A 72,089-nucleotide genomic window follows, 5' to 3' on the forward strand; every position below is an offset into this window, starting at 1 on the left:
TGGATAGATGGGGTATCGCAGCCGCAGGGACGAAGAACAAGGAAAGCCTCCAGTCTCTGACATGCTCTGTCGCAAGAATTCTTCAGTTATGAGCGGAAATCATTTGACGAAAAATTCAACTTTCTAACATGAGAATTACTTTTCTAAGTTAGGCACAGTTTGAAATTCTTAACAGAATTTATTGGTCCAATATACATTAAGAAATTTAAATAAACTTAGAGATGCTTTATGAAGAAGTTCGGACTCTCCATGAAATCAAAATTTCCTTTTCAAGTTACATGAATGTGTGTCAATGAAAATTACCAGCACGTAACAAAAGTAACATCATACTAAAAAGCTACGTCATTTCATTATTTCAATAGCGTGCTCGGAAATTTTTCCCTCATTGTCATTTTTTGTATGTATTTAACATAACTAGGTAACATTCAACGACAATTTTCATGCTCAACAAGTACTAATAATCTCACTCTTTCAACTAGCAAACCATACCAAACTAAATTACGTCAGAACTTATTGATCAAAATCCCATATGATCTAAGATGAAAACGTCTGTTCTATCAAAGCATAGTATTGGATCCGCCCTCGTATGCGCAGCAATTTCATTTTGGACTCAAAGTAAAATTACAAATTTCAAAGTATTACTAATCTGATTCATAAATCATCATTAACCTCTGTCTCAATTCCCAGAAGATTTGCCAGTTTTCCACTCTCATAGGCTTCAACGGTATCTACAGAACAGTCAGTTAACAAATATATGAGTGGTGTTCCTAGAAAATCAGGATTTGTTGGAACAAAAGACAAGTCCATACTTGCTCTCACAGAGGAACACTTACCATCCGAACCACCAAGGTGCTTTCCGTTAATAAAGACTTGTGGCACAGTACGCCTCCCAACAATATTAACCATAATATCCTGAATCTTTGAGCCATCGTCTGCAAGAAGAAAATATAATTACCAGCAATTACTCCTGTACATATTTATACAGAAAATACATTCATTCTTTTACGAAACAGAGTTCCTATATAACCCCAATTAACTGATCCCTCTTCTTTTGATAGGCTGAGCCTGAGGCTTGTTGGTACAAGAGAAGAAACGAAATTGAAGAGTGGAAAAAACCAAGACAAATAATGTGTAGCATGGTTTTTGTTATCATTACTTAACAGTCCCCTTTTTTATTGTTATTTAAAATAGGAACATGGGAATTATTTTTCATCTACAACATCACTTGGTTTATTTCATTGTTCTTTCAATTGCTTTGTATGTTTATACCACATGTAAGATGTAACTATCCCTGTAGAAAACAAACTACGATCTTCTAATATCATTTTGATTTGTTCCCCTTGATTTAAAGCTTTGTTTATTTCATGTTATTTCACTCTGCTCATGAATAAACCTTGGGCTCGTTTCAGGAGAGGTCAGTTGGCCACAGATCTAAAGGATTTGAAGCTTTTCTCTGCCATGAGTCACTTGTTTGCTGCGTCTCTGTAGGTTAAGCTATGTTGGGTGTCTCGTTTGTGCAACTTAGCTGCTTGCATTGGAGCTATGGAGTTTACAAAGGAATTGTGCCAACTTAGCTCCAACCCCTCTAGTTTTTATCGTTTCCCTCGTTAGTAGAGTCCCAAGATCTCTTGCGAAAGAAAGAAAGAAACTTTCCGTCCAAAGGGAGTTACTAGAAAGAAATACTAACCCACCCCTGCTTTTCAAGAATGCCCATTAAAACCACATCATTTCATTCTCCCTACTAGAGACAGAACCGATTCTAGCATTTACTATGCGGGAGGAAAGGGGAAAAGAATGAGGATACCTCTCTCATCAAGCTCAACAACATGTGCCTCTTGTTTTAATTCTTTGAAAACAGCTTTTGCTCTTCGGCAGTACCTAAAATACCAAAATGAAATCAGAAGCAACATTAAACATCTTGAGTGCTTTACTGCAGTAGAAGATCGAATTTGTTGTCCAAAGTTAACATCCGCTCATCAAGTTTATGAAGGGCACAATTTTTTTTGAGTGACTATAAAATTTATAAGAGGAAGGAAGAGCAAATAATGGAGAACTTTGGAATTTACATGGCATCATCAATCACATAATTATCATTTTGTTTCTGGGCCAGAATCATAATTATCAGGTAATGACTAATGAGCTTATAGAAACATAAACAGCAGATTGAATTCAATACTATCCTAAATATCAGATCCATACAGTATTCATATTTAAAATCTAAGCAACCATAAGTGTTATCCAATTACGAAGAAATAATGACTAATATCTACATCCTACAAAATTTTGATGAGACAAAGGCAGCATACACTTGCTGGATATAACATGCATGAAAAAAGATGAAGATATACTTTATGGACGCAGATCTATGACAATTCAATCTTCCGGTTATCAGTTTAATTTTGAAAGGTTGATGTTAAGCAGCTTACTGAGGACGTGAGAATGGCGTCATTGTAGGATCTCTCAATATTGTTCTGCCTTTTGCATTTCTAGTACCATGGTTAATTTTACTCATATTTTTCCCGCGGCTACGTTAAAATCTAGCATTCAAGAATCTGTTGGCCATTTATATTTGATATATCGTTTAAAGCATTTCACCTCTCAGAAACCACTGGCCAAGAGAAAAACTTTCAGAAACCATTTTTTAAACAAATTGTAAATGTAAAGCCTCTCAGGCAAAAATTTGTATAAAACATCAAATAAAATTCGGCTATCAACATCACACAAATCATTACACAAAAGGGAACTAGAGACTAAATGGTTTTTCTGCTGCTATAAATGCTCATGAATATCATTCTTATACAGCACAATATTCTGAATCTTAAAGACAAAATGCAGATAATAATCAAGCTCCAAGACTCTCCAATCTTCACAATCATCAAGATTCAAGGATCGGATCAGTATCTGTCTTCGATTTTCACTCAAGAATGATACTTGCATTTACGGTATCTGATGGAAGCAACATTCAGAATTTTGGGGTGGAATTACATTACTTGCATATAACAACATATAGTTTCAAAGTAATGAAGATAATATCGAATGTAATCCGCCTCTTCCGCCTCGTTCACCAAGGAAAAGGGGGCAAAGGGATTTACCATTTTAGCTATTAAGGCAACTTCTCAAATCTGGTAACCTAGGCTATTGAGGTGTACTTCTTAAGAGCAGAAAACCCAAAAATAAAGCAAATGGAATGGAGATTCGCAATGTACCGATGTACCAGCGCATCATCAGGCCAATATTATCATCTAATTTTAAGAGAAGCAATATAAATGGACACTGCGAGACCAATTCGACAAGCCAGTGAAATCCGACACTTTCATCTGCTCAAAACCAATCATATCAACGGGATCATCATAATTCAACAACAAATTAGATAGAAGTCCAAGCAATTTGCAGAGAAAATAAAAAGATCAGTAGCATCAAATAAATCAAAAGATCAAGAAGAGCAGAAGAGTGTGGATACGCACGGGCAATAGGACTTGGAAAAGATGACGATCTTGTGGGACGTGATGGTGTTATGCACAAACTCAGCCGTAGTAGAAGCTTCAGCATAATACAGAGAGATTGCGGCTAGCATCACCAGCATCGCCGTCATCGTCGTTCTCACAGCACCCGCCATGGAGATCGCGGAGCAAACCACTGACCAGCGTTTCTGAATTCTGGCCCTCCTTCGATCTGGGACTAACCAGCCATAGAGCGATTGAAAATTCTTTGCGTCAGATTTCGAAAAATCCTGACCGTTTATTTGATTGCCGAATCACCTATTATCAACCGTAGATGTCCCCAAAGAGTATCAATGTCCTAGCCTCAAAGTCAAATCCATGATTATTGGCAAATATTTGAAATCTTTTTGAAAAACAATAAATGAATCTTATTAAAAGTAAATTAACTGTAATAAATTTTACAGAAAATAATATCATTAAAAATAATTTTTTACTTTGTACTTGTGCAATATACATAAAAAAAAAAGTCTAATATACTCCCTCCGTTCCTTATTATAAGAGACACTTTGATGCTTATGCCATGTTCCTATATATAAGAGACACTACATTGTCTCTACTTTTTTGTGTTGATTTACTATTTTACCCATATTTATTATCTCCAACTCACACTCTCTCTCCCCCACTTCTCTTTCTTTAATAATTAATTGTTCTCTCTCATGCTCTCTCTCTTATTAATGAGGGCATTTTTGGAAAAAAAATTATACTTTTTATACATTAATTATTTTTAACTAACTTAAACTGTTTTTTTGATCAACGTACTTCGGTTATTTGTCTCTTATAATAAGGAACGGAGGGAGTATCAAACAACAAGGTATTCCATTGTTTGAATGGCTATAACTTTGGTGGTCAAAAAAAAAAAAGAATGGCTATAACTTTTTAAAGATGGATGAAAAATTTTAGGAAAATATATTTATGCTAATTAATTATTATATTTATTTAAATTAGGATCAGTCAAAGTCTGAGAAGCAAATGTAGAAGTAGAACTGGTAGACACAGGGAGATATCTGATTTTTAATGGTGTATGGTAACCAGCCGTGCTTGACCCTCAAACTTTATGGTCTTTAAAATTCTTGCTCTTATTTGAATTAAAAAAAATATATTGACTGAGAAATTCTCAGATTGACTCAAGATCTTTCAAACGACGGTTCACCCTTCGGCCTTTGCTTCCTTAATGCTAGCTTCTGTTCTTAATAAAGACTCCGTTTGACTTTTTGTTTGGTCCTAATTATAAGACCCCATCCATTTTGTCTCTCATATTTATGTATTTTTTTTCCAAAATAGTCCTTCTAATAATAATAGTTTTAATCAATACACTTAATTAGCAAGGATATTTTAGGAATGACAATACTTATTTATTACAATAACTAACTTAACTTACTTCCTTAATATCCTCAAATTAGTCAACTGGGTCTTATAATAGGACCGGAGGGTAGTATAATAATAATAATAATACCTTTGATGTCCAAAAAGGTAAGAAAAACACAAATATCTTGGGTTGGACTCACAACATCTCCTTTTGGAGCCGAATGTTCTGTCCCAAATGGGCTTACCAGTTTAGGGCTAAGAAAGTGTGATTACAGGTCCCCTTCTTCTTTTGGGAAAAAGGTCCAATAACCACAGCATTCATCATGGGCCACAAACAAAAAGATAATTCCGTGTAATCTGTTTTTAAATAAAAGAAATTAACAATTATTTATGCATAAACCTGTGTTGTGTCGCTGCTAGTCTAGATATCTTTTTTCTTCTAATGATAGGCTTTCTCATGTTAATCTCAAATTTCTTCTCAAGGACATCATCATCTTATTAAACGTAGTATGGTGGAAACGTAACCAAGCCTTACATGAAAGAAAGATTGAGCAACCCACAAAAGTTATTAAAGAAATCCAGGGCTGGTAAGCATATTTCGAAATGGGTTTTTCCTCAATTCATCCGACGATGGCACAAAGGGAAAACCCTGCTGCAGCAAATTCTGCAAATTTCTCTTTGACTAGCAAAGGATGAACTGTACTAATGTTGAAAAAAAAGAATTTGCAGAAGGAGCACTTCCTTGCATGCTTTTATATTATTTTGAGGAAACCCTATCCAAGGTTTCTTCTGCCATCGTTCTTTCATTAATCCTCAGAAGTTCAATTCTCTTTGCTTTCGGAATATTTTGCTTCGGATTACTAGAATGGGCAGAACAATAAGGGATGATTGCTCTCGACTTCAACTTGTTTGTTTTTAGAAGAAACTAGTTAATTTGACCCACCTTTAGATGATCGCAGGGGACCTTGAGCACAAAGTTAAACTTCTTTTATGTTCTTTTCTTAAAGTAGACTATTGTTAGCAGGGACCATAATTTCTTCTCTTCTTTTTCTTATTTTGCTTTTCCTTTTTCTTAACTGCACTTTGTAGACCTCTTAAGTTCTAATGCTTAATCATTTTGCATTTTTTGCAAAAAAAAAAAAGAAGATATCTTTTTTTCTTTTAAATAACAAAAGGGTAGCATTGATAATAATTTCATAAGTAAATGACTGAATAATAAAACGCACACGAGTGGTGTGGGGGGATGAAACTGAGAAGAGAATATGATGAGGGAGTGAAGTGAAAAATAGGGAAAATAGATTTGAGATATCAAATGGTTTTTTTTTTAAAAAAACAATATTTGGTTTGCAAAAACAGAGCTATCAGTGACAGCACACACATGTTGTTAATTTGTAGCCAAACTCATCAAAGCAATCACGGGATTCTCGCCCTCTGTTACTATCACTCGTCCCATCCAATGCTCTTAACCTCCCAAGCTCCATTCTTTTTCTTTTTGCCCTCTCTTTCAAGAATTGCCTACTAATTAATTAGCACCTTCAATTGAATCAAATTTCATTATTATTATTATTCACTGTATGATTAAGTGAGCTCAAATACTGTAAACTAGTGGAGATCTTTAGGTACGCATCTGATTAGGAATAATTGGACATATGAAACTTAAGGAAATTAACGGCACCTACAAATAATAATGTTGACGGTCAAACGTTAAATCCCTTAGCAAAAGAAAACATAAATGATGATAAACATAATTTATTTTTTCCAATTCCTGCTGAAAAAATATATTTTTTATTTAGCTGTGAATGGAGTTCAATAAATGCTAATTGACTTTCACATTTTTAAGAATTTTACTTCAATTTCAAATCATTGTCAATATATAAAATTTATTAAAAAAATGATACTATTTATTAGTTATTGAATACTAGTATAGTTAGTCAATACCAGTACAATATCACCCCCCACAATTTAATTTCCTCAACAAAGTCATAATGAAAAATCCCGTAAATATTATTGAATGTGCACATGGTGGGTCGTGGCCATTTCTTGGTTATGGCTCCACCGGCATTGGATAGGACATGCCATCCCATTTTTGATGGTACCAAAATATCCTGAAGTTCATTCTTAACATTCATAAATTTATTTCAAACATACAATATTTCTCAAATTAATATAAAATATTAAATGTACGTGTAATATGAAAAATACACTTCTACTACGAGAAATTTTGTTGAAAACTAGAGATAGCAATTTCAAAATTAAAAATATATAATTAGATTTATATAACTTGGAATATATTAAAATGTGTGAAGAATATGAAAATGATAACGATAAAATCATCCAAAATTGAATGAAATGTGTAATAAAAAAAAAACTATGGACCATGGATGATTATTGAAGAACAATAAAGGCGGAGTCAGCAGGTCAAAATGTAGTCCGGGACAATGTCAGATGGTCAAAAGAGCTTATATTAGGAATCGTATTCACATTAAATATTTGGTACATCCAGCGGTTTTAAAAGTGGACCCTCCAATGTGGCTTCACCCCTTTTTGTGTGATTCCCATTTGCTCTTCAATTTAATTAATTAATTAATTGCCAAGTGTTCCATAAAGCATAAATTTAAACAAAAATAAAAGAAAAAGTTACTACTACATGCTCCACTGTACCGTTTATGAGGCAAAAAAAAGAAGATTTTTTTTCCTAAATATAAGTTATTTCATTAAATTCCTAGCATGAATATATTATTTGGTTTTTCATTTATTATAGTATAGATAGTTATCTTTTTTAAAAAGTGTATGTAGATATTAAATAAAGGTAAAGTTAAAAAGTTATTATATTTTAATAAAGAGTTAGTGTATTTTAATGTTTTCTTTAATATGTGTGAAATATGTTTGGAATGCCTTATAAATAGGATCAAAAGACGACTACTACTACATCCACGTATTTATATTTTATATTTAGCGGGCTCTTTATTTTTATTCTTATATTTAACGATGCCACTTTCCTGTCTCTCATTTTGGGTTTAGGTTTTGTTCTCATCCACGGGATCTCGTGTATCATCATTCACCCACTCGTTTCATGATTTCAGTATCACGAATCAACTTGTTTTAAAAAGTCGGCAATTTTGATGGTGAAACCCTAAACCCTAATTAACTTTACAATTTAGATATTTTCTTCTTATTCTCATCTGGTGGCCATGAATTTTAGAATAGTCTTAGAACAGATTCATGAATTATTAATTGGTTTCAAAATTGTTCTTTAATATTTCCCTCCATTTCTAATATAAGAACTAGTTAAGAATTATATTTGATTCTAAATATAAGATCTCAATTCATTTTATCTCTCACATTTATCATTTTCTCCCAAATAATTATTTTGTCTAACTATAAATATATATAATCTAATGTTATACCTTAACATTATATTTTAGAGAAATCATGTCATATTTATCATAATTAATTTATTTATTTAACTTAATTAATTTACCTAATTAATCAAATAACTCTTATATTAAAGAGAAAAAATAGTGATATATTTTGAAAATCCAAATTATCACCTCAAAGCGTGTTTTCCAGTTCCATCATCATGCAAAAGTCAATCTTTGTGCATGACGACAATATATTTACGCTGCTTTTACTATTCTTAATGTTTGACACCCAAGAAAGTGTTTCTATCAAACCAAGAAATAAAGAATAAGAAAGCAAAAAGGTCGGGGAGAAAGTTCCAGGTCAAATTTAGAGAAAAAAATGCAAGACTACAAGTTTCCAGGAGAGGAAAAATAATTAAGATTAATAATCTATTAACACTTTCATTCATGTTCTTATAAGATTATATTACATTAGGCAATCTGAATCTTTGAAACAGGTTGGTTGATTACATGTACAAGCTCTGTCCATATCGAAAAAGATATTCATAGGCTAGCCTGGCTAGTTACTAAAAAATTAATTAATGTATGAAAACTGCTTGATTTTTATTAATATTTTATTGAAGGAAATCCATCCGAAGAAATTGTGACAAGAAAGTCAATATTTATTGGCTTGTTTATTAATAGTATAATGGAAAGTGGGTGAAAGACGTAAAGGTATAGGCCTGGCTTGCATCATTCTTGTTAAAGTGGATGTATATTAATTAACCTAAATGAATTATATTTAAATGATATTGATAATTAATCAAAATATTGCTATGGATGGGTTTTACATAGCTCGTTTGAGTGGCGTTATCAATAATCTCGCACTCACATCAATTATATAATTATGATTATTTTTAGATTATCAATAAAAAAGATTAATTATTTGCAAATTATAGTGACGTCAATGTAAATAATGATGTCCGGAGAGTTTTGACATGATTTAGTAGTAGTAATAATAATAATATTTAGGAACCAGCATCAATGCTCATCAATCTATGATATTAGCATAAATTAACTATTTAGTGCTATTAGCATTAGTTTGGTTAACCCAATTCCAACAATCGACTCAAGATTATATTAGCATAATATTATTGTCGAATTTCATTTACATGATATTTTTCAAATTACGTTTTTTTTAGAAAGATCTCTATTTTGATTTTAATTTTCTATATATATATTATGAGTTTTTCCAAAACATTTTACCTGTTAATTGTGGCTCCCTTGGTGGTTCTTGGTATTCAAAATATTTTCATTTTTAATGGGGCGAACCCAAACCCTTACCGACCTAACACAGCCCCACAACCATAATTAATTGGCCAAATCAAGTCAAGTAATTGGTCAACAAATTTAAAACTGTAACTCACTCAGCATGTGTGGCCAGACACCAAATCAAAGTGAAGCAACTACACACATTTTTTTCAAATACAATTCATTTTCAACTAATTCACACAAATGAAAAAGTAATTTAAAATACTAAACTTATTATAAAATTCAAGTGATTTTTAGTATTATCCTTACCAACTACATTAAACTCTAATATCATATTGATTTAATTTTATCTCTCTCTCTCTCTCTCTCTCACTATCCTTGTCAAATACGAGCTTATATAAAAAAAAGTATTTAATACTATTTAAAACTATCAAATGCCTTAGATCAATGAAACTTTTTAGAAGGTGTTCTATAAGAGGAAGTATAGTAGTATATAAAAGGAGTATTGAGTAATAGATAAATGCGACGAATTATGAGACTAAGGATCATAATCACTTCGTTACAAAGAAGCATGGGGTGAGAGATTAAGATAATTAGCTAAAATGTAAGACAGACAAATAAAAGTTGCTGTAATATATTACGTGTAAGTGCTTGGTGATCAAGTCAATTTAGAGAGAGACACTGAAGGGAAGTTGTTTGTATTTTCGTGGGAAAATTCTCTCTCTCTATTGAGTCATCGATGTTTGGGGGGAATGAATCCATTTGCTAATTTGTTTGATATGAAATTTCAACGCAGGGAAGACTTGGAAGAAAGGACAAAGATGAAGGAAGCAAATTAAAAATCTCTAGTCACTTCCGACGACCATTTCAGATGTATATACCAACCGTCCAGCTACTAGCAACCATATCAGATTTCTGACCTCACAATATTATGAAGCTTTTAGATTCATTTCATTTCATAGTGGAGAGATTGGCCTCAAATCTAATTTGACGATGGATATATAATAAAGTTATTGGATTCCTTTATGAAAAGAATGAGAGGATGGGCGGTGGGGTGGTGGATTATTTGTCACTATAATATATATAAAACGACACGGTTTGGCTTTTTTATGACAAGAAATTCAGAACGTACTCCTGCCTCTATCCATTTAATGTTTACATCGATCCATTCATAGATATAACCAAATGGTCAAGCTTTTTGCCTCATCATGGAGGCCTCATCATAAAGTTGATGGGACATATATTTGTATAAGCTAAGGTATGATCTTCTATAGATATACTCATCGCAACTCAGATATTGCTTAATCCCAATCATGCTATAATGAGTTTTAACCTAGGGTATGGATATGTAATTGGCCAAATTAATAACTTTCGTTGTGTTATTTGATGAGTTTCACATTTTTCTGAAAGAGATCATGTAATAAAATGAAAAAAAAGTAGACAAACTGAATGCTAATTAATTAAACTCATGATCTTATAAAATTAGATAATATACATATATATAATGTCACTAAGAAAAGTAAGAAACATTATTTAGCAAATGATGATGTGAAAGAAAAGAAGAAGCAAATTAAAGTATGACATATTGCTGTCATGGGCAAGAGATCAAAAGAGAAGTCACGGGATTCTTGATTCATCCACAAGTTTTGTATACCTAACAAAATATATACAAAATTATATAAACACACACGCGCACACATATTTCAAAAAGGAAAAAAAGAAAAGAAACAAAGTGACAATAATGTTTGTTTCCTCCAGCTTCTTGCATTGCCCCCACACATACCTTCCCCACCTCCTTAGCACTTACTTCAATACACCTGGATGCATGCACATGATTTTGCCTTATCTATTTTTATACACATGCATTATTCATCTATTTGTACTTGCACTATATTTTTTTGTCTTTCACTAAAATTTACAAACTTTACTTTATATAATCCTTTGGTAGTTGATTTTCCAGCTGAAAATTTACATTTGAATTTCACCATATAATGAGTTTGTGTGTGTGTGTGCGCGTAGGGTACGCGAATATATACCTAACAGAAGAAGCAGCAAACAAATGGGAAAAATTTTATCTATGGGATGTTGATTGATGCCTATCTCTCTAGCCATATCCTTTTATTAATATTTAATATAACTAATGTATCACGAGATGCATGGCTCTACATGCTGTATAAATTATAAATTTCTGCAACTAATCATTCTCATAATTTATTCATTTTTAATTAAGAAACAATGATTAAGCCAAAAGTTTTGTGTATCTAGCAATATAATATAAATTATAATCATTATATCAACCATCTCCTTATGTTTTCTGCAAACTTATCCAAATTTTATGTGGCGGGGGTCATTGACTATTAGAAATATGAATTGAAGTTGCATTATTCTGAATTCACCATTAAATTTTATAGTAGAGGCCTAAGTTAATTAGACAATTATATTTACAAACTCAGGCCTAAATGGTAATTAGTTAATGTATTCCAACAGAGGGATGTTCGCTAAAGTGCCCAAGGGATCTCCTTAATTAGAGAGGGATACCCACAAACTTGGGTTATTCTTCTCCTTCAACATTTATATTTTCTACCAAAACCGCATTAGGAAGCAGCAACCATTTACACATAATTAATTTTCTAGAAATGTCCCAATATAATTTTTTTACAATTTTTAATTATGAAGAAAGTATGCCCAGCCCAAATTTTGCATGAAAATATTTAATTTTTATATCATCTTTAAAAAAGAAGCGTTGATCTAGCTAATTCCTCTGATAGGTGAGGTGACCGCAAATGCACCGCCCAGCTGCCCTTAATATCAATTTCAATATTTTCCATTGTCCTATAGATGCATATCGTACCAAAAGAGAATTAATGAGTCAATTTGTCAACGCAGGCTTTTTATCTCTCTGTTTTTTTTTTCCCTTACTAAGAAAATAACTATCACGCTCAACAATTACATCTATGATTCTCACTCAATTTAGTTTCCTAAAACATAATATCTATGATAAAATTGGGGCCGGGAGGCGGCGCCGGCAATTGAATGCGTATTCAATTAAAGTAAATATCTCACATATCATTTTCTCCATTTCGATCGCAAAATTCTGTCACAAATTTCATCAGTGTAATTAAGAAATCAAGCCTCTAAACAAGTGCACTTTCCGGGACTCAAATTTATGTTCTCCTTCTTATAAAAAGGTTTAATTCGTTTTGGATACTGATATCGTGCTGAAGACTTTGTGATGAAAAGAGCGTGGAGAATTGATGGGATTCAATTACAGAACGGAAGAAAGTGACTTTGTGCAAACTAGTTAACACTCGTATCGTGGATTTTGAACTTCGTAGTTATGCATAAAATAGTTTTAGTTAACAAACGCGGGACCAATATAACTGGCAGCGTACTGTTTGGCCAAACAACTGTAATAGGACTGGAGAAAGCTATAGAAAGTAAGGCCGGAATTAATTAATTAATCTGGCGTATGCTATGGTTATAAAAATTAGGAATAATTAATGTGCAAGTCCTAGAAACTAAATACATATTTCTCATAAATGATAAATTCTTCTCAACTAGCTGCTTGCTATATATATAAATAATTAAAAGGGTTAGTCTCTTAAAGAAAAATAAAAGATATAGAAATGTGTGAATTGGCTGAGAAAATTTAATGTTCTTTTTTTTTTTGGGCCAACAAGAAAATTTAATGTTCTAATAGAGAGGCCTTTGCAATATTTTCGAATCGCTAGATTTGATGTGTGAACATGAGAAACTGCTAAATTAATGCAAAATGACAACTAGTTTGAAAAAAAAAACACATCATGATAAGTAATTATAATCCTTAGTGAAGTTAAATATATATACTTTTTAATTATGATATCATCAAACTGTGGAAGTTGGCGAACTTGTGATGGCAAAAACCGAGAAAGTTTTTCTTTTTCAAAAAAAAAATTCTTTCCATAAAGAAAACTTGGGTGAAGAAAGGTCCAAAGAGCACCGCTTTGGGGCCGCACACACTGTCCTCTTGTCGAAATGTCATTTTCTGCCCTTAAAAACACTCTCAGCTCTCTGATCTCTTCAAACTCAACCCCACATTTTCCTTCTAGAGAGAGAGAAAAATAAAGAATTTTTCATGGACTATAATACTTACTCAAAAATTCTAGCCCTATCGCCAGTACGCCAGCCAATTAATACAAAAATAACATAACTTACTGTGAGCCCTATGGGTATAAAGAGACAAGCTAATAGTTAGCATACCGAACCAGCAAGGCATTGTTAATATATGTATATCCCAACTATTGATTATTAAACTACTTGTATTCTCGAATTCCTTTGGATATATTCAGTATCATCATCATCATCGGTTTATGGCAATTGCAGCTTCGACCTCATCCTCCACCATGAGGATCAGCCATAGCTACCACAACCTCGACGACGACGACGACGAGAGGAAGCAGCCGCCAGCAGAGGCAGCAGAGGACGACGACGGTCACGAGCAGGACGTGGTGATGCCTGGGTTTCGCTTCCACCCAACGAAGAAGAACTGGTTGAGTTCTACCTTCGCCGTAAGGTTGAGGGCAAGCCTTTCAATGTTGAGCTCATTACTTTCCTCGATCTTTATCGGTATGACCCTTGGGAGCTTCCTGGTATATACCCTTCTCTCTCTCTCTCTCAGATTTGTTTAGATATCTATATATCTATCTATATTTTATGTCGTAGCTTGATTCCCTTCTCTTGAAGGAAGCTTGAGATAAACCTTAACCAGTTCCCAAACAGTAGTTGTAAATATCTATATTCATATAAAATCAAGCTTCCCTCTGGTTGAAGGAACCAATTCTGGCATGTGCAGATTTATCCAATATTTAATTTCTGATATTATAAATCGTTTGGAGTGATGAATACATATGCGTATATTAATGGCTGAGAGGGAGCAGGTTTGGCAGCGATTGGGGAGAAGGAATGGTACTTCTATGTGCCGAGAGATAGGAAGTATCGGAACGGTGATCGGCCGAACCGGGTGACTACTTCTGGGTATTGGAAGGCTACCGGAGCTGATAGAATGATCAAAACAGATGGATTCAGATCCATTGGGCTCAAGAAAACCCTAGTCTTTTATTCCGGTAAAGCTCCTAAAGGGATCCGAACCAGTTGGATTATGAACGAGTATCGCTTGCCTCACCACGAAACCGAACGATATCAGAAGGTACGCACAAAAGCTCCTTCTTCAACCCTAGTTTTATGGCTATAGAATTCATCTTCATCTGGATCTTCCTATCTTTAGTTTCAATCTTCTCTTCCTCTATACATGGATCTAAAGCTATGATAGCTCTCTAGCTCGCCAAATTAAAAAATCTCGTAGCTAGCTGCATCGCAGTCAATATACCTCAGACCGAGACCCCTATAGACTTCCACACTAGCTCATTATCTTTTTAATTGTACACCAAGTTTTTTCAGTGGTCTATTCTTTTAATTTGGGTGATTCCAAAATGAAATTTTCTTCTCAGGCTCTGAGCTAGATATCTCTTTGCCACCTAATTTAATGTAGGAGAGAAAATTAATTAAGGCCGTGAATATAATTACGTTGCGTTGATGATTGGATCGATGTTGTACATACTGATAGTACATTTCATAACTCCAGCTTGAATTTCATAGTTCTTTCAAATGAACTGACCGGCCGATCACTGAGCAAAAGTGATCTTAAATTCGTGTTTGTTCTAAAGTCTATGGTTTTGCAGGCTGAGATATCTCTTTGTCGAGTGTACAAGAGACCAGGCGTGGACGACCATCCCTCTCTCCCTCGTTATCTCCCGACATCATCATCAAGAGCTTCACATCATAATTCACACAGCAGCAAGAACAAGCACAACGTCAACCAATTAATGGCTCATCAGAACATCAGATTCCTAGGACAACAAACGGACCAGGTTGTCGATAAAATGAATCAAACTCACCTGGAAAACAGTCCAAGTGATGCCGACAAGTACAACAACAACAACAATCTGCAGGATCATCAGGACGAAGCGTTAATCCTCATGCAGCAACCAAAGCCGCAGCAAGCACAAACTCAACCTACAGAACCTGGAGCCTCCTCCTCCTTCTTCCCCGAAGGCTCCACTACTTCTAATTCTTCCTCATTGCCATCAAACGAAAATCTCAATACTGCAATAATGGTGGATGACCATCATCTCAATCGGCTAGTGAGTTATAATCAGCAGTTACAGCACTACAATAACATTTATGCTTCTGCAGTTCCTCCTCCTGCTCCTTCTCAAAGTCATCAGCAATATCAGCCCTACATGCAGTTCTCTAATATTCTGATGCAGCCCCAGCAATCAACATCGATGGCTCTTAACAATTCGCTTCCAAGCTCTTTCTCTGATAGATTGTGGGAGTGGAATCCAATTCCTGAGGCAACAAACCGAGACTTCACCAGCATGTCCTTCAAGTAATCATACACATACATTATACTATATATGAATATGGAGACAATTTATATGTGCTGATTTATCAACACTACATAGTATCTAGCTACTTCCCTTAATTTTGTTAATCTTTAATGTGATCTTAATTGTTAGAGATTTGAATAACTTATTATATATTGTATGACTCATATTGGGCAAATTAATTATTGTTCAGGGCATTATATTATGATCGTAGGTTTTAAGGTTTTAATGATGGTTTTACTAGGTTTAATAATTTATAATTCTAGGATGGATTTGGTGTAAATTCATCAAGCCAAAATGGATATTCGTTGAGAATCAACACCCAATCGGGGAGGAGGAAAAGAGCAGAATCGAAACCACAACTGGTCAGAATATAAGTTCTTTCACTTTAATATATATATATATATATATATATATTTTATTAAGCCTAATTTTATCCTATGTGAGACTTCACATATTAAATCAAATCCATGCTCACACTTAACATCTTAACACTTACAATTTTTAAATAAAGTTACTACGATAATATATTAATATATTCGGTAGAGACATCTCATAGCACATATCTACTACAACAAAATGAAAAAATTAATTGTAATGAAATTCAGAATAGAAATAAATATAGGTCAAGCAAATATATAGAAGATCAATATATCTGGTATGAGTTACCTTAGACATGTTGAATAATAAAATTCTGTCTAAAAAGATTGAGTCTCCTGATATGATGGTTTCTTTTGCAGAAAATGACCAGAAAATACCTTGTGAAAATTAAAAAGACAAAAAAGGAATCCAAATAAGTAAAATGTTTAAATGATCATGAGGCATGAATCTAGGATTTTAAAATTTTTGCATAAAGACTAAAATACCCTTAAGTGTTTTTGAAAAAAAGTGTGTAGCTTGTGAGGGTGGAAACCTGACTTCCTTCACTTGGTGAAACCAGCGAAACCAAAACCCCAAGTTCCTCTACTCGCTGAAAAGGGTTCTCCAAAGTCATATTGCCACCGTCACATGAGTAAATTGTCATTGCTAAAGTAGATTGTCGTCGCTTGAGATTACCATTGTCAAGGAGCTCGCTAAAGTAACTCCCATTATGATAAACTGGTAAGAGTGTTGAATATTCCTTTTCATAAAGCATTTACAATCGCTCCTTGAAATTTAAAATGGCATCGTCAAGCATTCCTCTTTGTGCTTCCTTAAAAAAAAAAAATGGGACAAGATCTAGGGTCTGTGCGTTTTTAGGAGTAAAGAAAGAGGCAAACCAGAAATTAATTATTCATTATAAAATGAATCAGCTAATCAATTAATTTAAGTTCTGAAATGCAAAAGTCTTGAAAATGGCTTAAATTCACTCGGTTGTAGACTTGGATGTGTCCTGCAAGTTTTAATATTTGGGAACAAGTTCGGGGGGGAAAAAAAGGATAAATGCATAGACTGACAACAAACATTATTAGTTTATGGATGGGTATAGTTTGATCTTAAAATGAAATTAAATTCATTCTTACGTCCTAAATCATAATGTCCTAGAGTTTTCTATTTTGTCTATTATCTTCCCTTTTTCAATTATTAAAATCATTTTGCTTTTTTGACACTCTACTTTCCAATGGAATGGAAGATCCATTGCTTTCCATGAGATTATATTAATCAAAGTGGAAGCAAATTATATCATAATTAATAATCATATAAGTTAAAGCAAATTATATTTAGTGTATTTTATATCCTAAAGTTGAATCTTGTTCTTGGTGAAGCATTTTTGTGTTCTGTTAATTTGGTAATTAGTAATAAATTTCATTACTTGGGCAGTAAATTTTGTTAGCTGAGTAGTAAATTGTATTAGTTGCTTTTACATTAAAATAATAACACTTGGCATGTAAATGACTATACTTGTGTTGGTAATATAACTTTTGTGTAAAGCCAAGGAAGTTGACTTATTATTGCAATTGAATTCATTTGTTAATGGAACTTGACTAGATTTGTTATGGTAATTAAGTTGAGTAGGTTATGGAATTTACTTTATTTGTTAATGAAATGTACTACAATTGACTAAACTGTTGTAAAGGAAATATAATACAATGAATGACCATGAACAGTTTTGTTTTTCCATAAGGAAAAAATGGTATTAGAAGGAGAGCCAGGTAAAGAAGTGAAGAATGGGCACATGTTATTTTGAAAAGAATTTTTTAGGTTGGAGAAGGAGTTATATGTTTTCATGCGCAGGTGAGATTGTGATGTTCATGTGTTAGTACATGACTGAGCAAATGAGAGCCTAGTGTGATGCTTGATTACCGTGACAAATATGTTGCTGAATTATGGTGAAACCTAATATAGTGGCCATTTAATCATAACCTCAATTCAAGGCATGAAGAATCATTGATGTTGCTTTCATTAAAACAACCCACCATAATAACCAAAAAAATGACATCTATGACAGTAGCAAATGTTAGGTAGATTAAGCACGTAGCACTGGTGCACAAAAATGCATTGTCCAACTATTGTTATAATATTTGACTTGTGATTGTATACATAATTTGTTTACATTTAGTCACCGTTATTGCGCAGTTATTTGCAACTATTTTTCATCCATTTGCACATAATTTTACTAAACATGTACTAGGATTCACAATTTGTGTAGTGAAATTTAGTATCTACTAAATGGAATTTGCAACTTGTTTTCAGGAGATTTTCAATCTATTTTCAAGAGATTTATAATTTGTTTATTTGGAGCTGTTTTTAATCTATTCGCTCATAATTTTACTGAACATGTAATATGAATAACAACTTGCGAAAGGAAAGTACCAGTTCTCGTAACAAGTTTTGCAACCTATGCCTAATCCATTTGTTCAAAATTTTACTAAACATGTAATGGGATTCGCAACTTATGTAGTGAAATTTACCACTTGTTTAATGGGATTTGCAACCTATTTTTAGGAAATTTGCAACTTGTTTATTTGGAACTATCTTTAATCCATTCACTTACAATTTTACAAAACATATAACGTAAATAACAACTTGGTAAATGAAAGTGACAGTTGTTGTGATGAGTTTTGTAACTTGTTCTTAATCCATTTACACACACAAATTTTACTAAACATGTAATGAAATTCACAACTTACATTAGTGAACTACCCTTGATTAATGGGATTCGCAACTTATTTTTCAAGAGATTTACACCCATTACAACTTGTTTTTACTTGGGAACCATTTTTAATCCATTCACTCACAATTTTACTGAATATATAACGTGAATAATAATTGTGAAAATAAAAGTGCCAATTCTCGATATGAGTTTTGCAACTTGTTCTTAATCCATTTGCACATAAATTTTATTAAACATGTTAACGGGATTAACAACTTGGGTAGTTGCTTAATGATATTTGTAACTTGTTTATTTGAAACCATTCTTAATCTATTCTTTAAGCACACAATTTCATTGAATATGTAACATGAATAACAACTAGCAAAATGAAAGTAACAATTTTCATAATGAGTTTTGCAACCTGTTCTTAATCTATTTGCAAACAATTTTTCAAAACATGTAATAAGATTCACAACTTCCAACAAACAACCATAAATCAAAATTTTCATTCTCGAACAATCATTTTTCATCAACATGCATGGTGTTGAACACACACACACTCTTCTTTCATTAACAATTTCAGCATAGGATTTCACAACTAGACTATTGATTTTAACAACACTAATCATCTTATGCTTATTATTTGCATGTAATCCTCATGAGCATGTAATCATTGCCCCCACTTTTTCATTTCTAATATGTCATCTTTCATCCTCATCAAATACTCAATCTAAACCCTCCTCACCAACAAACCTATCCCTATCTAACGATAAAAAGCCATAAAAATGAAGAACCCAAACCCCATCATTAACTTCTACTCACTTATGTAATACTGCACTTCACTCCTTTTCCTACTACAAATCTACTTACCCATAAGCAAAACCTACCCAAATGAACAACATTTGCAAAATGATGATGGTCAGAGGAGTAAGATAATAGCATTTCAAAAGATAAATGACTCACACTTTGCTCTTTCCAGCGTTAAATGTGTTGCTCCAAGCTTCCTCTTTTCAGCTTTCATCTTTCACATGTTGCTTCAATGTCTTGCTCTGTTCTGAGTGTTTTCAAATTCAGCTGTTTTTTCTCTCACTTCATGGGCATTTTAGTCACTTTAGCAAAACTTGAAAATCACATATTCATACCTAATGACCATTTGGACATTTTCCTTATTTGGATTCCTTTTTTTGTCTTTTTGATTTTTGCAAGGTATTTGATGTTTATTTTCCCCTTTTTTTTAATTTCTATCGTAAACTTTTTTTTTTGTTGTAATATGCATACTCATGTAAATCGTTCACTTGATATATCAACGCCTATCTTGGAATTTTTCAAGTAAATTTTATTTGACAATTTGTTCTATAAAGTGTGTTCCCACATTTGTTACATTATTTGCTTATATGGTGTGTGTGTCAGTGTGTCCACATTTGCTTATATAGTACCTCTTCTATATGCATCTCACAACACACACAATTCCATTTTGTCATGCTACCTATTATTTAATTACTTAAACCTATGCTCTCTCAAATTTCATGGGTTAATTATATAATTTAAGAGCATGTAGGACTGTGTGCAAGTTTGCGTCTTTAATAATTAATACTGGTTGGTGAAGGAGGACTAACTAACCCCCTCTCCCAACAGCAAGAGCAAGACCACGAGCAATTATTATTAGTTTGTCTTATTTGTTTCTGGAATTTTAGATCTTGTCATGATATGAAAATCAATAATCAAACTCTAGAAGAGCTGGTAATTAGATCCACAAGCTTAATTAATTAACCATTTCCAATTAGACAACCAATTATTACCTATATGTATACCATTCTCTTAACCTCCCTACCATGTATATTCCTGCAAGAAGTTGGATTTGATGTGCCTCTACAACTTTCACATAAATTAAAGGGCATACCGAAATGTCATGCAAAATTAGGTTTAATCCTCCAAAGTCATCTAAAAATTAGGGTTTTTAGATATTACAATTCTCAACCAGTACTAACTATTTGCCATATTGAAGATTTTGCAACGACATCATATATATATCTCTCTCACACACACACACACAAAAGAACTGTGATTAAATGTTGGGTGTCAGTCATTTCTTTTTAAAATTGGTGTGTGGGAACGAGTACTGGTTTTGCTGTGATTCTGATAAATTGTAACAACTTTAATTTATAAATTCTCCTTGCGGTGAGAGGTGAGTAAGAAAAATTTTAGTTTGGACTCTCCAATTGAATGATCCAAGCAAGGCCCTTCGAAACTTAGGACCTGATTCATCAAAATTTTTGCTATACAAATGAGTTAACCACATTACGTATTAGGCCATCAGATTGTTTAGGTTAGTCACAAATTTTAGATGCATTTGTAAAATAAAATACAAAATTAAATATACATATATGTATGCATGCACGCATATATGTATGTAAAGATAGAGAGAGATGTGAATAGGATCTCTTGTTTATGAAGCTTCATTAGAGAGATCTCGTTAAACTTTTCAGGAAATTAAAGGCAATATATTTTGATACGTTGCCATTGTTATGAGAAATACTTTAAATCAAATCTTTTACAAAGTTGTACTATTCACATATCCATGTGTGATTTAATAAAGTTTACTACGTCTACGCATTGAAACTTAAATCCTAGAGAGAATTACAATGAAATCTTAAGGGAAGAAAAAACTTACAAACCAAATCTTAAAGATTATCATTCTCTACTCTAGAACTTGTCATTACAGATTACTCAAATTGTTATTGAGACTTTTTAGTAATAATTTCTTTTCTTTAGAATTTGAATGTAATTCTCCCTAAATCCTAAACACTCCATAACTGCGAAGGCACGATGGAGAAAGGGTCTTCTAAAAATATATTATAATGAAATTTAAAAAATTTAAGAGGCCTGGGAGCCCCTTCTCTTCTTCTGCATCTCTTTAACTTCATGTTTTTTAAAGCACTTTAGAAGATTTATATCCTTAAAAGAGTTTATTTGGAATGGTTCATAGATAACTTTTCATCTATAATTTACAAAATACTTATGTGAGGAAAATTTTATTTCTACTTACCTAAAAGTATTTATAAGTAATTAAATTATAAATACAAGCAAGCCCAAAGTCAATGGTTTTTGTTGATCTGCTCCATATTATTAATTCAAATAAATTGATGCTGAAGTGCTGAAGCTGCTCGCATTTATCAATAATCATAGCAGTGCGAGTTCCATTACTTTACGTGCGGTGAAAAGGGGTATTATTATCAATAACTTTTTTTTTTTTACCAGCATATTATCAACTTATTGAACTCACTAATATTCAAAACTTACATGGACACGATAGGCATATATATAAAACCTAATTATTTTATACACGATAGCACATCTATTAAAAAAACGTAAAATTTGCATAATTACCAATAGTGATTAAAACGATCGAATAGCAGAGTTGAATTCTTCTTACTTTAAGTTTTGGTCAAAAAAATTCTTCTTAGTTTAAAATCCATCTTGTGAAAAAAAAAAAATTACATCAAGAAACTTCCTCTCTATTTTAAATCAGACAACACAATAAGAGTTGGTCAATTTGGTAAAAAGTCAACTCATAACCTACAAAATTGTGAATTCAAATGATCTGTAAGTATCTCTACAAACATTTTTTGAGTCTGAAAGAATGCACTGGTGAGCTCTTGAGATTCAACTCACCTAAATTTTTTTTGTATGAAAAAAAAAATCAGACAAGGCAAAATAGTCGATAGATCCAAATATTACCCCAAACAAAAGAGAAGAACGATGTTCCAATCTTTTCGCACTAGCCGTATGCCTGCATCTTCACCTCGCCTCAAGTGTTTCGGGCTGAGGCCCATATGTTAGGTGGTAGAAAACTAAGAATTAAAAAAAAAAAAAAAAAAAGACCAAGGATACTTTAGGACGATAATCCCATAACCAGCATAGCTTGTGTTTCTCGTAAACACAGACACTTCAAAAATAAGAGGTCCTAGTATAAATATCATCACGACTTTCTGTGAGGTGTATTTCTCTTTTCAATCACATGAATAAGCCATATCACCTCAATAAACCTCCCTGCGTATAGTTCGTGTCACGCCCACCACGCCCACAATTTATAAGTCTCTCCCATTTCGGGTCTTACCTCTTATACACCATATGTTCACAGATTTGGCGCAAGGTTAGAAAATCCCCATTACGATTGCTTCAAGCTCAAATCACACCAGATGAATTGATTAAGACACCAAAACTACTTCTTGAGGTATAACTATCCGTGATTTGCTCATGTGGGGTAGCAGAAAAAAGCAAGGCAGCTGCCAGCTGAATTGATGATGTCGATCCAGTCTTTCTTGTAAGAAGATAGAAGGCTACACTGCAAACTCCGGAATTGGATTTCAAAATCAGAGAAACCACTTGAGATTCTGATGATGTCTTAGATACATGACCTCAGAGTAGCATCAAGAAGCAGGATTGGCGTCTTAACCATCATCCAGAAGCATGCAGAAAGGATTAGTTCAATTGGCCGATAATTTATTGAACTAATCATAGAAAGGATTACTAACTTGTAAGATATCTGAAAATGTCAGGAGGAAGACTTGAAATCGGCGAGACAAGAAAAACTCTGGAAGTCGAGGCATACGAGGCAGAAAGCTTTGAGGAGCTCTAGCTCTCATATGAATGAAGAAAAACAAATATATATCTGCAATTTGATACCTCAAAAAAATTTTAAGATCCTTTATTTGCATCTATGTGTATCATACAATTGTCTCTAAGATCAATTTTTTCGGGCATTGAAATAAATAATATATTATATACTAAATATATTTGGAGGAAGTTGAGTTTTCAAGTCATAATTACCAACTATGACTCAAATTTTTAAAATACTTTAATTACAAATTCGCTATGCATGAAAGAAAATGACCACTCTATCAAACTCTTACATGATGCAGTTTCATAGTAATTTCACTGTCAATATATCCCGCCACCATTTGCTTTCAAGCTACCAAGGTACTCTAACTCCATTAACATATTGAACATGAAAACAAATCGATGTTATATTGCTGGAGCAAATGGTTAAGACATATGTTCCATTTATAACAAGGCAAGAATCATCTATGTTATGATCTGTCTCCAGAGATCAAATAAGCCACAGCTGTCACACTAAAATCTTGTGATAAAGTCCTAAACAACCAATTCAGCCAATCAATAGCTAAAAGAATAAAGTTTACTCCTTATAATTTCAATGCTTCAAATCATACTTGCCCTGAAAAACTTAGATAGGACTTCAAATACCCCCTAGCCCTAATAAACTTCAATGGCTAATTTATCTGAGCCTTGGAGCAATTATGCTCACAAAACCTTTATCATTACTGGGCATACTTGGAGGTTGATATCAAACATGGGCTTTAAAATCTCAGACAGGAAATCAACAATCAAAACATAAACTGAGGCCAAGGCTATAATGACATCCTCAATCAAAACAAATGTATTGCCGAAGGTGAGGAGGGTAAATTTCAGTCAAGAAAAAATTTCGCCGATTGTCAGCATATCTCAACACACACACACACACATATGTATATAAAAAACCAGAAAAAGCAAGAATAAAGGGAAGTTAAATGCCCCACCAAGAAGATAAAAGAGACAACCAAACACAAAACAGGGAGAAAGAGTGTTCCCAAAAATTCTGCCGGTTGTCTGCATATCTCAACATGTATATATATCTAGAAAACCCAAAAAACATGAATAAGGGGGAGTCAAATGTCCCGCCAAGACGATAAAAGAGACAACAAAAAACAAAATAAAGAGTTTTCCAAAAAATCTCAATATCACTGACATTGATTATTGGCAGCTTACATTATACACAACCAAAACAAACAATTTTGAATGAATTCAAGCAAGATCAGATTTTACCTCCAAATGATAAGTGACCAACATATTGTTAAAGGATAAAAATGCAAACATACTTTGGCAGACAGATGGCATATCAAGGACCCATCCTATGACCACCTGCCACTTATACTACGGGGGAGTTTGGGAACCCCTTAGAAGCACTTAAAGAAAGTACTTTCAAGCAAGTCGCGCAAAAATTACTCTCGTATATTTATCTAGAGCATCGTAAAATCACTTCCACATAGCTAATCGAGGATGCCCAAAAAAAAAAATAGCATAAAAATTTTACATTAGGAACGTCTCAGTCATCCCTACAAGTCACCTAGAAATAATATACATTTCCAATAGCCAAGAGATTGCAAAAGTAGAAGAAAGGGGGAAACGGGGAAGAATTTTCAAGAAAGGACAATGAAAAAAGGCCTTAGATTAAACCTTCTAGCTTTCAGTATTCATCGCATATTTTGATTGAGTAAAAATACAATAGCGATTTAGAGAAGATAAAAGCATATTATATAGAAGATAATTTTAAACAGCGTTGTATATATTGTTCCAAGCAGATGTAATCTTTTTTTCTTTTTTGGTCTGTGTTCTGAGCACCTGTAATGTAAATACACATTATTTGCCGGCAAAACCATAGGAGAACAAACAAGATAAGAAAAAACATACAACCCTTGACGATCTGTACAGAGTGATATTTGACCTTGACATATAGGACACAGCTACACAGGCGGTATGTTAGAGAAAGAAAACCCTTTGTATCCCTTGTAGGCAAAATAAGCAATCCGCGTATAGTAGAATCCCGGAATGAACAAGATGGCTCCCAGTATTGCAAAGAAAAGCCCTGAATATAAACTCAACCGGTTAGAAAGCCCCTAGTAGTTAATAATACTGTAACGGATGCTGAACTAGATAATATCAGATAGGTCTTTCAAATTCCCTCAGTTGGACGATTAATTCCAAAATATTCCACCCACCAAAGAAGGCAATAACCAATTATACAATCAAAAGGGGAGAAATTAAATCCAGAGAGAGTATTAATTCTCCATAACTTTCAAGAAAGATGGGAAAACATATGAAAGTTTATTAGAAATGTCAGCTCCTTTCATTTAAAAAGAAATTCAGCCTTTTCTTTTTTGAATCGGGAGAAGAATAATCAACATGGAAACTTAAAATTGATGAAAATCAAGAAAAGGGAAGGGTAAGGAAGCGCAATAAAGAATACCGTGAGCTGTGTCACCGCCGACACGATTGTAGGTCATAATTGAACCGATGATGATACCGAGGGTTCCGAAGAAGAGAAGAGCAACGGCGAGGGCGATCTCCTTGATGGGAGGTTTGTTGTTGACAACGTAAGATGGCTCCATCATGATATCCTCGTCGGAAATCGAGAAGGCGTGATCGACGTACGCCATTGTTGAATTAGTAAAACGAGATTCGCCCGACACAAGGTCACAGTGCTTTTTCTCTCTGGGCGTCTCAGTAAGTCGTAATCCTCAAAGATTGAGCTCTCAGGCTTTGGCAATGAATGAACAAAATTGAAATGAAATACAGAGAGAAGGCTTGAGAGGAAGGGTGTGGGGCTGGGATGAATGCAGCTTTCGCGGTTTGGACGAAAATTTGGTGACGTTCGATAGATCGAAGACTTTGATTTGGACCATTAGGCCATTACATTATTTATACAAGCCTTTTTCTTCCCCGGGGCACAGCCGGAAAAACGGGCCGAGCCCATCGGGTCGGTCCGTTTAGACCCTGAAATTATAAGGGTCGGACTTGATATTTTTCTCTTAAAATGAGAAATAAGTCCTGGAGGGCCGAAAACTTAAAAGGGCCGGCCCTGGAGGGCCACGCGGGCCGGTCCTTTTAAGCCCTTTTATAATTTTTTTTATTTTTTAAATTTTTTATATAATATTAATGTTATTAATTTTTTATATTGTTAATAATATTTCAAATATTTAGTTATTATTATCATTTTAAAATTAAATTTAGTTTTAGACAATAATTTATCCAATTAAATTTTTAAAAAATGGGTTAATTTGGACTTTAATAATGATTTGATTTATATTATATGCGTTGATATTTTTAAACTATATATATATATATATATTTGATAATAGAATATTTTTATACTTATATAACTTGTGATTCTATAATTTGAATTAGAAATTCATGAGCTTCAACAACAATGTTTCTCACATTAAAGTAAAATAATAGTTAGATTGCAAAATTTAAAAATAAAATTCTTATAAAGAAGAAAAACTTGATATTTTTGTTACGAAAGAAAAGCATACTTATGAAGAAAAGTAATTAATTATAGTGATGATGAAGTTTCAAAAGATTAATGATAGTGTTTATTTATTGCACAATTGCATTATAGATAAAAAATTTAGATGTTGTTATCTTGTTAATGAATGTTTTAGATGTTCTTATATGTTAATGAATATTTATATATGATGATATTTTATATTTATGACTTAATTTTAGTCATATTTATGTCTTTTATTAATAATTTCATTGGTTTATTTTTATATTTTTATTAAAAAATATGATAAATATAAAAAAATAGTATTTTTTCTTAAACGGGCCAAAAGCCCGCGGGTCGGCCCTGACCCTATAGTTTAAGAGCCAGGCCTAGCAAATTGGGGTATTTTTAAAATTTCAGCTATGGAAGGCCGGCCCTTTTAAGCCCGCCAGCCTTGAAGGGCCGAAGGGCCGAGCCAGCCCTGATTCCCGGCTCTACCCGGGGGTTGTTTACGCCCCTCCCAGTTTTTTTTTTTGCTCTTTTAATTTTTTTTACGAGGTTTTAATTTAGTTTTTTAATTTTAAAAAATATATATTTGATCTTTTAATCCTAAAATCATTAAGATTTGATAATGATTTTTTGTAACAATTATGAATGTTTTGAAAATTAAACTTAATATGTTAGTATTTGAAAATATCTTATCAACATTTAAGATTTTAATGTCATCGTTTTTAAAAAAAAATTTGGGATTAAATGACTAAAAGTATACGTTTTAAAATTAAGAAATAAAATTAAAAACTTGTACTCCTCCGATCCTTAATATAAGACCCATTTAACCAATTTGATTATATTAAGGAAGTTAAGTAAGTTAGTTAATTATAAGAAATATGACACGTTTTTTTCTAAAATACCGTAATTATCTTTCTTAATAATACCCCATCTTCCTCTTCTACTTGATTATAGTTGATGAAGTATCCATGGGGATAATTTAGAGAAAATTGATAAATATGAGAAATGGGTCCTATATTTAGAATTAAAACAAACTCAACAATTTGGGCTTATATTAAGGACTGGAGGAGTACAAAGTTAAAAGACTAAAAATATACTTTAATTTTTTTTCCTTTGCATTTTTCACGAGAAAAATCATAAATAAAAAATTTTAAAAATGTAATATTCTAATTCAAACCTTTAAGAATAAAAAAGACAGAAAAAAAATATCTGATCTAGTATTTTGTAAATATAATTAAATAACTAAAATATCATTACATCAAAAAGTTTGTTAATAAGTTTTGAACTAGTAATAACAAGTGCTAAATAGCAAATAATAAAAAAATATTGATAATGATAAGTAAAGGTGGGAACAAGCTGGGTCAGGTCTTATTTTTAATATGCTAGACTTGTTTTGTAGCACATTAGCCTGAACTTAGTCTGTAACCCGTTACAGGTTTATTTTTCAGCATAAGCCTGGCTTGAAACATGTTAAAGAGTCTATATTTTTTAAAAAATTCAAATTACAGAGTGATCTGTCAAAAAAAAAGCTAAAATTTAAAAAAAAAATATACATAATAATTAATTTTTAAATATTATCTTTTATTTAAATTTTAGTATCATAAGTACTAATTTTAATTTTAATTATAATTTACAAGGATATTATTGAAAACTAGGTGTAATTGTTTATTAAAATTTAGAACAAGACTACATTTAAGTACAAAATGAAAATTAAAATCAAGACAAATAAATGGGAAAACAAATTATTAATTTTACAATGAATAATGAGGGTGTCATAATTTAATTACCATAATACATAAGTTAATTAATTTATCATTCTTGGAACAAAATTTTCTTTCCTATTTTATTTATTTTTTTAAAACTTAAAAATAACATTATTTATTGATTTTATTATTTTAAATTATTTTTTTATCTTCACTTGTCAAATAAACCTCAAAATCCAAGGAAGCATTAAGCCATTAACTATATATTAAAATTAAAAAATAAATTAAAGAAGCACATTAATAATACTACTACAAACTAATTTTTTCATATATTATAATTATAAATTTATAACAGGCCAAGCCGGCTTAACAAGCTTCTTAAAAAGCCTAAGCTTGGCCTGTAAAGTTAAACACACCCGGGCTTGCTTCTCTTTGAAAACAGGTTAGGCTAAATGCAAGCCAAGTCATAAACTCCTGACAGGCTGTCTAACCTGTTTCCACTCCTAATAATAAGTTATTTATTAATAAGTTGTGAATCGATAATAACAAGTTTTAAATAGCCAATGCCAAGAAATATACTGACAATGACATGTTTGATTTTTTTTTTCCAAATATGATACAAGGACATTTTATTCACTTAATTATATTGCAAAATACCAAAACAAGTATCACTCCGTCTTTTGTCATTTTCAACTCTTAGATGACTGAATTGAAAAATGATAATTTCAACTTTATTGTTCCAGAATTTTTCATTTTCACTGGGAAAAACAGACCAATGCATAATATATTGGGAAAATGACAGAAACATATTTGTTGAGTTTTAAAAAGACAAATAAGTCAAGCTGACTATTCTTGTAATTATTTTGACTACTTCTATAATTGTTTTGAGAAGTCAAAATCATCTATTTATCATTTGGAAATTCATGAGGTATTTCATTCTCTCCAATGTTTTTGTGTTAAAAGAACTATAGGATCATATTTACTATGAAGCATTAAAATTAATTAATATATTTTTATAAAACTATTTTTCCTTTTTCATTTTTTTTTATTTTTCCCCACTCGCCACTATTTGGAAGTTGGGAGCTTCATGTTTGTCAAGGTTATGCATGGTGGTTAAAACCAAATTTTGATTTTAATTGAAAAAACCAAATTTTGCATAGGGAAAATGACACAAAAATTATATATGATTTTGGAAATGCCAAAATGGTCAATTGAATTTGTAAAATCCTAATTTAGTCACAAGTAACCAATTTGACCTTTATAAATTTACTGAAATGATCATATTGCCTTTTATTTTATTTATTGTTTTAAAAAAACCAAAACCCCCACTGGCCGACCGGCTGCCGGAGTTCTGGCGTCGGCGGAGCAGCCACTACCGGAACTTCAGCGATCAGCCAACAATTGGTCGTCGAAACTCCAGCGGCCGAAAATAATTTTTTGAAAATGTTTACAATTTCAGTATAATGGTTAACAACTTTTATAATGCTATTAACAACTTCAGTATAGCAGTTAACAACAAATTTTTGAGAAATTCAACAATTAGTCATCGAAGCTCCGGTGACTGAAAACAATATTTTTAAAAATTTTTATAACTTCAGTCTAATAGTTAATAATTTTTGTAACGCTATTAACAATTTCAGTATAGTAGTTAACAACAGGTTTTCTGGAAAATTCAACAATTGGTCACTGGAGCTCTAGTGGCTAGAAACAATTTTTTTGAAAATTTTTACAACTTCAGTATAACAATTAACAACTTTTGTATCACTATTAACAATTTTAGTATAAAGATTAACAACAGGTTTTCTGATAAATTCAAAAAAGTAGTATTTTTACAACTTCAGTAATGCTGTTAACAAGTTTCGTAACTTTATTAACAACCTCGGTATAATATTTAACAACAGGTTTTCTTAAAAATTCAAAAAAGATGGCATTTTCCAACTTTAGCAACTAATTTTTTTTAAAATTTTTTACAACTTTAGTATAACAGTTAACAACTTTTATAACATTATTAATAACTTTAGTATAGTAGTTAATAATAGGTTTTCCGAGAAATTAAATAATTTGTCGCTAAAGCTCTGGCGGCTGGAAACAATTTTTAAAAAAAATTTTACAACTTCAATATAACAGTTAACAACTTTTGTAATATTGTTAACAACTTTAGTATAACAGTTAATAATAGGTTTTTCAGAAAATTCAACAATTAATCGTCGGAGCTCTTGTCACTGGAAACAATTTTTTTGAAAATTTTTACAACTCAGTATAATGGTTAACAACTTTTGTAACGCTATCAACAACTTCAGTATAATAGCCAACAATAGGTTTTTGAATTTTTTAATGACATTACCGAAGTTGTGAAAATGTTACTTTTTGAATTGTCTGAAAAACATGTTATTAATTGCTATACTGAAATTGTTAATAGCGTTACAAAAGTTATTAACCGTTATACTAAAATTGTAAAAAAAATTTTTAAAAAAATAGTTGTTAAAGTTGTAAAAATGCTATTTTTTTATTTTTTTAAGAAAACCTGTTGTTAAGTATCATACTAAAATTGTTAATAGAGTTATGGAACTTGTCACCGACATTACTGAAGTTGTAAAAATGCTACTTTTTGAATTTATCGAAAAACCTGTTATTAACTATTATACTGAAGTTGTTAATAGCGTTACAAAAGTTGTTAATCGTTATATTAAAGTTGTAAAAATTCTCAAAAAAATTGTTTCTGGCTGTCAGAGCTCAGGCGACCAATTGTTAAATTTTTCAAAAAATTTGTTATTAACTGCTATACTAAAATTTTTAATAACATTATAAAAGTTGTTAACCGTTATACTGAAGTTGTAAAAATTTTCAAAAAAAATTGTTTTCGACTGCCGGAGCTCTGGGCGACCAATTGTCAGTCGATTGCCGGAGCTTTGGTGATGGCCGCCACCGCTGATGCTGGAGCTTCACTGACTAGTCAGCCAATGGGGCTTTGGTTTTTTGAAAAATAATAAATAAAATGAAGAGCAATATGATTATCAAAATTAGTCACTTGTGACTAAATTGAGATTTTGCAAATTCAAGTGACCATTTTGACATTTTCAAGTTCAAGTATCATTTTTGTGTCTTTTTTTTTTTGAATAAGTTGTTGTTTTTTTTTTAAGGGGAGGAATCGAATAAGTTGCTCTCTTTTTGGAGGAGGGAAAGGAAATCAGTTGAATAATATATTTAAGAAATTCATTTTAAGTTAAAAAAATTGAGAAAGATAGTTTCTAAACTCCAAATTAATTTTCTGACAAAAAAAACCTCCAAATTAATTAAAAAATGTTGGCAAAGAAATTAGTTAAAAAAAATTAAAGTTTCACCAACATTTGTCTTTGTGCCCAGGCGCCAACGTTTCAAAAGATACAATAAGCAATACTCACATTTCGAGCAAGATTTTTTACCCGAGAAAAATTACGGGCAATATATTGGCCTATATTAATTATTTATAAATTATTAAATTATTAAATTTTGTTCAATTCGCCAGTCATCTCAAATGGAATGAATTTCGGTACTAACGGATTGAACTGCGTTTAGATATAATTTGGATTGGATTAGATGGTCGAGATTCAATTTTATTTTTAATTTTATTCTTTTAAAAAATTATTTTAATGCATATATAATCTGAAAAATAATTTTTAACTTTCATTTGTTCAAAAAACTAATTTTTTTACTTAGAATTTTTAGTTGAAAATTTTTAAAAAAATGATAGAAAAATGATTGTTAAATTTCAAAATTTCTGAATATTCACTTGAATAAGTCAAATTCTTTTGAATCACTTATGACCAAATAGCAATTTTTAAATTTACTAAAATGATCAAATTGCCATGAGTAATACAGTTAACAAGTTCATTAATACTATCAATAAGTTTAGTATCATTATTAATAATAGGTTTTTTAGAAAATTAAAAAAAAAGTCACTTTTACAACTTCAATAATACTGTTAACAAGTCTTACAATGATATTAACAACTTGCGTAATATCATTCATAATATGATATTAGAAACTTTTGACACTTTAAGAGATTAGTCATGAGATCATAAATGAAAAATTTTACAACTTTAATAATACGGTTAACAAGTTTATTAATATTATTAATAAGTTTGGTATTGTTATTAACAACAGAATTTTCAGAAAATTAAAAAAATGATAATATGATCATTTTAGTAAATTTTAAAATCCTTATTTAGTCATATGAGATTAAAAAGGAATTTTCATTATTCGGATAACTATTTTAAAATTTTTAAATTTAACTATCATTTTTTTGTCTTTCTTTTAAAATTTTATATTTAAACTATTAAAATTATATTTCATCGATACAAATTCCATCATAATATTATGATCTTTATTATTGTGATGGGTAATAAAATCAAGTCATAATCTTACAGCCCAATAATATGAGAGCCTCGGGCTGGGGGGGGAGCCTCGGAAGGTTTTAGTATTTGTCCCTTTAGTTAAAAAGAAAAATCCATTTGGGTGACGCAAGTCTCATGCTATCCAAATATGATAGCAAATAGAGCTAACAACAAGAGTTGAGTCTAACGTCTTTGTTGTGGAGTACCACTTTGTTGTGGTTCCAGCTGCGGCGTTTGGGGAGGCATCCTAGCTCCTGGGTGTCTAGGTAAACGCCTGAGGATAATTGACGGCTCGCCCTGCCCAACATTGGTATGACCTAGGAGGAAGGGAGATTTTACCATGCCCTTGGATCGTGGGTGAGCCCAACCTCTTTCCAAAAATTTCTTTACCGAAAAAAAAAACAAGAGTTGAGTCTAACAGAAAAAGCTAGTATCTCATAATGTGACGAATCAAGGTTTGAATCCCTACTAGGAGAAGTGCCCACATTTAGTACCCAATAGTGTCTTGAATAAGATTGTCTTCAATAGGAGGATACATATGCTTTAGCAAAAAAAAAAAAAAAGAATTGGAAAAATGGGCTGAGCCTGTTAGCCCAGCCTGTTTAAACCCGTTTAAGTCGAGAGCCTGGCTTGTATTTTGAAGCCTTAAAAAGGAAGTCGGGCTTAAAAGGGTTAGCCCTGAAGGGTCGAAAAATAAACAGGTTGGCCTGTTTAAGCCTGCCAACATTTTTTTAAATTTCTATATTTTTTCTTAACTTATAAAAGAAAACTCTAACATTTTACACATAACATGCTCTTAGTTTCACTCACTTTAGCAGCTTACATAGACAGCATTCACTATAGTTGTTGAAACAAAAAAACAAAAAAAGATGACAATTACAAAATTTAAAACTAGGTATATTCACAAAAATGTATTATTATTTATAAGTCAAAATATTGTATGTGTAATTTTTACAGTTTTATTTGTCATTCTCCTACATTTTTTATGCTTGAAATAGAATTAATTAAAGAATCTTTTGAATTAAAATAAAGATTTATACTATTTTTATAGTTAGAAACAAATTTAGAACTAGGAACGATGGTCTCTTTTCTTTTTTGCCAGCAAAATGAATTATTATTCTTTGTGTATACTATATTCGTTAGTTAAACATTTTTATTAATTATTTATAATTAAACCACATCATCTATATTGTAATTATTTACTGAACTAAGTAGTTATTTAGTTGTTTATGTCTGTCTTCCATTTAGTTTGTAGTGTGATAGATGTTTAGATATGATAATGTTTATATTTGTGATTTAATTTTATTTATATTTATGCCTTTTATTAGTAATTTTATTTTTTTATTTTTATTATTTTGATAAAATATGTAACAAATAAAAAATTGTGTTTTAGTTAAACCGACCAAAAACCTGCAAGCTGGACTTAAAAAATTATTCATTTTTTGAATTTAGGTCTAGAGGGGCCGACGTGTTAAAGGCCTGAGCTCATGACAGCTAGCCTAGTAAGGTCGAACCGACCCGTTTTTCTAGTGCTAATAGCAAATGTGATTGTCAGGATAAACAAGTGTTAGTGACGGGGGAAAAACAAAAACCAAACAGAAAAAGAAAAGAAAGGTAGGAGTTTTGTTAACATGGCAATTAAATGGTGGGCCATCTCGAAACGCACGAGTTAATTAGTGGTCCCATCGTTCATGGGTTAATCAATAGGTGCCATCTAGATGGCCGACGACTTTTTTGTTTAAAAGAAGTGTCAGAGAAACAAAAAAGTGGAAAAGGCCAACGCATACTTATAAGTACGGTGACCAGAAGTTTGAACTCATGACCCCTTAACATATTAAAAATGATATGAACACTAAGCCTAGAGCCGGGAAAACGGGTCGAGCCCGTCGGGCCGGCCCGTTTAAGCCCGTTTAAGTCACGGGCCGGGCTTGTATTTTGGAGTCTTGAAAGGGAAGTCGGGTTTAAAAGGGCCAGCCCTGTAGGGCCGAAAAATAAACGGGTCAGCCCTGTAGGGCCGCGGGCCGGCCCGTTTAAGCCCGCCAATAATTTTTTTTTAATTTTTATATTTTTTTCTTAACTTAAAAAGGAAAACCCTAACATTTTACACATAATATACTCTTAGTTTTACTTACTCCCACTGCTTACACAAATGGCATTCACAAAAAAAGAAATCACCATAATTCTAAGTATATTAACAAAAATGTGTTATTATTTATAAGTTGTCAAAACCTATTAAAATACTGTATGTGTTATTTTACAATCTTTATTTATCATTCTTTCATATTTTTTATACTTGAAATAGAATTGGTTAAAGAATCTTTTGAATTAAAATAAAAATCTATATCATTTTTATAGTTAGAAATAAATTTAGAACTATGGATGATGAACTCTTTTCTTTTTTGTCAGTAGGACAAACAATTATTTTTTATATATACTATGTTTGTTAGTTAAACTTTTTTGTTAATTATTTATAATTAAACAAGATCATCCATATTGTAATTATTTACTGAACTTAGTGTTTATTTAGTTGTTTATGTCTGTCCTCTATTTAGTTTGTTCATTCAATAGACTTTATTACACTGTGATAGATGTTTTAACATAATGATATTTATGTTTGTGACTTATTTTTATTTTTATTTATATCTTTTATTAGTAATTTTGTTGTTTCATTTTATTATTTCGATAAAATAGACAAAGAAAAATAATAAAAATACATTTTAATTAAACGGGTCAAAAGCCCGCGGGCCAGCTCGAGCCCGTTATCTCACGGGCCGGGCTTGGGAAAATGTTTCATTTTTTGAACTCGGACTTAAACGGACAGGCCGGTTTAAGCCCGACCCGTCGCCCGAGCCCGTGACGGGTCGGCCCTGGAGGGCCAGGCCGGCCCGTTTTCCCAGTACTAACTAAGCCAAGCAAATTATTTAATTTATATGATGTAAATAAAAATATATATAACAAAGCAAACATAAATATCCAAGTATAAATAAATAAATGAAATTCGACAATTTACAAGTGAAATTCAACAATTTACAACAAAAATTTGACAATTTACAAATAACATAATGGAATTTATAACCCCAAATGCAAGTATGAATGAACAAGTAAAATTTAGTTATTTACAACAACAATTAAAATATTTACAACCCATATTCAATGATTCATAAGAAACATGACTACTTCTATTTGAAGTTGTGAATTCTCTTATTGGTTTTGAAATGTTTATGTTTCTTATGAATCATTGAATTTAGGTTATAAATAGCTAAATTTTACTTATTTATTTATACTCAAACACTTACATTTTAGGTTGTAATTCTCTTATGTTTCTTGTGAATAGCCAAATTTAGGTGGTAAATTCATAAACTTTTGTTATAAATTGTCGAATATCACTTACTCATCTACAGTTAAACACTTGCATTTGAAATTGTGAATTCCATTATATTATTTGTAAATTGCCAAATTTTTGCTGTAAATTGCTAAATTTCACTTGTAAATTATCGAATTTTACTTGTTTATTTACACTTGGACACTTGCGTTTATTTTGTTATATATATTTTTATTTGTATCACATGATTAAATGGTTTATTTGGTTTGGTGGTCATATTATTTTTAGTATGCCAAGAGGTCATGGGTTCAAACTTTCCTTTGGCCACCTTATTTTTTAAAAAAAACTTTAGGCCACTGGAGCTACAGTAGCAGCCACCGAAACTCCAACCTCCGACGGCGGCTACCTGAGCACCGGTGGTCGAAACTCCGACGATTATTAATATTTATTTTTTTAAAAAAATAAAAATGAGGAGTATTATTGTAATCTTACTTCTAATTTTAATTTCAGTTTATTTTTTGGTTATGCAGTGACATTTCAGGATTTTTTAGGGCCTGTTTGAAATTAATTTCCATCTGCGGTCCTTAATTGAAAATTTTCCATTTTCTTGAGCTCCATACGACGTGGCAGTAGTGCACAAGCTGTACAAGGAACCTTGATGCATAAGATTTCCAAAGGGGGCCCTACAACCTGATTTCATTACATATTCGTGCCCAGTTCTGGGAAGCTTCCGTCCTCTACGCCACATTATTGCACACCATTCTTCTTATCACAATCAACCAATTTTGCTGAGCCATCTTCAATCTTTCAAAAAAAAAAAAAGAACAAAGCTAAATTTTTTTTGTTGGCGATTTTTATTCAAGTCACAAGGCATTATCTCACCCATCTCTTGCATTCCTAAGCCTTTTCTCCCTGGAAAAACCAGCTAATTAAAGCGACCTTATGTATCCATTTGTTTCAGCAGAGAGGATCAGGAAGAGCAAGTAGAAAGATCAATATGGGAAACTGTCTGGCCCGTCAATCTGATTCTCCAAATTCTCATCGCAACTCCAACAATGGCTCCAACAACGATCATTTGGGTATGCCAAAAAACTAGTTTTTTTTCCTCTCCTGACGGCTCTTCATCCTTTGCTGCACAGTAGTTCTTCATTTTTCTTTCAATTTCTCAGTCAGCAAGGTTTTGCCATAATTATTTACGGAACGAAATATATGAGATCGAGTTGCTGAAAGCAACTATAAATCAGTGAAAAGAAACGGAAAAAGCAGCAAACTAGTTACTGATTGGAATCCCAGTCTCTGCAAATTCCTACGCTGCTTTCACCTTTAACTTACCCCAATGTTTAGTTCTTTTCAAGCTAGTCCTGCATAGAATATTTATTTCCAACTCGAAAAGAACGAACACTCCCATATGCAATATCTTTCAAATTCTGCAATTTCACAGTGTTCTGATAAAAACCCAGAGAGATTACTATTAGCTCATTTGTATTTCTTGTCAATTGAAGCTTCTAGTTACAAGTGAACTGCAAAAGCTTGTCGCACTGTTACCCAAGCATCATTCCTTAGTTAACTAACAAAGTATGGCTATGGTAATGTCACAGGGAGCAGCCAATTACCCATTAGACACGGTACCTCGAGACTCTTGCAGAGTACAAGCAATTCCACTTTGCTAGGACGAAGCAGCACATCTGCCGGAAATAGCAGGCTATTTGGACCAAGTAGCAGCAACACATACACAACCAGCAATACTAATACATCTCTTCTAGGCTGTGATATTAGCCAAACAGTTAACGTAAGAGATGAAGAGGAGTTTCCTAATGGGCAGATCTTGGATGTGGCAAACTTGATAAATTTCACTTTTGAGGAACTGAAGGCAGCAACTAGAAATTTCAGACCTGCGTCTGTACTAGGAGAGGGAGGTTTTGGCACAGTGTACAAGGGAGAGCTTAACGGGGGAACATCATCAGGAGCTACAAGAGACGGGCGATTGGCTGTCGGCATCAAGAGATTGAACTCTCATAGCACACAAGGACCTATGGAATGGCAGGTTCTGACATTAATACTCTGCAAAAAAAAAAAAAAATATCATCCTTCAATTGCTGCGTGTCTAATGTATATGACGCTGATTTTTTTGCAGTCAGAGGTGAATTTCTTAGGAAGGCTTTCTCATCCTAACCTTGTCAAGTTGTTTGGATTTGGAAGGGAAAATGGAGAGTTATTTCTGGTGTATGAATTCATGCACAAAGGCAACTTGGGTAACCACCTATTCGGAAGTAAGAACTCATCATTGCTGACTAGACTACTTTGTGAGGAAAGTTCCCCAGACTTTCTCATACACTGTTGTTGATTATAATTGTGCAGGAGGTTCAAATGTACAGCCACTTTCATGGGACACAAGGCTAAAGATTATAATTGGAGCAGCTAGGGGCCTAGACTTCTTACACTCACGAGTGAATAGAATCATATACAGAGATTTTAAGCCATCCAATATCCTACTTGACAAGGTAATTAGGCACCTCAATGGTATTTCTCTGCCTGAGTGTTCCGAAATCCTTTTAAATGATGCTGAGTTCAGTCTAACCCATTGCTTTATCACAGAACTACACTGCCAAGTTATCAGACTTTGGTTTGGCCAAAGCGATTCCTTCTGATGATAGATCCCATGTGACAACAAGGGTTATGGGATCTCACGGTTATGCTGCACCTGAGTACGTTGCCACAGGCAAGTTACCCGGCTTTCCATCCTCAACTTCATTACCATTCCCATCAAATGATCATTTAGCTGAACAAAAGAGTGTTGTGAAATAGTTTTATTATTTATGAAACTACTAAATCTCTCTTGGGAATGTACCAGGTCACCTGACTGTGAAAAGTGATGTGTATGGGTTTGGAATTGTTTTGGTGGAGATACTGACGGGCAAAGCAATAAATGATATACTGCGTAAGCATCTGGGTCACGGCCAATCATTGATCGGCTGGCTCAAATCAAATCTGTTGAGAAAAGGGAACATGATAAACACAATGGACAGTAAATTGGAGGGGAGATATCCACCCAGGTTAGCATTGCAAGTCGCTCAGCTTGCTTTTAAATGTGTCCAAACGGAATATAAATTCAGGCCATCGATGAGGGAAGTTGTTGAGACATTGGAAAAAGTAGAGGCAGCTCAACTCAATGGTCGGCCAGATGGAGGTTGAATTGGCGAGTTGATTTTGACACAAAACAAAATGTCCAAGAAATTCTCAGGTACATAAATGGATAGAGTTACTTGTATCTGTGCGCGCAGGAGCTAGCGGTCGCATGTTTTTTCCCCCTTTTTGCTACTCAAAGGTGTCCTGTTAAGGAGCCTGAGTCACTATTAGGGTTACTTTTTGGTGGGGATTCAAACTTCGTTCTTAAGATTAGCCCATTCTATTCTATTAGATCCAATGACTCAAATCCAACATAGGGACATTTATCTGTTTGTTTATGATCGATTTGATTTATATTTTTGTAAACTCAAGCAAGAGTCTTTCCCGAGAGGTCTCTGTTCTGCTGAAATATGATTGAGCTTTGAAGTGGGCATTGATAAGAACTTGATGATGAGATCAGTCAAAGGACATGGTTGGAAAGGCGATGATTTCTGGGAACGAATAGATGACAGATCATGGAGACTAGGCTTGAATGTTGACACAACAAAGTATGGTTCCCAGAAAAATACTTTTAAAATTTTAAAATTTTAAAAAAATGATTATAAAAATATGTCGTATCAGGAGTATGTGGGGAAAAAAAAACTAAACTATAATTTTAAAAGTGATTTTACGAGATACGTATATGAAGAGAATTTTATCTCACTGTATATAAAAATATTTTTTGTGATTGCCAAACACTCCTAAAATGTAGTAAACAAGACAAGTTTAAAATTTTGAAATTTAATTGTTTTTTTTTTAATTCTGCTTGTACTCTCTTTGAAATTCTTAAGCTTTCTGAACCTCCTTTAAGTCGTGCAGGGAAAGAGGCTTAATTTTTTTAAAAAGTATCCAGTGCATTTGTAAATTATTTAATTTTTGTAGTTTGTATTTTATTATTTATTTATTTTAATAATTTATCTTAATTATAATTTTAAAAAAATAAAATCTGAACCGTTTGAAATATTGATCTAAAAGTAAAGGTTAGAAAAGAAAGAGGAGAGAAGTGCACGGAAAGGGAAGAAGCGTGGGAGAAGAGGCTCTTTTCCAGTGGGGCAGCAGAGGCACTCCATTGATTTTGGCATCAGCAACCCATATATTCACGGACCTATCGTAGTAAAAATTATGTCCTCTTTTTCATGAGAATATAAAAAAATTAGTTTGTACCAAAAAAAATATTAAAAAAATTAGTTAAAATAATAAATATATAAAAATTGTAAGTTTTTTAAAATATTTTAATTTATGAGGGAGACACAGAGAGTATAAGAATGTGTAATACTTCTCCGGTCCTAATTATAAGACCCAATTGACTTATTTGAGGAGATTAAGGAAGTAAGTTAAGTTGGTTATTTATAATAAATAAGTATTGTCATTTCTAAAATATCCTTGCTAATTAAGTATATTGGCTAAAACTATCATTATTAGAAGGATTATCTTAGAAAAAAAATGCATAAATATAAGAGACAAAATGGATTGGGGTCTTATAATTAGGACCAAATAAAAAGTCAAATGGGATCTTATAATAAGGACCGGAGGAGTAGTTAGAGATGATGGTTTGAAAAATGAGATAATAATAATATATTGAGTATTAAAATAAATAATTTATAGAAAAAATAGAAAATTAGTCAAAAAATTAAAAACGTCTTGCAAATATTTCTTTTAAACAAAAATAAGGTTGACGTGGTAATTGTTTCTTATAAAAAAAAAACGGATAGAGTACTTATTAAAAGAAGGATGTTATAGTCCAACCAACAACAACCACTTCTCTTAAAACTTTTTAAAAGATGAGGTCATGAATTCAAATACTCAATTCACTTTTTTTAGGATAAAATTTATGACATCAACTTACAGGCTTTATCATTTTTCTAATGTGATTTTATCTGTAATCAATTTTTTAAGATTTTCAAGTGGACTTCTAGAATTTATAAAATTTCCGAAATTCTTATTTGTAATTAATCTTTCGATATTTGTAATTAATTTGTTTGGATTTACAATTGAGACTACCCGAGGACATTTTCAATTTTTCATCCGCTCAACCTCTCTGCTGTCGTACACAAATGTGTGATTCTTTAGTGTCATTTCCATATTCTAGTCGTCCTTATCTGTCATCCTCCCCCGCAGTTGCAGGGTCAATTGTGTCAAATCACTCACCATTCTTTTGCAACGCCTATGGTGTCATCAAACTAAATAATACTGCATCCCGGTCCTATTTATAAGAACTAGTTGATTAATTTGAAGATATTAAAAAAAGAAATTAAGTTAGTTATTTGTAGTAAATATATGTTGTCTTTTTTAAAATATCCTTACTAATCAAGTATATTGGCTAGAACTATTATTATTAGAAGAGCTATTTTGAGAAAAAATACATAAATATGAGAGACAAAGTGGATTGGAGTCTTATATTTAGGATCAAAATAAAAGTCAAATAAAATCTTATATTAAGAATCGTAGGTAGTTAAAAAAAAAAGGATAATCGTATAACGTAATTATATGATTTTTTATCTTTGAATTTAGGAAGAAAGAATTATATAATAAGATAAGTTTTCAATTTTCATAAGATATATTTCGTAAAACTTATAATATTATCTCGATCTTGTATTTCATACCTTTCAAAATTAAAAAAAAAAAAAGCTATCAAAAAAAAATATTGAAAACATAAACCATTTAGAGAAGACAGACTATTTAAACTTACTCCCAGAAAACATCATCAGATCGTGTTCTCTATGTTGCTCACTTTAAATCTATTTTACAGATTTTATTCTTTGATGAATTTAATCTCCAATGGCTTTCATTAAGATTAAAAAATAATAGTTAAACCAAAAATAAGACGTTATTGAGAAAAAAACTTAAGCTAAACATAAAATGATTTTAGTTAATTTAAATATGACTTAGCCGAGATTCTCTCAACGATATTTCATATTTAACTTAACCGATTTTTTAAAAAAATTAAATAAACGACAGAAAAGTGCCGCGATTAAATTTACTTCTTGGTTGATCTTCACAGCGGCTTCCTAGAAGTGGAGGAAAAAAAATTATAATCCTAACTACCAATTAGAAATTAGTCCAGAACATGTGCTCTTCCCCACGTTGACTTATCGCTTCGGTTTCACATTAAAAACTTTCAACCCTTTGTACCTTAATTAACGGTCTTTTGCACAGAGTCGGCGCTAAACTAAATTAATCATTTATAAATAAATTGGCTTACTTTTGGCGCACACAAAAAAATTGGCTTACTACAAATTTGATATTGCATATAAATATACGGATATTTTAAACAAAACAAAAAATGAAAGTAGTTGGAAATTGATACTCCTCTGGTCCTTAATAGATAACCTAATTGTTAAGTTGGTTTTGATCCTAAATATAAGACCTATTTATCATATTTATCAATTTTTTCTAAATTATCCCTATGGATACCCCCTCAACCATAATTAAGTAGAAGAAGAAGAGAAGGTATTAAGAAAGATGATTATGGTATTTTAGGAAAAACGTGTTACATTTCTTATAATTAACTAACTTACCTGACTTTTTTAATCTAATCAAATTAGTTAAATGAGTCTTATATAAAGGATTAGAGGAGTAACTTTTAATTTATAAACGAGTGTCATTTGTAAAGGGAACGTTTTAAATTCCTTTGACACTTGAAGGCCCTCGAGGGTGATTATGTGCTGTTTGGATCGGAGGTCATAAGTATTTATAAGCATGTTTTATATAAGTTAATATGAAATTTCTTTCATATACTTACCTTGTATTTTATAAATCATGATTAAAAAACTACTTATAAACTATTCTAAATAGACTTTATAGATGTATAATCAAACTTTAAGAATCATCAATGCAAATTCTTATAAAAAAATCTTTTGAAACTTATTGTATGCTACCTTGATTTCTTAATATAAAAATTCGTTTGACTTTCAATTTGGTCTTAAATATAAGACCATAATATACTTTGTATCACATATTTGTCCATTTTTCTAAGACAGTCTTTGTAGTGGTTGCACATGTTAAATGTTTTATTAAATAACATTTGATAGTAAAGGTATTTTAAGAAAAATAATACTCCTCCGGTCCTAATTATAAGACCCAATTGACTTATTTGAGGAGATTAAGGAAGTAAGTTAAATTGGTTATTTATAATAAATAAGTGTTGTCATTCCTAAAATATCTTTGCTAATTAAGTATATTGGCTAAAACTATCATTATTAGAAGGATTATCTTGGAAAAAAATGTATAAATATAAGAAACAAAATGGATTGGGGTCTTATAATTAGGACCAAATAAAAAGTCAAATGGGGTCTTATAATAAGGACCGGAGGAGTATCTATTTATTACAATTAACTAACTTAATTGATTTTCTTAATCTATTCAAATTAATCACTTAGTTTTTATATCAAGAACGGAGATAATATTTCGGAATTTGTAATGACCATTAAGGGTTGGTTCTTTCTCCCAAACTTAACATCCATTTGGTCATTTTCTTCAATTGAATTTCTCCTCATTGGCCTCGTGTTAACTTGCCAGCCGAAAGTGCTCTTTATGTACTATGTATTTAAGGGAAAAGAACACATTAATAAATAACAAGACACACTATTTATTAAATTGTAAATAATACAACTAATTTCTTACATTTCATGCAACACGTGATGCCTAAACTTGTCATGTATGAAACTTAATTTTCCTCTTGCTATCTATACCTGACATTTTTGGATCTGGCTTGTATGTTATTTCTATAGAAACTAAGTTGGTTAATCTAGATTTGATTTGGACAATTCAAATCACAAACACACGCGCACGCGCGCACGCACACGCATATATTGAAAAATTAGAAGTTTTAACTTGTAATATCTTGATGGTCCAAAATTCGACGTAGATTAACTAGAATTGTTGTAATATAACAGCACCATTCTGTTGCTGTTTTACACAGCAGAGGATCCTTTCTCTTTGTTGCTATATTTCTTTAATGGGTACTTAATTCGTTTATTAAATTAAGTAGAGTTGAAATAAACCCATCTCTATGCTTTTTATATTCTGCATTGATTGATGTTGATTTTTCTCCCTCTCATTTTGGCCCGGCATTGTTGACTAAGCAAGCATGGCAAGACTAGCTTTATTAAATGCTTTTCAGAGCAAGCATGATTGTTTCCGAAGTATTTCCTAGAAGCGGCTTGCCCATGATTTTCCAGTGCCTTTTCCATATTTGCCGAACAAATGGCATGGCATGATGACTTCGAGCTTCAATCTTGTTTGGGAAACTGAACTGTCCTCCATGCAAAATCACCACAGTTTAGATATATTTTGGGTCTAGATTGGCGTGCCTATGCTGTAGCATAATCTTCTGGCAGAAAGAAAGCAAGTCCTTGCCAAAGTCAACACCGATGTGCTTTTGGCCTTTTCTATGTGCTTTGAAAGCAGAGCTTCATGCAGCCAAATCTTTCTTCGATTTGATTTAAGTGGGGGAAAACAACCAGGCAATGGCAGAGTATGTGGTATCATTTGTTGCGGAGGAGCTTGGTGATTTGCTCATTAAAGAAGCTATATTCCTATACCAGGTGACAGGGAAAGTGAGGCAACTGAGATCCGAATTGAGGCTGATCCAGTCTTACCTACAAGATGCAGATAGAAGGCAAGATGAAGATGAAGGACTGCGGAATTGGATTTCAGAAATCAGAGAAGCTGCATATGATTCTGATGATGTTATCGAGAAATATGCTCTTAGAGAAGCATCAAGAAGAAGCAGCGTCGGTGTACTGAACATCATCAAGAGGTATGCCGGAAAAGGATGCTTTGAGATTTATCAGGTGGGATCTGAGGTTGATGAAATCATACGAAGGATTTCTAACCTCACTAGATGTTTGAAAACATATGGCATAATACCTGAAGTAGGAGAGTCCTCAAGCTCTACGCAGGGTAGGCAGAAGGCTTTGAGGAGGTCTTACTCTCACATAATTGAAGAGGACATAATTGGGGTGGAAGAAGACGTGAAAATTTTGAAATCCCATCTGGTGAGTCCTGAAAAACGTTGCAGAGTGGTTGCCATATGTGGAATGGGGGGTTTAGGGAAGACAACATTGGCCAAGAAGATTTACCATGATACTGATGTTAGACATCATTTCGAGAGTTTTGCCTGGGCTTATGTATCTCAGCAATGCCAGCCAAAGGACGTGTGGGAAGGGATTATCTTTAAACTGCTCCCTCTTTCTAAAGAGCAGAAAGAGGAAATTACCGGTATGAGGCTTGAGGAAGTTGCAAAGATGCTTTACCAAGTTCAAATGGAGAAGAAGTGCTTTGTGATCATTGATGACATTTGGAGTGTGGAGACTTGGACCAGTCTGAGTCCTGCCTTCCCAAATGGAAGAGGAGAATGTGGCAGCAAAATATTGCTTACTTCCCGAAATACAGAAGTTGCACTGCATGTAGACCCCACGTGTTTCCTTCATCAACCAAGGTGTTTAAATGAAGATGACAGTTGGGAATTGTTCCAGAAAAAAGCATTCCCCATAAAAGGTGACCCAGGTTTGTAAATTCTTCTTCATCACCTACAATTGTTGCTTTATCTATATTTATTATGCAGTTAGTTTTGATTATCTTTCTAGTTTTCGAATTCTGAAGCTCCTAACTCTTTATTCTACTTCAGACATTTCCTTATCATTTCTCGAAGGAGAGAGAAATTTGTTGTTTTTGGGGGAGGGTGGATTTGTTTGACGCCTACCAAATTTTTTAAAAACCTTAGCACTTAAACTTTCCACACAAGTTCATTTTCTGACCAAGAAAGACACGAGAAATCACTAGAGCCTCTTGTTCTCAATAACAAAGAATCAAAAGTAGTTGTAAGGGCATGCCTTACAGTTGCAGCTGGGGATCTACATCTTCATATTACACTGAAGAAAATCATAAAGTAAGAAATTTCACATCAAAGATTATATGGTGAAATGAAATCACAACTGAATTAAACATTAAAGATTTTGATTATATCACTCTATCATAATAACTCCAAACAAGCAAGCATATTATAGTGAATTGTGATCTGTAATGTCCTATATTGGTACAGATACCTTAGCATAGCAGAGTATGTATGTTTTCTAGTTAGATGGCCTCTCTGAGCAGACTGATCATACTTTTTCATAGCTTTGCTGCAAATATAGCATGACAGAATATACAGTGCTAATCAACCGATATAGTGAAAGAAAACCCCTTCAATGTATTTTGTCCCTAAAGGAATAAAAACTTCCCAAGTGCATAGAGAAATGAAGATCTTGCCCTCATAAATTTGTAGAGAAGGTTCTATTCTATGAGTCAATAATTATAGACTCAATTTTTATGGGGTTAAAATTGGACTATGAGTAAAACTCTGATAGCATAACAGACTAATGAGTTTCCTTTTTGCTTTCCACAGACTTCACAATTAACACACAGAAAGAGAAGTTGGGAAGAGAAATGGTAGGAAAGTGTGCAGGTTTACCATTGGCCATTATTGTGCTTGGAGGACTGTTAGCAACAAAGCCAACGCTTGAGTGCTGGGACAGAGTGTGTCAAAACATCAATTCATACTTGAGAAGAGCAAAAGGGCGCGAGCAGCTCTTGGGAGTGGCTGAGGTGCTTGCCCTAAGCTATTATGAATTGCCATATCAACTGAAACCATGTTTCCTACATTTAGCCCATTTCCCAGAAAATGTTGAGATACTCACCAAGAAACTTATTAGAATATGGGTGGCAGAGGGATTGGTTCAGAATGAAGTAGAAGGAGAGGAAACTATGGAGGATATGGCACAACATTGCTTGAATGAGCTAGTTGAGAGGTGTATGATTCAGGTGGTTCTAAAGAGTTCAACAGGAAGAATAAGAACTTGTCAAATGCACAATCTTATGAGAGACCTGTGCGTATCAAAGGCAAAAGAAGAAAATTTTCTAGAGATAGTTAATTCCAGGAACATAAATGAATCAGCAGATTGTTTTAATTTACCCATAATACGCAGAGCAAGGTCCACAGGCAGAGTTCGTCGAACTGCTCTATTTTTGGATCATGACATTGATAGGCTCTTCCCTTCACAATTTACAAGCCATCACCACCTTAGGTCTCTTATCTGCTTTCATGAAAAAGCAGCCCAGCTTCGTAAATGGAGGATAATGAAATCTGTTTTCAATAATTTCAAGTTACTCAGAGTCTTGGACTTGGAAGGCTTACGTGGTCAAGGAGGGAAGTTACCAAAAGAAATTGGCTACTTGATCCACCTGAGGTTTCTCAGTCTAAGAAACACAGACATTGATGAGCTGCCACCAACAATTGGCAATCTGAGGTGCTTGCAAACTCTTGATCTTCTAACATGGAATTCAACTGTCCAAATACCAAACGTAATATGGAAGATGCAAAGATTAAGACACTTGTATCTGCCAGAGTCGTGTGGCAATGGCACTGAAAAGTGGCCTTTGGCCAATCTGAGAAACTTGCAGACTTTAGTTAACTTCCCTCAAGGTAAGTGTGATGTAGCAGATCTTACCAAACTAACCAATTTGAGAAAATTGGTAATAGTTGATCCCACATTTGGGGACATATTTGAATCCCCAGGTGTAGAATTTGGCCGCCTTGAATCTTTGTTTTTTGTCTGCACCGAGGATACTAATGTTCCTCAAGTGGCAGCAGGATGTCCTAATCTATATAATCTTCATATAGAAGGGCATATAAAAAAGTTTCCAGAATATCACCAACTTTCCTCCAAGCTTGCCAAGCTGAAATTGCAAGGGTCCGGACTTAATGCAGATCCAATGGAAACACTGGGGAAGCTTCCCAATTTGAGGATCCTTGAATTACAAATGGATTCATTCACGGGGAAGGAATTAGTTTGTGCTAAGAAAAGCTTCCCTCAGCTTCAATCTCTGCTTTTTGGTGACTTGACTAATTTTGAAGAGTGGAAATTGGATAAAGAAGCAATGCCTAATCTTTGCAGACTACAGATTTCAAGATGCACTAAGCTTAATATGGTTCCAGATGGGCTAAGGTTCATGACTTCTCTTCAGGAGTTGGAGATTATATCAATGTTTCGTGCATTCAGACTCAAACTTGAGAAGGGAGGAGAAGATCATTATAAAGTCCAACATGTACCAAGCCTGTTATTTCGTTATTGTGACTACTAATTTGAGATGGCAATTTCAATAGCAAACCACAGTCTGGCGAGAACACTAGAGGAGGCAACCACAACTGGGTCTACAGCAAATATGAATGGTACATGGATGAAGTCCTACAAATCACAGGTATTTTCAGAAAGGACCTATGTTTATGTCCAAAACAGGGTGGATACTGTCAGACACCTTGCAACATTGTATGATCCTCTAGATTACTTGTTACAGCTCAGATTTTATCATATGGCCATGATACTGCCATTGTTGGGACTTGTATTTGTGCCAATGTCCATACTTTCTAGATGTAATATTTGTTATGTTTGATATGTTTAGGTCTTTATATAATATAAAAATTCTAATAAGTTGCCCTATTCATGAGCTATTAACAATACAGCGTGTAAGTAAATTCTTGTTACTGATCATTTGAAAAAATTATATTATTTTTAATCGCAATGTGTTAGTTAAGTGTTTTCTGATATGGTCGTGACCACGACGTAGAGAGTGATATTAAGAGTTATTACCATTAATTAGCATATCAATAGTATGTTAATTAATATCCAAGAATCAAGACATAACTGGTTCACCACACCCCACAAAGGAAATGCATCTACGTGTTGGTTTAATTTGTACTTCTAATTGTGTTCTTCAGTCTCCCAACTTGTCTGGGTCATCTAAATCTGAGCTATACCCTGACTCCTGGATAAATATATGCAGTCTCTTGGATTCACAATACCATATTAATTTATTCCACAAACTGCATGCGTGCTCCTTTATTATTTTAATTAAGTAAAGAGCAGGTGCCTAACACTATAGCTTATTCTCCAGGGATGACTTTTTTCACTCCACACAGGATGAGTTATTAAAGTTTTGTTTTGAATTCTCTAACTTGGGATTTAAAAAGGACCATGTTCGTTCAAATCAATTTTTCGTATGGAATCTGGTCATTTTACTTGGCCAGGAATAGAGTTGTTTAAACATCAAAGCGGTGTTCGGTAAAGAATATACTTTTCCGGTTCTAAATATAAGACCCATTTTGTAGTGTAATTTATAATATAAAATGGGTTTTATATTTAGAACCGGAGGGAATAGAATTTGTTGAGATTAGTAAAAGGGTGACTAAATAGAGCGAGCAAGTCGTTTTGTTGAAGTCTGCTGGTCTTGGAGGGTGTTGCACAGAGAGGTTCTGCATGCATGAGCATTGTCAATTAGTTAAGAACCAGTTGGTTGTCTGGTTTGTTGCAGAAGCCCCCTCTATTTGTATAAAGCAGTGGAGGTTCCAGTATAATGTATCAGGTGCTCAAAAAAGGACGTCATAGAGTCTGTTGTGATAGCTGTGGAACTTAGATTGCAGGTTTTATAGGTTTGGATCCCGAGAGTGTTCTGCAAGTACAATTTTGGGGCATTTTGATTAATATGGACTTGGAGATTTGTTAAGAACGTTTGAAATGAGACTGATACACACTCAATATTAAACTCGTCGTTTGATAACTTTGTTCCTAGGTACCTTTTTTTTTTTTTTTGCCTGATTGTTCCTAGGTACAAATTATCAGATTCTGGTTCGCTAACCAACCTAGTTTAAGTCAATCTGGCATTATGTCAATTGATTAGATAAATTAGCAGCAACTAGAATTTTGTTAGAAGTAGAGAAATTGTATATGTAATTTATATATGAAACTCAATACAATGGCCTATTCAACCAATTAAAGCTGTGTTTGGGATCACGTTTGGCCCCCAAACGTGCATCCCTACCACAAAAGTTATCAGGCTGCTCAATATTTTTGTTTGGACCCACGTTTGTAAAATCTGACTTGTGGAGTTGAAATGAACTTCTGTAAGAAGCTGATTCTAGGTGCTTTTTTTTTTTTTACGTTTGAGTGAGGAGGGCGTTGGGATAATACATGGGGTGTTAAACATTGATAATACCTTGGTCCATATTATTGGCACTTTCTAAAATGAATTAATATTCTTATTTTTCACCTCTTTAATTCCTAATTCTAAATGTGATTAAATTTGATTTTTTTTTTAAATTTCCAATCAAACTTAATTTTTTTTACCGAAAGAAAATTTATTTTTAATAATTTTATTTTCATTACTTTTTTTAAAATGGTCACATTGTATATATAATTTCTTTCTAATAATAAATTAAATTTCTTTATTTTAATAATTTTATTATCCTTACTTCTTAAAAATAGTCACATTATATATATCTAATACTATATATGTACTATTTAATAAAATTTATGTTCTTTTAAGTCATTTTACATTCAAACTTACTTTTACATTTATCATCCAAACAAGTTTCAGTTTCTCAAACTGGCTTTTTTTCAAAACCCAATCCAAACATAAATTACATTATCCTATCTGACTTTTACCCAATCTGATTTCTGTAAAAGTCAAATTAAAAAAAGTTACTTTTTTCACTGTTATCTCAAACACACCCTAAGAATCAATTTGATATGGCAATCTGAGTATGAAAAAGTAGCTTTTGGGCTTATAAGCACGGTTGGAGGAGATGAGCATTGTTTGGATTAGCTTTTTACCCATCTAACTTATAGGCTCAAAATTACTTTTAATCATGCGATTTTGTGAAATTATTTCTAATTGATTCTTTATCTTCTCCCTTATTTTGTTGTGATATGCTTTTCCCAGCAGGTTAATCTCCTCTTATATATGCATATATATGCCCGTTTAACATAGATTTTTTATATAATATTTCTAATTTTTAAAATTATTTTTCATTTTATATTTATATAAATTGTACACAAGTATATCATTTAATTAATTATGTAATATTATTTGATTCAAAAATTTTCACGGATTTCTTATATAAATACATTTTATCATTAATTTAACTTTTTCCAATTAAAATAACTAGAAATTATTGTATTATGTAAATTGATTTTTTATTTTTTTATTATTTAATAAAAGTCATACCCATTTTGATAATTTTACAAAGTAAATTTGCTTATTCAATCATAGTTCAAACAACCTCTATTTTTTGAAACTAATTTATTCATAAAAATCAATTCAAATATAAATCACATGAACTAATTTAACTTTTATCAAAACTAATTTTTTTAAAAGTCAAATTAAAAATAAGCTGTTTTTCCTACCATTAATCCAAATAGGCCCTAAACTAGCAAAAATCTCGACAAGTATTTTACATCTTAAATTCAACTACAAACCTGAAAATAAGACAAGCGTTATTATAACTCATAGGACAAGGTTCAAATTAATGTGTATTATTAAATTTGATTAATTAAGGTCACTGTGCTGAAGATTAAAAAATAAACATGAGAAATTTGCTGAGTAATTTTTTTTCTAATAAAATGTTTATAATTAGCTTAAGCCTTAATGCTCTCTCAACAATTCAATGTTGAACTTAACTAAGATATTTTTTCCCCTTAATTTTGTTTGAATTTTTAATGAATGTTCCTAATATTTTTAACGAATTTTGGTTTTTCTCTCTATATTTAAACTAAGATAAATTATTATGAAATTATAGGAATAAAAATCAAAATTGAATTAAACTATGAGGACAAACGATGATATTAATCATAATCTCAATCTCAATGATAATTGATCCACGCCCAAAAAGAACGGTAGAAATAAATATGGGCCAGTTCAACTTTTTGCCTAATCCGAACTATGACCCCTTCCAAGTTGGGTTGGGACCCAAGGCCCAATCTAGTCCGGACGAGTATTGAAAGAATAAAGCAGGCAGAGAGCCCGCTTTGAAAGACGAAGGAAATGAACAGACTTTTTTAGGCTTTGTTTCTTGGACCAGTAAGAAGGACTAGATCTCGAGAGAGTGAGAGTTTCGACACAACCATCCTTATCTTGTTCGAAAAATTACCGGGCACGAAGTATTTATTAAGAATTTAAAGATTGGTTCATTCACTAATAGCTAGTCCATTATTGACGGAAATTAGCTCCAGCAAAAAGAGCTAGTCTCTCATAACACGATAAACTAATTTTCAAATTTTTTTAAAAGAGATACACACATTTAGTGCCTAACAGTACCTTAAATATGATTGTCTCTGATAGACCTATGCTTTAGTGAGGGGAAAAAAAACTAGTCCGTTCCATTGAATTTAATCATGTTGACGAGAGAAATTCTTGTTGCAGTAACAAAATGTTTTACTGCCTCCATGAACCATTTTTATATCACGACATATCCAACAATTGATCATCATCACTGATCATTTGTAGCCTGCAGGACACTTGTCTGCCAATATTGAAATCTAATCTTACAAAAATGGAGAATGTATTTTTCCTTCACGGTTTTTTCTCCCTCTTCTCAGTTCTCAGTAATCACCAGATAAACTTTGGTTTTTGATTGATTAATTGTACCAAACCGCATCCTACTTGCTGATTATCGTTCTCAACAAGGAAATTAATACAGCAGCATTACATCTTGGTTTAAAGGTAGCTACATCTCAAGAAGAGTTAAAACGACAGTTAATAAGTATATGAAAAACAGATATATATATATATATATATATTTATAACAAACAGCCAAAGCATCACCTTCTTCAGAATTGATAGTTGTGGGGGCAATTCAATGCGATGGCTCCTTCACCAAACTGAAGACTCTGGATCCCTTTCTCTCTCCCTGGACCCCCTCCTTATCAACTCCATAATTGGCATCACCTTTCACTTCCCCTTTTCAGATTTCGCCATAAATCTTCTTTCTTTGTCTTTTTTGGGGGCTGAATTTAATTATTGTTCTATAGAAACCTAAATTTAACAGTTCTTCTCTGTAAGTATATATCTAGTGACGTGAATGTTAGATTGGATCCATATCACCCACCCACCCAGCGCTCTAACTTCAAGAACTAACATATACATAACGTGAGTGAACAAACTCTGGATCTGAGGTTTGAGAAGATTGATAAATTCAGATCACTTTGTATGACTTTAACACAGAATTACACATTCATAAACAAATAATGGATCAAATCATCCACCATTAAATCTCCTACACGAACATGACAAGCAAGCTAATTATACTACTAACCAAGAGAGAGGGAAAAACAAATAATAAACTAGAAAATGTACATATATACTGCTCATTAACTGTGAATTACTGTGATCATCTGGTTAAGAGCTTGCTTTGATGATCTTCTTGGAAGAAGCTGGCAAGAAGACAGAAGCCAGATCACGAGGTACTTGGAAGAAGTTTTGAGAAGAAGGTGGTGGGGCCATGACGACGCTTCTGGGAGCCGCCACTGTAACTCGTCGTGGCTTCTTAGGAGCAGGTGGACACTCCAATGGGGTCCTCAAGGTTTGAGAAGGTGAAGTGGGTGTGTGGCAATCGTCTTCCTCCTCCTCCTCATTCTGCTGCTGTGAAGAAAGCCCCTTTCTTGCTATTGCATGGGTTCTCACAGGCGTGATTGGCCAGAATTCTTCTAACGCTTGGAGTTCAAGACCCATCTGCTATATTATCTCTCGATCTGCACTCGCTGTATTATCAGACTTAACTGATTCGGTGGGTTATATATATAATAAGAAAGGAGAAATTTTCCGCGAAGAACGAGGGGGAGAGAGAGAAGGGAGAAGAGAGGCGTGCTGAGAGAAATGAGAGGGTGATGATGATGAGAGAGTTAGTGTGGAGGAGAAGGTGGGGTGGTGTGGGGTACACATGGGGAATGATAAATATTGAATATGGAAAATTGCCCCAACAGTACACATGTTCATAATTAAGCAGACAAACCAAAATTTTCGGCTATATTACCCTCTCATTAAAAATAACAGTAAACCATGAAAATGTTTTCTGCACTACTGTAATCCTAGTCCTCGTAACATTCAAAATGGCTAGTGTAGTGTGTCTTTTTTATATTATATGTATAAAGAAGAATAATGGTTAATTGAGAGAGGGAGAGGAATGGAATGATAGCTGTTGGGTTGGTATGGGAGTGAGTGTAAGAAAGTTAAAAAGGCATGCAGAGACAGAGGGCAACGAGACCTTATCTGACACAAAGACAGATTGATAGCTTCACTTCATGTGGACGTCCCACTCCCCACCACCACTCTCTCCCTTTGTCCCTTCTTTTTCTTCATCTTCCCTATTTGCCTTCTTTCCTGTCCCTCCCTCCACTCCACCTGTTATCCAAATTAAGCCTATATCATATTATTATATACAAGTAATATGAGTCAACCTGTTATATATATCGTCTGTCTTTGTTATCTTAACATTGCAGGGTTTGCTTTGCTGATTCCCATAATATTCCTTCTCCCATGATTTTATGTGGATCTGATGTTTCAAGTTTAAATGGCACCTAGCTCAGCGGAGACTTAAAATTAATTTTCAAATTAATGAACAAGTTTCGGTCTGGTTCGAGTGATCTCACCAACGATAATAGAATATATAAATCAAGTCTCTCACAATATGCATACACGTTGTTGGGTAGAGTTTCAAGGCTTTAACAGCGAAATGAGAAGTTAGTTAAAAAAACAAAAAGAGTGACTGAGGCAGCATCCTTTAAACTTTAAAGAGTAAAATTCTCATGAAGTTAAATTAAAAGGAGACTGACACTTTCCTGCTTAGCAAATCCCAGGGATATATCCAATTGATTGACATATATTTTAAGTTTCTATACCAGATACGATGCTGCTGTAATTTTCATTTAGACAAGACGATATATCAAAACGAATCCATAATGATTACTCTACATGATGCCCTTGTTTCAGATTAACCGCACTCCGAGATGATGATGATAATAATAATATATGTTAACGACGAGGATTCATATGAGTCTAATATTGAAATTTACCCCATATATATATATATATATGAGATGAAAGCACGACAATATACGGGACTGATCTCATACGTTGAATCAACCTTGTCGAGAACAAAACGGATCGGGATCGGAGTTAGCAGACAAAATAGGATTAGGTTGGAGTCATGTGTGTCTGATGGCGTTTAGTAATAATTAATTAGGAACACCCTATGGATATGTTGTAGCCTTCAAAGGAATTAAAGCCAACACACACACACACACACTAGAAGTCTCCATAAAACGTGGAAGCCACCACATGACATTTGATGATGAGCTGTACAATATAGTGTCTTCAAAAGCAGCAAGCTTCCTCTCGATCAGCTGGATTTTAATTACCAAAGCTACATATGTTTTTTTATTCAGATCAAGTTAAGAACTCGTCGTCCATTCATGCAAATAGACAATATATATACAAGGAAATAGCCAAGAATGTTTAATTTCATATATAGGGGACCATTAATTATTATTCAAATATACTACAGAAGCTTTTGTTTTAGATCCAAATCAAATCATCATGAGTTGTGTTTACAAGGAAAAGCTGCGCGACGCACATGTTTTTGTCTATGGAAGGAACATGTTTTAGGGGGTATAGTAAACTGAAAAGTCTTGAAACCAAAAAGCGCAAGAAAAATGGAAGCAATGAGGAAAGCAGATAGCTAGCCAAGACATGTGACAAGTGTTAAACTAGCCTTTGTGAGGGCATAAAGTTGCTTGCTTTGGAGGAGAACAGGTAAAGAAAATATTGGATCTGGCTTTAATTTAAAAAGCTCAATAAAAAAAAAAACCAATTGGATTAGATCTAACAAAAGAGATTAGTTTCTCACAAATCTCATTAGAAAATGTGCCCATATTTAGTGCCTATCCACACCTTGAGCAAAATTGCCTCAAATAAGCGAATATATATATATATATATATATATGACCAATTTAAAAGAAGAAGAAAAAAAGAAGGGAGCTCAATAAAAAGTCGTCAACGGAGCGAGAAGCACATAATGTTGGCGGTACAGCTGATGTCTGGTTAATTATATGATTGCAGTAGATATAGGATTATCATATTTAATTCAGTATATATGTTCCTCGTTAATTTCACACGAGTTCCCATTATTCTTAACTGGGTTTTCTTTTAAAAGAGTATTTAATTATTTTAGACATGAAAAAATAGTTTTTTAATTGAATCAGAACTTGAAATAATCAGAATCTTGTTTAATTTTTAAACATGGATCCAAGAATTTAATTCAAAAAAAAATCAATTCCTTTCTTGTAAATTTTTTTTTCAATTGAATATAAATAAATAAAGTGCCACTAATGGGAACTGAAAATGTGAAAACAACAGCCTAAAAGTAGTCTTGATGGATGATTTTTTTTTCCTGGTCAACAAAACCCTGCATTGACGATTATTTATACTACAAAAAACAACTTTTTAAGATATCTTGTGTTTTTTTTAATGATAGCCACACTTCTAACGGGATACACTAGTAATAAATTAATTTAGTTGGAAAAAATTAATTTGAATTATATTACATATTATAAATGTTATACTCCCTCTGTCATCAAATATAAGAAAGATAATTTTAGGAGAATCTTTGTTATCATATATAAGAAATAATGTAGAATTCCGTGAAAATTAATGCCATCATACCAATAATGCCTGCCTTTCATAAATAGTCACTAGATTCTCCATTTTTGGGTTCCATTACCATGTGAGGTAAATAAATAATGACTATGACTAATTATTGCTCCAACTATATTTTAATTAACTGAGGGTAAAAGAGAAAAAAAAAAATTTCAGACACCAAATATTCGTAATACTATTTTTTTTCAATTTGTGGGCATCACTTGACTTATTCTTTATATCTGATAATTGTTGGAGTGTGTGTGTGTGTGTAAAGGCCAGCCTGATAGACTTGTTGATCAAGGTTTAAGCAAAAGGGTTTGCCTAATTACTTAATATGACCTAGCTATAGCCTTAAACTTGGCCTTTTAAACAAATCAAACTAGTTAAGCTAGGCACAACCCTGATCAGACTGCCCTCTTTTCATCATTAGTTTTGAGAGGGTGAAACTTGTTAACATTGAGTAATTGTATTATTATTGGGTTATTTCTTAAAAAATAATTTAGAAATAACTGAGTGCTATAAAAAATTAATCATTCTAATTTCTTTCATCTAATCAATCAACTTTAATCAGTATTTAAAATAATATTCAAACAGCTAATCTAATATTTCTTAGTAGACATGATGAATTGTGAAAGATATAGAAAATTGGATGAATGCAATTGTAAGATGTGGATCGATCCATGTATAATTACATTCTCTGTTTTCAGTTTGGGGGGGGGGGGAGGTAATTAGTTACATTAAGAAAGTTTTGCTCACATTGGGTCCAATAATTAATGATTGAATATGATATAATAATATTTAATTAAAAATTTAGACAAGACTGGTTACAAAGGAAGATATGGGAGAAATAGCTTGCATACATGTTCAAAGGAATCTAAATATGATTGATTGATTATTAATACTTCTTTTGGTTCTAAATATAAGATCTAGTTCATAGTGTAAATTACACTACCAACTAGATTTTATATGTAGGACTATATGTAGTATAAGAGTTATTTAATTAATTTGGATAGATTTAGGAAATCAAATAGATGAACTAATTATAACGAATATAATATGATCTCTTTAAAATATCAATCTAATATTAAATTATATATTAGCTTATAAGTTAGGTAAATTAGTTTGGAGACAAATGTTACATATGAAAAACAAAGTAAATTAAATTTTTATATTTAAAACTGAATTCAATTGTTTAACTAGCTCCTATATTAGGAGCCATAAGGGAGGATTTCTTTTCTGTGGTTTAATTTCTTCTTCCTTGCCTTAGCTTTTAGATTCCAAACCAAACACTGAGATTCGCTTTGTTGCAATTTTTATGGATAAAGTCAACACGAAAAGCGGGACATGTGGCCGGTTTCTAGTTCAAATAATCCTCTTCAGCTGCATGGATAAGCATCCTATGCAAGATAACTATAAGGAATAGAATATGTGAGGTGCTTGATCGTTAGTGGTAGGCCACTGCTATGGTGGTTACACGTACTTACACACACACACGTGTATGTATATAACTGATAACTACTCTATATCTCAGACATTAGCGTCTAATGAACGAATGACAAATTTGAGAGAGCTTCCTGCTTATTGTAAAATGGAAGCTTTTTAAGAAATTAAGGATGAGACTGCTAAGGTATCCGATGAAGTTTGTCCTTACGCGTTATTAATAATAAGAAGCTTCACTTTCATGTATTTGTGCTGGCTTTGTTGTCTTCCAAACTTGTCACATGCATTGGTAATATTCCCTCTTGCAAGTTGCGGCATCTTCTATGATTCTTCATCAGCAAGGAAGAGAGAGATAGATATTTAGGCTGCATTTGTCTCTTGGTTACTTGCAAGAAATAGTGGTATGATGTAGTCGTTGTCTGAATTCGTTGTAGAGAATTGATTTTAAGGTAATTCTTCATCATCAGCAAAGTTTTTTTTTTTCTTTCCCTTTAATTTGGTTCAAAGTTCAAACAGCCTCTTCTTAAAAGAATAATGCAATGTTGTAAAAACTGTTTTTCTTACGCCTTTGCCTCTTGGTTACTTGCAAGAAGATTGATGGCCAACAATGGATAATTAGAGGAGGAAAGAGAAGAGAGAATTATATGTATACTTTAATGTTTAGTCTTTTAGCGAGAATTACATTATGTGATCTTTTTTTATCTCAATTCTATATATAAATAGTACTAGCTCTAGTACTAAATATAAAATTTAGTTTATAATATAATTCACACCATAAATAAATTAGATCTTATATTTAGAACCGGAAATAATATTAAAAGGGTCGATGTAATCAAGCTTTACATTATACAGCTTATAACCATGTATAAAAATGCAATTGGACATGTTATTTACTGTCGTAATGTAAATGCTTTTATATCAGATTGCTTGATCATGATGCATGATCCAACCAATCGGGTCCTTAAAAATTCCAATTTTGGCTAGTTTAAGTTAAAGGCTGTTTTTAAAAATATAAGTTTACAAAAAAAAAGTTATCAATATTTAAACATTATTTACCAAGGTTTGATGAGATAGTTTTATTATTGATAAATTTTGTGGGGAAAAAATTGAAATTTAGTTTTAATTTTCCAAATTTCGTCATAGATAATGATAGCAATTTTTATCTCCATCCATAGATAATTATGATCATTAGACTTTTTTTTATTTTAAATTTTTATATGAAGATATTTAAACCTAATTTTTCCCTTTATAATTTATTTGAATAAATATCATTGATTTTTGCTCCCAAAAAAAATATCATTGATTAATGTGGGCCATATGAGCCATATATTCTAACTATGTTTTGCAATTTTGCTATCAAGTTCTACTTAGACAAGTTTGAGTTTGTTTAAAAATGCTTTTTAAAAGGACTTTTTTCAAATCGAGACAAATTTTTTCACTTATTTACTTTGTATATTGTAAAATCACTTTTTGAATTATAGTTTAGTTTCTATCTAAACACCTCCTCAAAGTCTCTTTTTCTCTTATCCACACGCTCAGCGGAGAAGTTCATAATGCAAGCTTTAAGAGTAAAGGCTGAGAAGAAACGGAAAGCAGGAACGTATTTTTTATTTTTCTGAGTTTAGGCATCAGAGTTTTAATAAGGAAAAAAAGAAGCTGAAGTATATATTTGATTCGGTATAATTTTTTTAAATGATTTGTTATAATAATGAGAAAGATTTTTGTGTATATGCAATAATCGATTAATAATATTAAAATCAGATGATTGGATGTCCCAATACATTGTAAAATTTTACTTTAACCAAGAATCTAATTAGAAGGATTACTCAGGTAAAAAAAAAAATTAGAAGGATTACAGTATGAATTTTTTTTATAGGATTTTTCATTATAAATGACTTTTTCAACATTTGACTCCCTACTAATAAACATTTAGCGGCACATTTAAAAAATAGCCCAGAAATAGCGTCTGTCCCTAATTCAGTAGCAAAAACCTCAGGTCTTAAACTAGCACTGTCCTTACATGCTTTTTTTTAAAAAAAAAAAACGAAAGTTTATTAATGGCCAACTTTATTTGCACGTTTATACTATAACTAAAAACAAGCACTTCCATGCGTGATTTTCATCGCATTCTATCAAGTTTAATAAATGTTGCATTTCTTCGTGATATTTCTTAATACTACCTCCGATCTTTAATATAAGACTAATTTGATATTCAATTTGATCCTAAATATAATATCCTAATTTACTTTATTTATCATATTTATCTATTTTTTCAAATAGTTCTTATAGTAATTGACTGATTGCACATGTTAAAGTTTTATTAAATAGTAATTCTAGTGAATACATATTATTACGAAAGTATTTTAGGGAATAAATATCTATTTGTTACAAATAATTAACTTAACTAATTTTCTAATCTACTCAAATTAATCAAACTAGTTATTATATTAAAAATGAGGTAATATAAATTTTAGGATACATATTACTCGATTAATTTAAATATCCTAGAAATAGTGATTGTTTAGTTCAATCATCATTAATATAAAATATTAAAAAAGCATTAAAAAAAACCATGTTATCCCCGAGAGATAAATAACACTCCTTCAGTCATAAATATAAGACTCATTTTATAGCGTAAGAGTCTTAAATTTACGACTGAAGGAGTATGAAATATTATCACATAGTCCTTGGAAAACACGTTGAAAAGATATTTTTGGTTCATAACCATACATACATACATATATACATATATATATTTCACAACCCAAATAAATATATTGAGTGGTAAGAATTCCCATCCTTCAAGTAACTAGATGGAAACTCGGAGCTTGATTCTAATCTGCATTTTCTGGTTAAAACAAGAGGGAAAGAAAAAGGAAAACGTAAATTGGGATGCATGTTCAGCATAGGAGTTTGAGGCCCTGCCGCCCCTGTAATTTTTGGGCTTATGGCCCAAATACATTAGGTGGGCTTATCTTGTGGGCTCATTTCCAGCAGACTTAAGGATCCGATAGCGTAGCCCATAAGCAAGAGTTTCCCATTGTAGCTCCTTTCCGAAATATAATTAACACTGACTGTAAAAATGAAAATAAATTAGCTAATACTACCTCCGGTCTTAATTATAAGACCTCATTTATAGTTTACAAATGAGATCTTATAATTAGGATCAAAAGTAGTAGCTTGTTTGGTAGATAAGCTCAGTGTGAAAACATTTTTACAAACAGTAACTTTTTATTTCTAAAATACAGCAACTTTTTTTACAGTGGCAGCAGCATCAAACTATCACGATTTCTAGATAAATATATAACTTTATTAATATATCAATGCCATGTTTTGTAGAGACTTTGAGGTAAATTATACTTCTCATAAATTATTACAGATTTTATATTATATATAGATATATATAGTGTCACGAATCAGTCTTACATATATGTTTATGATGAGTTATTGTATTTGTTAATATGTTAACGATATATATGAAATATTCTTTCGAGCATCAACAGTGATTGGTTTGAATGAAAGGAGTTGTGACTGCAATATCTTTCTTAGATAATGAGTATTGTATATGAAATATCGTGTCGGATATCAAATAATGCATAAAAAATATTATTTGAGGTGTACACAAGATGAAGTTTAATTATGGGGAAAAAGAAAAGGAGGAGAAGAGAAAGACATTCTGTGAGTTGGAGATATGGTAGCTTAGGGAAGGAGATAGGGTATGGGGAGACTTTGGAAGGATTGGGAAGGAGAAAAGAATAAGTCCAAGTTGGCACATGAGCTGCATCCATTATTGGTTCAAATCTCAATACTATCTCATTATGTTTGCCAAAGTGATGAAGATTCCATCTACTCACAACTAGCTTGGTGCTCCTTTTAAGTCCAACCAAATCAGTTCAAATTGAACCAAGTGGAAACAAACCCAACAAATACCCACTACATGTGAGGTTGTGTTCAGCTTTTATAATGTTCAAACTGATTGGTGTGTTCCGCCAATCAAACTACTTTTTTTTTTTGATACAGCCCAAGATATCTACTGCTGGTAACGGTGATTAATTCCTTTACACTATAGACTTCCAGAAAGAAGTTTAGTTACATAACAATTAATGTAAATGTAAGAACTACATAACCAAGTTATGAATATTAAAAAAATTAATTACTTGTAATAAATGAGCATTGATTTTCCTGAAATACTCTTTCTTAATCATGTGCAATGTAAGTACTCTCTCGATAAAAATGTCTTTTTATTATCTGCAATTAATAGAATATTTTAGGAAAAATTATACATTTAAGAAGTCAAACAGATTGATATTTTATATTTAGGGTTAAAAAAAATCCCGTGTCCAATCCTTAAAAGAGGAGATAGTATATTTGACTTCATCTCAAATGGAATACTCTAACTTGAAAGAGTTGCTAAATCTATTTGCAAGTCGTTATAAAATAAAATCATACTGCCCCTGTCCTAAAAGAGCAGGTTTACAATGTAGATTATACTACAAATTAGTTCTTATATTTAAAATCAAATGTAATAATTTACTATTTACAAGGCATAATGATAATAATGACTCTCATTTGCCTACATGAAATTTGATATGAGTTGCATTGTTCATCTTTACAAGTATTAATAACGACATTTCTGTATTTTATACACTGACTGATTCGAATAATTTTTTTTTTTTGGTTACGTGTTGAATTCAAAATGTGAAAGGTCAAGAGTTTAATGATAAGTGTTAAGATTATGATGAATACAAATGATTCTCCACCACCATATCATAATGTTCATAACTAATGCGCGTGTTACGATCAATGATCTTCATCGCTCCAATCAAATGATGAATTAGTTGTGCTGCCTCTATACTGTCTGGGGATTGGTCAATTCACCCCCTGTTCTTATCATGGTGAACACCCATTTCAAACCTCAACGTCAAAACAATCATTTCCAAAACTATATTAATATTTAACCACAAATATCAGCATAATCTGGCTCATTCTGTGTTATTTTTGCCCCCAAACTTTACTCTTCTGGTCGTATAAAATTACTTTCAATATGTTTTACCTGAGCCAAAAAAATAAAAATTAAACCCTACTCCTCTGATCCTAGTCACTTCTAATTTATTTTATATAGACCAAGAAAAACTTTCATTTAAAATTCAACAACTTTCTAATTTTATTTATATTTAATATACACTAAACCTTATGTAAATAAATTTGATGCAATAATAAATGAAGGGTAAAATTATACATTTATATAAAAAATTTCTCCTGATGTCCTATAAACAGAAGTAAAAAAATATTTTTTCTGCCTGCCCTATAAATAGGATCAGATGAGTTTTAACCATGTCTTAAAAGTTAATAACTTTTCAATTTTATTCCATTGAATGTATTCACTTTTAAGAAAATAACAATATATTTGGGTGCAGTTGGCAATTTAAATAATGGGCGAAATATTGTCACTCTATCTTATAAATAATGGGCAAAATAATATTCATGCTAAAAATCTAATGATGTGATTTATACATAGAATGAAAAAAAAAATTCCACCGTATAATTAAGATTAGAGCAGTACATGTAACATCTATTTGGGTGCGTTTGGTAATTCAGAATCCATTCGAAGGAAATGAAACTGGAAAACGATTCTATGTGAAAGGAGGCTCGGTAGACTTGAATCAAATTCTACCGGGAATGAGATTTTTAGGGAAAAAAGTCATAACCCAATTCCTTCTCTACTTACGGTGGAATCGAGCCCAGAATCCGATTCCCACCTCATGGATTCGTTTTTACCAAAACTTGTGTAAAACATCACTTTACTCCTTCCGTGCCTGATCAAATCGTATGAATTAAAAAGTTAATTAAAATTAATTGAAGATAATAAATATATAAAAATTACGTATTTTTTTCTAAAAAATATTATTATTTATGAGGTAGAAAGAGTATAAAAGAAAGAATAAAAAATTATTAAAACAAAAAGAATGAATTAATAAATAAAGACAAGGTAAATATTGTAGTTGTTTCCTATAAAAAAAAACGAAGGGAGTACTGTTTGTTTTTAGTTTTGATTGATCTATTTAAAAAATACGGTTCATTATAAATTTATTTTTTATATTGAGTGCGTTAGTATTTTGTGATTAATTTGTTATTCTTGTGTTAAATATTAGAACTAAATGTCCAAGCATTTTATATTAGGAAAAATTAGGGAAAGTCATTGAAAATTTTATTGTTGGTTCAAAAAAAATCTAAATCTATGCATAGAAGATTTGTACAACACCAATATTTTTTTTTGTGTATAAAAATATATTAGATTCTTCTCGCCAGTAAGATTTGCAATGAAAATTTCTATCCCAAATTTTCTTTTATTTTATTGTCGTAAAATTTTATATTTATTTTGTCAAAAAAATTAAGTTTACAAAAAAAAATGTATTAATAATGCGCGGCAAGTGCGTAAAACATTGACTTTCAAGTTGCCCTCATGTCACACATTCCTCTTTGACATCGCCATCCGACAACCGATCGTGCCTACCGCACAGCTTCATCAATATCTTGTAGCAAATTGAATTATGAAGATTTTGTTAAGTACTAATATGATTGCAAATCAATTTTAGAATTTTTTATCCAATTATGTAAAAAATTTTAAAATACTAAGTTAAAAACTTGAAATACCCGAAGCCTCGGGTGTACTAAATTGGTTCGTACACTGTGCACAGCGAAGCACGCCCCCTGGTCAACCACAGGCACTAACTCCTAGATTTGAATTAGCTGGCGTCGGGCCCACTCACTTCCTTCTTTGCTCAACCACAAACAATATAAAAACTAAAAAAAGTTTATTCTAATTCTGCATTTTTCACAATTTCAACCGTTGGACCCGCGCTTTTTGACTTTTTCCTCCAACGCCCCTCCCCCACACATGCCTCTTTTTCAAGTTTCAACCCAAAGGAATCTAATCTTTGGACTTTTTATTTTTCCGCTTAATATTTCAACCTCTACCTCCCAATCATGTTAAAAGCAACCCAACACTGGGCCCCCACCCCCACCTTCGCTCTCAATCAAATAAATTAAAATAATCAATTTTCAGGCCCCGCAGACCTTTGAAAAAACAAAGAAAAGAAGATATAATATTTGTATTGCATTTTTCATCCTTCATGTTTTTGGTCAAATTTACACAAAACCAAAAAACCTCATCGACTCTAGGACGACTCCGTCTTCTGGTCCACAAGTTACAAGGCAAAACGTTTCTTCTTTCCGCCAGGGTTTCGCTCAAACGTCCCGTGCCTTGTCGGTGGGCGGCGCATGCTTCGAACCGGTGCCGTTTTTCAGCTGGCTTGAAGGCTAAGACCGATGCCTGCACCACCGCACTCCGCCGCACGCGCTTCCAGAGCATGACGGTGCTCTCCTTCATATGTTACGATGAGCATTTTAGGATCGTCTTGAGCTCGTTCCACATGCTTCCTCGCCGGACATCCTCTCACGGTGCTACACTTATAATATCCCCTGTAACATTCAGAAACAACTTAATTAGAATTATATACGAATTATTTCTTAAACGAATTGCTTTGGTTTTAATAACTACTAAAAATTAAGAGTCAAAATTCATATTTGACTTTGACAAATTCAATTTGTTGATGAAAAAGGAATAGATTAATACCGAGGGTAAGGTGAGCCCTTGATCGGTTTCTGTCCATACTTTCTCCAAGAATACTCGTCCGGCGGAATATCAGCGATCTTCGAACTTATGGCCGGCACACGAATTGTCTTTTTGACTCGCGATTTTCTGTATTAACACAGAGATCTCATGGGTTACTGCTAATTCCAATACTGATTCAGCTAATCTTGTAAAAAAAAATTGAAAATTTTAAGGTTTCAATTCTTCGGAGATATAAAATACCTTCTCTTAGAGCAATGACAGTGACCGGAGGAGGAAGTTTTCTCATGAAAGGCGGAATCATGACACCTTTTACGGTGAGACGAGGAGAGAGGAGGTTTACCAGCGGAGACGGGAGCAGGTGGAGGAAATAGCGAGGGGCCTATTTTCCCATCGGAAACGCTGCCGTCTCCGGTGATAGAAGACATGAAGGAGGAGCTCGTGGTGGACATGGGAGGGGAGATACTAAAGGTGTCCTTAGAGTACTGAGACCCGGATAACTCGGTGGAAGGTTTAAGCGGCGCCGTCTTGACCTTACAGGGCTTGGCAAAATCAAGGGTCAAACCCTGAGAGTGAGATGACTGAGCCGAATTCAGAGCGAGGTGGTTCGACTGAGACGGATTAGGAAGAGCAGGAGCAGCAGAAGGCGAAGAAGACGAGGAACGGGGGTTAGGATTATTGGAAGGAGCACGACGGAAGCGGGCGTGGCCGGTGCGATTCAGTAAATTGATGACTTGCTTGAACTTGGAAACGGTCATGTCGGTGAGGTGGGTACAGTCAAGGCGGTGGGGATTATTATCAGAAACGGAAGATTGGGAAGAATTAAGAAGACGAACAAGGTGTTCCATGCTCTTCAATCCAGCCGAAGCAGCCTCTTGAATAGCCATCTGTTCTTCCATCTTCCGTGGAAGGCCCACCAGATCTACAGCCATAGGCGAGGAGGAGAAGAAGGAGGAGGAGGAGGAGAAAAGAGAAGATGGAGGTGGGGGGGTATGGGAGGAGGAGGATTTAAAAGAGAGAAAGAGAGAGAGAAGTCAAAGGAGTTTCGTCAATGGGAAGGGTAAAGATTAGTTGGACTTTAATATATTGAGAGTATTCAAAGGATTGGTGTTTGGGAAAAGTGGGCGACGACAAAACAAGTGTTACTGTAAAGGTCTAAAGGAGAGGGTGGGTGGTGGGTCCCACTGAGCACGAAACGAAAGCCCACAGAAACCCCCAGGGATGATGCGACGAGGAAGGGAAAGCAAACGATCATTTGTAAGTGCACCACTCCGACACGTTTGAAGTTTCCGCCAGTCGCCAGGGTCAGCGCTGTTCAACCTCCTTCGCCACCAAGTATACTATAAGGGTGTGTTTGGATGAAACCAAACCGTGGGTTGGAAAAGTGATTCTGAAGAATAGATTCTGGAAAAAATAGATTCTGTGAAGAATAGATTTTGTAAAAAAGTGATTCTGAGAAGTGAGAGTGTTTGGATAGTTGTTATCAGAAGCACTTTTTATATATACAAATTACTAAAAAAAAGACATAAGTTAATATGATAATTACAGAAAAAATAGATTTTATGATATATTTTAATTTGAAGAAATAAAATTGTTAATAATATGTTTTTACCAACATAATTAATAATACATAAGATAATATAATTAATAAATAATTAATGTCTATGTATATTTATAAAATATAAGATTAAATATATTTATAAAAATATGTTTATAAAAAAAATAACAAGATACATATCATATAGACCATCACACTCTCCCTTTTTTCTCCAAAAGCAAAAAATTTTGCTTTTTCCAAAACCATGGTTTTGGAGTCAAAACCATGGTTTTGACCCAAAACCATGGTTTTGGTTTTTGGAGAGGCTGTTTGGGTAGCATTTTCCCAAACCATGGTTTGGGTCCCCAAACCATGGTTTGGGGTGCTATCCAAACAGAGTCTAAAACGGTCTAATTTCTTTTAGCACATTAGAAATAAAAAAAAAATTAAATATAATTTTTTTTAAAAACATCAAATTATTCTGAAATCCTAAAAGACCTTGTTATAAGATATTTTATTTATTGAATTATCAAATTATTTTTATTTTTTTAAAGTATACATTGATAACTGAAAGTATAATCATTAACAACTTATGTTATAATGATTAACAACTATCATTACAAATATTGACAACTCATATATTACATTTTTGTAATGTGTTGAGAAAATATGTTATTAATACCTATCACTATAATTGTTAATTATTACACCTTAATTTATTAACAACTGTATTTTTAGTTATCAATGCATACTTTAAAAAAAAAAGTAATTTAGTAATTAAACAAATATAATCTCTTACAACGAGATCCTTTAAAATTTCAGAATCATTTGATGATTTTAAAAGATATTTTTATATTTAATTCTTTTAGGTGGGATCTTGTTACAAGTTTAAATAACCAAATTGAAGTAAAAAATTATTATAACTAAAAATTAAAGTAGTACTAATACTAAAGATAAAAATTTTATATAAATTAAAAAGTTATTCATAAATCTCAAATCAAAAATTGAATAAAGAGATGCTAAAAAATTTATATTGGATAAAGGCGCATCTAGCACCTTGTATCTAAAAGAAAAAAAATCAAAGTATTGAATACACCTGAAAAAAAATCTAAAATTAAAAAAAATCTTTCCCTCGTTATATTTACAAATCAAATTTGAATTTATGTTTGAAAAAAAGCATGCATTTCATGCTGACCCCTTTTAATTTCTGTCATAATCATATAATGAATGCAGCATCATATTAATGTTTTTGCATTTATTTTATTTGTATAGAGCTATAATAAATTATAATTTAAACAAGAAAATATTATAACCAATATATTATACCGAAAATACCTTATTATTTAAAAAATTAGCTTTCTAGTGTCGGTAAAATAAATTAGCTTTTACTAATAAAAGTTGAGTTTAGCAAAATAAGTTGGTCTCTTACAACATGATAAAATAATGTTAGAATCTCAGCTAAGACAAATGTTCATATTTAAGTACTTAATAGTATCTTTAACATATTTTTAATATAAGGACTACTGTGCATAATAATAAAAAGTAAATGACCTTCTCCTTTTCCATTTCAAAACTAAAATGTGGGCTTTGTGGCCTAAATTGATTTATATATTGTCGTTTGTGGTTTATATATAATGTAATTTTTTTTAAAATTTAGCATAAGTTTTTTTAAAAAAATAGACTGAAGAGCTCGTTTAAGTGAATTTCTTTAATTTCTTACAAATTATTCTCAGTTAAGCAAATTAGTATAGGTTAGCTATAAGCTAGGTGTAGACTGGATTTTAAACAATTCAACATCAAATGAGGTTACGGATCAAATAAAATAATTTATCCACGTGTTTTTTCCAGTCTAAAATTTATTGTTGTCAATGTCAAAGGTTCTTATATGATGCAGCTAGCGATAACGTGTTATATATGTAGTATTAATTTTTGAAAACTAATTGGAAGGTTAAAGACAACTCCTTATTTGTGACGATCTTGACTTTTATGATGCCTAAATAAATAAAATTAGGCAACGTAGTAAGATAAATTAATATATCATTTTTGGGAACATATATAAAACTGGATTCCAAAGTTGGCTTTTGAAGTTTCTGAAAAAAAGAATGGAGATGGAATTGCTGTTTCCCATTTTTGAGAGGTTAATTATTATATGTTGACTTGGAGATATAAACTTGATCATCATTATCATAACACATAATGGATTCCACTATAAACTAAAGAAAGTCATATTCGCATAAGAAGCAACCTCATGAAATTTCTTTCACTCTTCCCCAAACACGCCTTTTTCTTTTCTTTGTTTCTTTTTCCCCCATTGTTCATGGTTGACTTGGCCCCCCAAGATATGATATCAGCATGAAACTTTATTAGTTGTTAAATATTTAGGAATTTGATTCGCCATTGGAAGATTAAAAAGCAAGAAGAATATAAAACAGAAACAAATTAAAGTAGTAGTAATCAAATAAATAGCATAAGTACTCCACTATATATGAGTATTGGCTTAGGTCAAACCCTACTTTGGCGAGACATATCTATGGAACTGATATGGGAAGCGTGATGCTGGTATTAACCCAATAATATTCGTGGTTACGAATCTTTAGCACATCCATTAAGAGGGAATAATGAATAAATTAATCAAATATTAATTTTGTAATTAATGAGACCAAAATATGCCGATAATCTTCCCATACAGTTCATATTTATATGTGTATGTCAAAGCCTGGGAAAGAAAAAAAAATCTTTAATTAATTTGACGAGACGAGAGAGTGGAATTGATTCTATTCTCTATGCGCATCTGCATGTGCCTCTGGCAATAGGCACCATTATGAGCATCGAAATACTCAACCCAGCATCATTTTGTTTAGTCTATATGGCACCTAACTTCTCTTTCTTGGATATTGAATAAGAAATCAACTCATGGAGTTCTTTCTTTACAGCTTGCAAAATATCCTTACATATGCATAGATACAAATTGGCATTTAAAAAGTGCAGGAAAAAAAAAATCCTCAGTCATTAATATGAAAATTGCTTAATTAATCTAAATAGATTAAAAAATTTAATAAATTAGTTAATTATAAAAAAATTAATTAGGTGATCCTCCTAAAATAACTCAGCATAAGATCCTATTATATATTAATTCACACATTCAATAAATTATTTTACAAAATAAATTAATTAAAGTCTTATACTTAATATATTCCTCTGGTCCTATTTATAAGTCACTTCCAACAATATATTTCATAAAGACAAAAAAAACCCTTAAACTTTTTTAACTCTTATTTAAAATTCAATAACTTTTTAATCTTATATCTATTTAATATACATTATACCTCGTGTAAACAAAATCAACACAATAATAAATGAAATGTAAAATTGTACATCCATACAAAAATTTTATCTCAATATCTTATAAATATGATCAAAAAATATTTTTTTCTCTGTGTAAATAGGATTGGAGGAGTAATCTTTTAGTAACTGGCAAAATATCAGTGGAGGAATTGGTTTTGAAGAGGCAGGGGTGGTTGAGGAATTGAGTGGTAGTAATGAGCTGGGTGGGGGGAGGTTTTGACATTTATGATGGTCATATAAGTAACGATAATAATGTTTTCAACGTTTCTAGTGCCACCAAATTGGTTGACTCCACAAGACGTAAGCCTCTTTTCTTTCTTTTTAATTTCCTCCACAACCGTCCGATGAGTCCAAAACCATCCAACGGCTACATGCTCCCACACACCTTACACAGTCACTGCCAATAGCCAATAGTGGTTGACCTAAATCCCAGAGATTCAACGTCTTTAAACAAAGAAGGAAAGCACGTGGGTGTGAACTTTCATGCAGTCCTACGTAGGACCCAGTTTGCTCTCCCATTTGACGCATATTGTTTAATTCCAACTTCCGGATTCAAACCCCATCCAGCTATTCAGATTTAGGTCAGCAGCAACACACACAGTGTGTGTATATATATACACCCACATACACATATGGAAAGAGGGAGGGGAAGAGAGAGGTACTAGTGTAACCACACATTTATGCTTTATGTATTAAAGTTCCCTTTTTTTTTATTTGGGTTTTTGAATTTTGGTGGGGTTGACTTTGTTGGGGATGGTGATGCTTTAATGGAAGAATTCATGAATTAATAATCTGAGATCCAACTCAAAGCAGAGAAATATGTTGGGTTTAGAGAAAGGTCAATGAGACAGCCACAGCCACCTATTTACTTTTCTAATGTTAGCTTAATCTTTTTTCCTTTCATCTTGTCTCAACTTGCTTTGGCTAAAAGAAACAATTTTTTCCTTTCAAGTTTCAAATGCTGCAAGCTACACAGTTTATAATGTTTGGGACCGTTATAAAACATTATTTTGTTTTTTGAATAGCTCTAAGGA

General features: G+C 32.5%; 5 protein-coding genes and 2 pseudogenes across 5 annotated transcripts; 3 read left to right on the forward strand and 4 right to left on the reverse strand.

The window, feature by feature from the left end:
* Positions 1–327: 327 nt before the first annotated feature.
* LOC114711224 (glutaredoxin-C8-like) lies at positions 328–13,672 on the reverse strand. Its single transcript, XM_028895594.1, has 5 exons — positions 13,663–13,672; positions 3,465–3,656; positions 1,805–1,878; positions 834–932; positions 328–728 (listed from the first exon to the last, which is right to left on the reverse strand). The coding sequence occupies exons 2-5, from the start codon at positions 3,614–3,616 to the stop codon at positions 652–654; spliced, it is 402 nt and encodes a 133-aa protein (XP_028751427.1). The 5' UTR covers positions 3,617–3,656; positions 13,663–13,672; the 3' UTR covers positions 328–651.
* A 21-nt stretch (positions 13,673–13,693) lies between these two features.
* LOC114711222 (NAC domain-containing protein 35-like) lies at positions 13,694–16,045 on the forward strand (annotated as a pseudogene).
* Positions 16,046–23,679: 7,634 nt separating this feature from the next.
* On the reverse strand, positions 23,680–26,392 carry LOC114711205 (transmembrane protein 230). The gene is made up of 2 exons (XM_028895569.1): positions 26,001–26,392; positions 23,680–25,619 (listed from the first exon to the last, which is right to left on the reverse strand). Exons 1-2 carry the CDS (start codon positions 26,188–26,190, stop codon positions 25,498–25,500), a joined length of 312 nt encoding a protein of 103 aa, XP_028751402.1. The 5' UTR covers positions 26,191–26,392; the 3' UTR covers positions 23,680–25,497.
* Positions 26,393–37,260: 10,868 nt separating this feature from the next.
* On the forward strand, positions 37,261–40,018 carry LOC114711204 (probable serine/threonine-protein kinase PIX13). The gene is made up of 6 exons (XM_028895567.1): positions 37,261–37,503; positions 38,023–38,468; positions 38,559–38,694; positions 38,783–38,925; positions 39,020–39,143; positions 39,276–40,018. Exons 1-6 carry the CDS (start codon positions 37,422–37,424, stop codon positions 39,614–39,616), a joined length of 1,272 nt encoding a protein of 423 aa, XP_028751400.1. The 5' UTR covers positions 37,261–37,421; the 3' UTR covers positions 39,617–40,018.
* Positions 40,019–44,749: 4,731 nt separating this feature from the next.
* On the forward strand, positions 44,750–49,147 carry LOC114711203 (putative disease resistance protein At1g50180). The gene is made up of 2 exons (XM_028895566.1): positions 44,750–46,099; positions 46,980–49,147. Exons 1-2 carry the CDS (start codon positions 45,058–45,060, stop codon positions 48,713–48,715), a joined length of 2,778 nt encoding a protein of 925 aa, XP_028751399.1. The 5' UTR covers positions 44,750–45,057; the 3' UTR covers positions 48,716–49,147.
* A 4,434-nt stretch (positions 49,148–53,581) lies between these two features.
* LOC114711189 (cyclin-dependent protein kinase inhibitor SMR15-like) lies at positions 53,582–54,160 on the reverse strand (annotated as a pseudogene).
* Positions 54,161–65,633: 11,473 nt separating this feature from the next.
* Positions 65,634–67,173, reverse strand: LOC114711193 (probable WRKY transcription factor 17). The gene is made up of 3 exons (XM_028895555.1): positions 66,417–67,173; positions 66,177–66,302; positions 65,634–66,022 (listed from the first exon to the last, which is right to left on the reverse strand). Exons 1-3 carry the CDS (start codon positions 67,103–67,105, stop codon positions 65,845–65,847), a joined length of 993 nt encoding a protein of 330 aa, XP_028751388.1. The 5' UTR covers positions 67,106–67,173; the 3' UTR covers positions 65,634–65,844.
* Positions 67,174–72,089: the final 4,916 nt, after the last annotated feature.

This window comes from Neltuma alba, unplaced genomic scaffold (genome assembly GCF_004799145.2).
Source record: "Neltuma alba isolate B1F8T4 unplaced genomic scaffold, ASM479914v2 tig00011283_pilon, whole genome shotgun sequence".
Taxonomy (NCBI): domain Eukaryota; kingdom Viridiplantae; phylum Streptophyta; class Magnoliopsida; order Fabales; family Fabaceae; genus Neltuma; species Neltuma alba.

What these genes read in the sequence shown, in the direction of transcription:
- LOC114711193 (XM_028895555.1), bottom strand. Translation starts at nt 67,105, where the DNA reads ATGGCTGTAGATCTGGTGGGCCTTCCACGGAAGATGGAAGAACAGATG. An exon ending in TGTCATTGCTCTAAGAGAAG is followed by an intron (nt 66,303 to 66,416) that starts GTATTTTATATC and finishes GTGTTAATACAG; the next exon opens with AAAATCGCGAGTCAAAAAGA. An exon ending in AAGGGCTCACCTTACCCTCG is followed by an intron (nt 66,023 to 66,176) that starts GTATTAATCTAT and finishes TGAATGTTACAG; the next exon opens with GGGATATTATAAGTGTAGCA.
- LOC114711224 (XM_028895594.1), bottom strand. Translation starts at nt 3,616, where the DNA reads ATGGCGGGTGCTGTGAGAACGACGATGACGGCGATGCTGGTGATGCTA. An exon ending in TTTTCCAAGTCCTATTGCCC is followed by an intron (nt 1,879 to 3,464) that starts GTGCGTATCCAC and finishes TTGGTATTTTAG; the next exon opens with GTACTGCCGAAGAGCAAAAG. An exon ending in GCACCTTGGTGGTTCGGATG is followed by an intron (nt 729 to 833) that starts GTAAGTGTTCCT and finishes ACTGTTCTGTAG; the next exon opens with ATACCGTTGAAGCCTATGAG.
- LOC114711203 (XM_028895566.1), top strand. Translation starts at nt 45,058, where the DNA reads ATGGCAGAGTATGTGGTATCATTTGTTGCGGAGGAGCTTGGTGATTTG. An exon ending in CCCCATAAAAGGTGACCCAG is followed by an intron (nt 46,100 to 46,979) that starts GTTTGTAAATTC and finishes TGCTTTCCACAG; the next exon opens with ACTTCACAATTAACACACAG.
- LOC114711204 (XM_028895567.1), top strand. Translation starts at nt 37,422, where the DNA reads ATGGGAAACTGTCTGGCCCGTCAATCTGATTCTCCAAATTCTCATCGC. An exon ending in GGGTAACCACCTATTCGGAA is followed by an intron (nt 38,695 to 38,782) that starts GTAAGAACTCAT and finishes ATAATTGTGCAG; the next exon opens with GAGGTTCAAATGTACAGCCA. An exon ending in ACCTGAGTACGTTGCCACAG is followed by an intron (nt 39,144 to 39,275) that starts GCAAGTTACCCG and finishes GGAATGTACCAG; the next exon opens with GTCACCTGACTGTGAAAAGT.
- LOC114711205 (XM_028895569.1), bottom strand. Translation starts at nt 26,190, where the DNA reads ATGGCGTACGTCGATCACGCCTTCTCGATTTCCGACGAGGATATCATG. An exon ending in CGGCGGTGACACAGCTCACG is followed by an intron (nt 25,620 to 26,000) that starts GTATTCTTTATT and finishes GTTTATATTCAG; the next exon opens with GGCTTTTCTTTGCAATACTG.